General features: G+C 38.0%; 1 protein-coding gene and 1 long non-coding RNA gene across 4 annotated transcripts; both read right to left on the minus strand.

Moving 5' to 3' along the window:
- Nucleotides 1–7,962: 7,962 nt before the first annotated feature.
- On the minus strand, nucleotides 7,963–14,807 carry LOC311430100. 2 transcript variants are annotated; one of them, XR_014688562.1, is made up of 4 exons: nucleotides 14,636–14,807; nucleotides 14,007–14,066; nucleotides 9,971–10,932; nucleotides 7,963–9,021 (listed from the first exon to the last, which is right to left on the minus strand). It is a non-coding gene; the product is annotated as an uncharacterized lncRNA (long non-coding RNA). The 2 variants fall into 2 exon arrangements; XR_014688563.1 differs by having other exon boundaries at nucleotides 9,792–10,932.
- Nucleotides 14,808–23,991: 9,184 nt separating this feature from the next.
- MXRA5 (matrix remodeling associated 5) lies at nucleotides 23,992–44,102 on the minus strand. 2 transcript variants are annotated; one of them, XM_084526074.1, is made up of 7 exons: nucleotides 43,557–44,102; nucleotides 41,374–41,589; nucleotides 38,021–38,150; nucleotides 37,284–37,674; nucleotides 29,801–34,774; nucleotides 28,255–29,155; nucleotides 23,992–26,716 (listed from the first exon to the last, which is right to left on the minus strand). In XM_084526074.1, the coding sequence occupies exons 1-7, from the start codon at nucleotides 43,730–43,732 to the stop codon at nucleotides 24,808–24,810; spliced, it is 8,697 nt and encodes a 2,898-aa protein (XP_084382200.1). In that variant the 5' UTR covers nucleotides 43,733–44,102; the 3' UTR covers nucleotides 23,992–24,807. The 2 variants fall into 2 exon arrangements, with proteins under 2 accessions (XP_084382200.1, XP_084382199.1); XM_084526073.1 differs by having other exon boundaries at nucleotides 23,992–26,719.
- Between the last annotated feature and the right edge of the window lie 27,987 nt (nucleotides 44,103–72,089).

The raw sequence follows: 72,089 nt of genomic DNA on the forward strand, positions 1-72,089 counted from the left end.
CTCCTTACAAAACACATGGAGCAATGTACAAAATACTTGATGCAGTTCACTCTCACTGCATCTGTACCCTTGTTCTGAAAATGCACACTAACCATGAAACACACCAAGGCCAACAAACAAGGTATTGAGAACAAAGACAAGCATGACAGCAGCTTTTGAATAACATTCATCAGAGCCAGCAGCTGGTAGACCACTGAGAAACGTTTGTGAGAGTCATCTGTTTCCAGCTGCTGACTGCTGTTGTCTTGCTGCTTTGGGAGACAGCATTTTCTAGTTCCCACATGCACAGAGAGAGAAAAATGTGATGTGCCAAACCACTCTGAGAAGACTGTTCAATTGAGCTAATATATTTGAATGGTATGGAGAATATTCTCTTTCCTTCCTGTTGATGCTGCCCCTCTTTCAGTGAACAGGCTTGGGCCTTCCAGTCGGCCCCTCTTCATCACCCATGCACGCAAATGTGATTCAAATCATGCTTAAGACATGTCAAGATTTCTATTTTGTCAGATTAGAACATGATATGGAACTCAGGCTGTCTGTGTGCTTTTGTTTCAGCTTGGCTCTGGGTGTGCATGACCAGATGGTCCCTGATACAGTTTAAATCCTCTGAGTGCAAAGTTAGTCTGAACAAATCCATTTGACTTTCCTACCCTTGAACAGTGCTTTATGTTCTGTGACCATGTTGTGTGTGACCCAAACTTACTCATATAATCTAAGACTGATAAGAAATTAATTAGGTCCCAGAGAAAGTACATCCATATATGCTGTTAGTATAGAACCTAGGATATTTACTTCAGAGGGCAAAGAAGGCAAGGGAAGATGTAAGCACTGTGGCCTAGTCCAGTATTAATCTGTAAAATTTTTGTAGAAGCAATATTCATAGGTCTTTCTTTCCTGCACAGAGGGATGAGAAAATAAAAGTTTGTGTAATATCTATCCTTAAAAGGGAAAAAAATCAGTTTGATGTTATTTGTTGGCAAATGAATTGTCTATACACAGCTTTATGCAGTTATTTATTTTTATGATGCAGTCTACAAAGCATGTAGGTTTGAAAGAAGTTTATTAATATGCAGTCTGTTTGGGGACTATGTTACTTTGAGGATAAAGATTCTGCACTTTGTATGTGTGAAGCCTTCTGGTTTCACTACTGCTTTGTAACTAATTCTAAAGCTATTCAGACAGCAGGACTACCTTAAGGTAAGAAAAATAAATAAATAAATAAATAAAACAAATAAAGCACAAAACAAAACAAAAAATACACCAAAGTAATAGTATCTTGAGATCAGGAAACATAGTCTTATATGTCATTTTACTATTCTCTTAAAGGTGACAGCCAAGAGTAGTGAGAAGTTCTGAAGAATACAAAGACAGCAAAATGGTCTAGATATTGGTGTTAAGCATGTGTAAAAACCTGGCAAGCAACATTTGCATGATCTTTTGCTTTATTGCAAACAAAAAGACTAGAATTATGTTAGAAACCAATGGCGGAGTTGAAACAGGTTTGACACAATACTGAATAAAGAAATCTGAAAAATGAGACAAGATTGAAAGAAAGCTCATAAATGGCCAGGATTTGCAGATATTCAATAGATGAGACAAGCAGGCAGTTATTTTATCTGGATAAGTGTCCTGACACATGTGATTGTGGGACCATCAGCTACTAGGAACTCATGGTGAGTAACTGAATGGCAGAAAATATATTCTATGTTGGAGAACACTGAAAATAAATGGAAGATGAAGAGGTAACGAAGAAAAAGGAGACATTTACTGCCATAAGAAAGCAGGAAGAACTATGGAATGAAGATATGAGAGACTGGACCTGAGAAAAGAAAAAAAAAATGTATGTTTGGTTTTTATTGAACATAAGTCACAAGAGTTGCTCATGAATGACAAAAGTGTAAAAAATTACATTTCTGTCATGATAGTTTCAAATGGGACTATTAAGAGACAACATGGAAAATGGAACTAATTTATTCAAATCTGTGTACAAACAAAGCTATATTTGGAAATTTGCTTTACCTCCCTGGCTTGGATATAACTGTGATTATAAACTACTATTAGAAGTTATACAATTATGGAATGCACAAATTTCACAGAAATTGAAGAATTAAAAATACCAGTAATGGTAGGATGGTTTTGATGGAAATAATAAATATCCTCACCAGTTACACCATGTCGTGTTAAGGGGTGTAGCTGATTAACCGTTACGGGCCCGGTCAGATTCAGAGTACTGAACCAGTTGGACATTCACCAAAAATGCATTAACCGTCTGGGGGTCTGGTTGGATTCAGAACACTGAACTATCACGGATAACCACCCTCACCCTAGTTGCACTTAATGAGAGCTATCACAATGCAATCAAGTATGGTTTATTACAGCAACAGATAATCAGGTTCTTTTGGATTGCCGGCGATAGTGACTATCTGCAAAAGCAAGCTAGTATGCATGAAATACACAGGTGTTATAGGTGTCACAGGTGTTACAGGTGCGCAGCCTAGAAATAAATGCGTTAAAAAGATCAAAGACTCTATAGAGATTTATAAGCAAGTATTCAGATCTCACCCAAAGGCGTCCCAATGGGGGGGGAAGAGAGGCTCAGCCCGTAGACTGATCCCAGGAGTCAGGAGGTCCTAAGGATGTTGTATTTCCTCGGGATCGTATCTCCCCTGACGGTGGTATCTTCCCTAACATCCCCTCTCTCTTGGGCCAATTTATATTATTTTCTATCTTTTAGGTGGAGCTTGAGTGGCTCTAGTCAAGCATATCTTATTTATGATTGGTGTAAAGTTTTCCCATCTCCGTTTAAAGTAATAGGCTCCGAGAAATTCAGGGTGCATGCTCGGTGAGGGGTGGTCGCACCTTGGAGGTGGGTAGCTTTTGGGATGGAGGTGTGTTTTGGTATTATAATGATATTATAATGAGCAAAAAGTACTCTAGGGTACAGCATTTGTCAAAACATGACAGGTCTTTGGCTCAGGGTGGCAAAAAGTGCAGCTTTGTGCACAAGAACAATAGAGTCCCCACCTGGTTACAGAGCCTAGCCGTGGTGTCTCCACTCCACTCTACGCTCCGTGCTGTTCCTTAGGGCTAGCACACCAAGTTTCCCCAGCGCGATAGTATCTAAGGTTGGGAGCTTCGGGAACGTTCAGGTAATGCAGTTATGCCCTACCCTGAAAGCCTCTTCAATGCTGTACCTTTTCCTTAAAAATGTGAATGTTAGTTTTATTTTCCTAGTTACTTCAGGCAATTACACCAGACACCACTAGGAAGAAATAAGGCTATTTGTTGTAAAGTAGAGAAAATATTACAGAAACTGCAAGTACAAAGAAATTTTGGACAGTAAGCTGAGTTTAAATAAAAAGAAAAACAGAAGTAATTAAACAATAAGAAACAGGAACAGCTAAATATATAAGTAATTAATATTCAACATTTAAATATCTAACATTCAATATATAAAATAATTTAACAGTTTACCATTCACTATTGAAAGAAACTAAGTTTTGATGGACTGTGAGAACTAGTTAAAGGAATCAACTAAAACGTAAAAATCAAGGACCTGTATAGGAAAAGTCAGAGTTTGTACACCAAAGACTTAAAAAAAAAACAAACAAACAAAAAATGTATTTGAAATTGTATCTAAATCAGATGAAAACTTTTATGGAGAATAGTTCCTGAAAAAACTGCCTTAGAAGATAATGCAGAAAAGAATTTAGGTATAAGAAAGGATCTAATTAAATTAAGTCAAAAAAATCATATTTTTAAAGAAAGAATGCCACTTTTATTACAAATACAGGATCAATGAAAAAAAATGCAAAAATTAAATTGAACTAGTCCTTTGTAAGGAATTTAAAAAAAGGAACAAGTGTAACCAGAATCACAGAATCACAGAATTGTCTAGGTTGGAAGAGACCTCAAGATCATCGAGTCCAACCTCTGACCTAACACTAACAAGTCCTCCACTAAACCATATTGCTAAGTTCAACATCTAAACGTCTTTTAAAGACCTCCAGGGATGGTGACTCCACCACTTCCCTGGGCAGCCCATTCCAATGCCTCACAACCCTCTCAGTAAAGAAATTCTTCCTAATATCCAACCTAAAACACCCCTGGCACAGTTTCAGCCCATTCCCCCTTGTCCTGTCACCAGACACATGGGAGAATAGACCAACCCCCACCTTGCTACAGCCTCCTTTAAGGTACTTATAAAGAGCGATAAGGTCACCCTTGCGCCTCCTTTTCTTGAGGCTGAACAATCCCAGCTCCCTCAGCCGCTCCTCATAAGACTTGTTCTCCAGACCCCTCACCAGCTTTGTCGCCCTTCTCTGGACTCGCTTGAGCACCTCAATGTCCTTCTTGTAGTGATGGGCCCAAAACACAGTACTCAAGGTGCAGGGGCCCAAAACACAGTACTCAAGGTGCAGCCTCGCCAGAGCCGAGTACAGGGGGACAATCACCTCCCTAGCCATGCTGGCCACACTGTTTCTTATACAAGCCAGGATGCTGTTGGCCTTCTTGGCCACCTGAGCACACTGCTGGCTCATATTCAGCTGACTGTGGATCAGGACTTTGAATCAGGACTTTTGAAATCTATGAATCAGGACTGTGTACTAAATCTTTCAACAGATCTAGTTTGCAGTTTTGAGAATGTTTACCTTTACAGGTAAACTTGTATCAGTTCCTTAAGAATTAGTCTGTCTCTGATTTTGACTGCATTCTCATTGGTATTTTAAATAAAAATATATGATTTGCTTCACCAAATCTGTTTTTTATTTTGCAGTAATATGAAACAAATCTCAAAGTTGTACTTGCAGGCTTGTTAAAACTGTTGGACTGATTGGTAAAATGATAACAAAATGCAACACAAACTTAGCAAAAAAGTTCTGGGAAGTGCATTAGTTTTTCTGTAAGATATTTCCAGAGTATATAACCAAAATATTTTAGTCTCTGCCAAGAAAAACTTGAAGGGGAGGGATTTTCTCCAAGTCAGGAAAGGATGGTTCAGACTAGGAAGGCCATGGCATCACAGTGGAATAAGCAGATGAGATGAAAAATGCATAAAGTTCCAGTCCAGAAAAACACTTAAGCATGGGCACCATCTTTGACAACAGTTCACTAGTCACCTACTTCAGTTATGAGTTGATTACTAGAACTTTTTTCCCCCAGGAAAATAATCTGCGTTTTTTTTCCAGAAGTAGACTGAAGACAAAAACACAGATAAATGTAAAAGGGAACCTTCCTTACTGCTGGGCCTCGAACCACACGTGCTCTAATATTCTTTATGGTAGCATTTTAAACCTTAACAATTTTTTATATAAACCTTTATTGTTAATAACACACAAAAGCATATCAATGGCTATACTCATTATTAAAAATCTTATATTGTGAAAGGAGATTTTTATTTTATTTTATTTTTTGTAAAAAAAGAATAAATCATATAATGTCAGGGCAGTATTTATGGCAGTAAATAAAAAGAGTGGCTACCAAATGTGACACTAGTTTCAGCAGATACAGTAGGAGAAATCAAAACAAGTTTAATTAAATCTCTAAGAACTCTTTCAACTGAAAAAAATTGAAGATGATGAACACAGAGAAGTCCACAATGAATAAAATAACAAATACTGCAAAACTGCTGACAGCAGAGCTGAACTGCTAAGGTGACAAATGCTCAGGAAGCAATATAGTAGAAACAAAAGCATGTTTTAAGTATCCAAGTGAGCCCACACGTCAAGAACAATGCCATGTCATTTCACCCTCTGGCTGCCTGTGCCTAGTATCATCTCAGTGTTGGTAAACCTGCTGATTACATTTAAGTCCCAAAGACATTAAGACCACAAAGCAATCTGAACTAAAGATTGCTGAACTGAATTAAGCAATCTGAACTAAGAAATTGGTATTTTATTTTATTTTATTTTATTTTATTTTATTTTATTTTATTTTATTTTATTTTATTTTATTTTATTTTATTTATTGCTTAAATAGAACATGGTTTGAATTAAGAGGACATTTTAAACATGTACCAGTCAACAGCTGAGGCTGGTAATACAATTGTGGGACATGACATTCCTTAAACTGATGTCTTTTAGAGGTGTCTCAAACTGGGAAGAAAAAAAAAAAAAAAAAAAAAAGAGAGAGAGAGAGATACTCTGTGTCTTTCATACATCTTGAAATTCTGTGTACTGAGAATTTTGTAAAGAATGTGTCAGGCTTAAACAGGAGTGTTTAATTTTTTCCCCAGTTAATATGAGTTATCCTCTTATTAACCCAAACTGTATATATTTTGTCCAGTGAGTGTTTAAGAGAATGGTGTTGTAGCAATTATGGTCTATTGGCAAAAGCAAGACAAGTTTTGGAGAAATGGAGAAAATAATTATTATGAGGCCAACTAACATAGACAAAACAAATTAAATATGTTAAGCACAAAAACTTTTCCTGAGGTCTTGATATGACTCTTTTGGGTACCCACATTCCTGAGGTTGAGTTCTGGAAATGAGGAGTGAGATGATATAATGCCAATATAATGTCAGTGATGCCAGTATAAATCATTATAACATCTTGTTCATAATTACTACCCTGCAGAAGCAGATTTTGAAATATAAGAAAAAGTAACAAAGCAAGGAAAAATAAACAAGAAGCACTGGCAATACCATGACTAAATAAAAAGTCTAGAATAGAAGTTAATCAAAGGCAGTGATTACTGATGTACTCTGCTAATATACTCATGAGTTATTTTCCATTTTTTTTCTCTTTGCTAGCAAATACTAGTCAGTTCTGTTTTAGGGATGCTTTATTTTGGAAAAGCATATCATACTCCTCTAGTATTAAAGAATCTTTATACAAAGTGAAATATTAATCATTCTTTTGCCATACAGAAGTATTTACAGACATATCATTTCACTTTGATCAAATGCAACTGTATAAAGCACCTCCAAAAAAAAGGACACAATTATCTAACTGTAGATTAATAGACTTTTCATTTTTTTTCATCTGAGATATGTCCATCTTGTAGCTTAGACAATGAAGTATGTACTCTGGGAGTACAACACACATACTACTTTTACACTGTAAGTAAATGTCTGTTAAATTCCAGCTAGGTTTCCCTGCAGACAATCTTGAAAGAAAGGAAAGCAAATGTATGGCTACTACTGCAGTCATCACCTAGTCAACTTAATCTTTTGAAGCAGATATCCTTCCTGTCCTATTACGTTTGCCTGTCAGCTGAGCAGGCCTTATCTTATCAAAAGAGAAAAAGAAGAGCCTGGAGAGTTTCTAAAGCAAAATGTTTTATTCTGAGTGTTTGACGATGAACATTTGTATTTATATTCCTGAGCCCAAAAAAGCTTCCAAACTGCCATATCTGGGTGCATACCCTGTTAGTACCATGTATTCATAGGAAGGCAAGATATTGGAACATCAGCCATCTTTCTGCTCCATATTCCCTTCCCTTCCCTTCCCTTCCCTTCCCTTCCCTTCCCTTCCCTTCCCTTCCCTTCCCTTCCCTTCCCTTCCCTTCCCTTCCCTTCCCTTCCCTTCCCTTCCCTTCCCTTCCCTTCCCTTCCCTTCCCTTCCCTTCCCTTCCCTTCCCTTCCCTTCCCTTCCCTTCCCTTCCCTTCCCTTCCCTTCCCTTCCCTTCCCTTCCCTCCCCTTTCCCCTCCCCTTTCTTTTTCCCTCCCCTCCCCTTCCTTTCCTTTTTCTTTCCTTTTCCTTCCCTTCCTCTTTCCTTCCCATTTCATTATTACTTAAATAAAAAGGATGCCTTGGTATATGATTTTGCAGAGATCCCTGACATGTCCTGACAGATGTCTGAACTGGGAGACCAAGAATATGTTTTCACTGCAGCAAATCCCAGCAGGTAAGTCTAGACAGCATGTTCTTTTTTCAGTTGGAAATTTTATTACAAAGCAGGAGAAATTTGATCACTCTAGCAGTTCTACTTCATTTCCAAGCCCTCATTCCCACTGGAAATCAATCTGGAGAGAAAGGATTCAAGAGCCACATATTTCGTTGCATTTTCCTGAAAGGAGAGTCATCTAAAAGAGCTATTCTGCCAAGTTAATTATTTCTCAGATGATATCTGAAAGTAAGCTCTCTGGGCATGTCATGCTCACCCAGAATTTTACAATATGGCCTTACCAATTTACAATTAATTAGCACACTACTTCAAAACCTGAAGCCTCTATGTCATCTTCTTGCTTTCCCAGGTTCAGGTTCTAAATAGAATTATTGAATGACATATCTTAATTCCCATGTAGATGTGGGACACATTTTCTTGAGGTTATGGTCTTCTGGTACTTTATGTCTCTGTTTTACTTAGATTTTCATTTGATTTTTTACATGGTGATTTCTTAACCAGCAACATACTCGATGTTGATTTGAATATAAGGTTTTATGAATATTCATAAAAAACAAGTAATTTAAGAAGCACATTCCTGTGGCATCACGGGTTCATCTTGATTTCCCATGTGTATTTTTTTCCTTTCTGTATAATCTAGTTCAGCATTTTCAAAATTTGCAATACTTTACAAGCAGGTCAAGTCATTATTGAATTTAACTTGAGGTTTATCTGGGCACACTGAAGAGGCCCAGCCTATTTTGAAAGATGCTAAACATCTGTACATGTGGCAACTTAATTTTAGGTTCTTGTTCCCCAAGTTGGAGTTTGGAATCCTGACAGGATGTGGGGGCACCACTGAGAATTTAGATCACAGAATTTTCTTGCAGGGGGTCATATTAACCAATGTGATGTTTTTGCTCCCCTTAGTCACATCATGTCGGGTGAAAAGGAGCCAATTTATGTTAGGGTGTAAAACAGAATACACCTCTTTGGAGTTGGACTTGATGATCCTCGTCGGTTCCTTCCAACTTGGCTTATTCTATGACTCTTTGATCCCAGAATTGCGTTCTTCTAAACATCATAGTCTTCACCAAATGCTTCAATGAAATAGTTGGAAAATGTTTGTAATATTGGCAGATATTGTTTCCTTTACTTCAGTTTTGAAACAACTTAGCCACTTTCAGTACAACCTTGTAAGAATTACAAAGAAACAAAATAAAAACACACATACTGAGTCTAAAGCAAAGGGCAAGTTTCAACCCAAACAATTAGTTTAACAACATACTAAACGTATAAACTGATGCTTTCAATGGAAAATGTTAGGCAATCTAAGTTTAGACATTACTTCTTGGTATGCCTATAGTATAACACCTCTATGCAAAAAAAATAAAAGTAAAAATAAAATGCTACAGTTACTGGATTACTTATTTGACACTTTCATACACAAACTCTTTCAGACTCCTCACACAGCTAATGTAGAAATAAGATTCAGTCTGAGATTTGTTCTAATCTGATGAACATATGTAAATAAAATAATCAGACACTGGCAAGTACAGGTCACTTAGGTATTTCACTTTTGAAGTAGTAATGTGAAAAAATAGCTTGAAAATTAAAGATCTTTAGTTCAGCTTTATTGAAACAATTCAGTGTTTTCTGGTGCTATTCTCATTTACATTGTACTCTAGTCTCTCTTTTCTTGTATTTTTTTTCCTACAATTTCAATACTTGGTTTCAACCTACAATTCTTAAAAAAAAAAAAAAAAAATAAGAAAGAAAGAAAGATACTTAAAAAAAAAAAAAAAAAAAGTGAGCTACTGTCCTGTGATTTCAAAATAAATGGGTACCAAACATAATGACTGTTTTATGTTTCCTGTACTAAAAACTAGGGAGACAGTTTCAACTATTTAATAATCATGTTAAAAAGAAACCTAATAAATAAATAAATAAATAATCTTTCTACCTTGTATCTAAAAGTCCTTAGGTTTCTGAATCTTAATTTTTCTTCACGGAAGACTTGTGGTCAAGGTTTGAGTGTGGCGTGTTTATACATCAGCTGAGATCACAGGCCAAAATCTTTCCTTATTTTCAACAGAAGTCAACAGGATTACACCAACATAAAACAAACTAGTATTTACTCACTTGTCCCTATTCTTTATCAGCCTGTTACAACAGCAATAATTCTTTTGATGACTTCTGCATGTCTTGTCTGTTGTAGCATGTAATCTTGCTTGTTATCTTTCTCAGCATGTCTTGCAGATTATTGCAAAAGCAGAGCGAAAAGTTAAATAGGAAGTGCTGTATAAATATTCACCATCAGCCAAGGGTGCTTGCATTTAACAGACAGTGTTTCTCTCTTGCTGTGCTAGATATAGTTTTTGGCAGTCTTGAAAAAAATTTTTGAGGAGCTTTGCATTTTTAAGAGAAACATAGCAAGACCCAGAATACAATCAACTATAAACGTCATCAATACTTTTTAAAAAATACAGTGTGATCCTCACCAGGTCATTTGTTTTATTACTAATCCAAGGACAATCAAGCTGGTTTTTTTAAAATCTCTTTTCTCTATGTAGACTGTAAATCTCATTCATGTAACACCAGCAGTGTTGCTGCCAACATCTTCTCTGGATCATGCTGGCAGAATATAAGATAGAGGACTTCCAGGGCTGACAGTTTTCCTGAGATGATCAAAGCAGTGCAAAATTTGCTGTTTTCACTGCAGTATCTGCAGCTGGGCCATAAGTTTCCAAAACAAGTCAAGGTGGCTGAAAGGAATGAAGAGCGTCTATTCAAAGATAAGCTAGAAGATACTCCTTTGCCAGGGAAGGCAGTAACTGAGCCTGAGTGAGGTGAAATATCAAGATACTTCCAAAATCATCAAAAACAGTCTCTCAACTAGCCTGAGGCAGGTGTGGTTTTTTCACTTGTCAGAGCTCTGGCTGATCTTCCTGAAATCTGAGATTTCTTTCTTCAGGACTCTTCTGTACTTTGTGCCTTCCAGTCAAGTGTTTTTTGTTTTGTTTTGTTTCTTCTCCTTCTCAGGTCAAATAAATTTGTTCAAACTTTCTTTGGATATCTGCAGTGTATCTCTACAATTCGTCCTCCTAATTTATCCACATAGGAATGGTAGAGTATACATAAAAAATATGTAAGTACATGTATATATATGCAAGTATATACAGAAAGAATGCACAAATACAAAAACACAAAGTACACACACACACACATATCTAAAGAAAGAGAGCAGATCAGGCAAACACTTATACAGATAATGAGATCTGGGCCTTTAAAGAAGTATAAATATAGAATGGTGCCCATAATTTATGATTAAAATGATGTAATGGAATAAGCCTAATGATTCTATTAGGACATTTTTTTCCTGGGTAAAGAATGAAAGCAGGATATCATACATGCTGAATGTCATGACATCAGATTACTTTTGGAGTGAGTCAATTTTTTGTTACTTCTCTCCCCCATTCCCACTCCTTCCCCCCCCCTTCTCCCTTCAACTGTATCAGCTGAAATGTTTGAAGATATATCAACTTCAAGGTTTATCAACTTCAATTAAATAATTTCTACTGAAGCATAGTAAGGTTGGCAAAACCCAGAATGTTGTCAATACATCTCAGTATGAAAAGTTACTCTGAGCTACATTTTGCTCTCAGAGATAGTCTGACATCTCTAATTACTGCTAATTTTTTGCTTTCCTCTCTTTAGTGGAAACCCATACTGTGTCAGAAAGTATAATTCTAATACCCATTACTTGAATTTAACTTCTGGGATATGTCATCAAACATGAAGAAATCTCTGTGCAGGAAAGGCTCAAACCAATCTTTGCTAAGCAAGTCTCCCATGATTGAGTTATTTTTCCTTCCTATATTTTTGTATGTAGTTACACATATGTTATGTATGTATGTATTTTCTTGTTTTACATGAGGTTAATCAGAAATTCAGAGAGAGGAGGAAAAAAAAAAAAAAAAAAAAAAAGTAGTCTTCCGGTCCTCTTAACAAATATTAAGTCTTTCAAAGCCTTTCAGTATCTCTGTTTGTGATTATATAAAAAACCTTTTTTTTTTTTTCTTTTTCCTCAAATGAGCTGGGAATCTTCCTTAGCTTCACTGACATACTGTATGAATCAACAGGACTATTTTTACTCTAATAGTAGTTCTTTTCTAAAAGTTGAACTGGATAAACTGAAAACAGCTAAATGTTGCCCAACAACTTAAGAATGGAACTGAATGTTGTTATAACAGGATACATTTTGTTTTAAAGGCTTGAAACCACATAGCCTAAATACACATAAAATGAAGTCTGAAATACTGGAAAAGATCACAACAAAGAAAATCAAAAGTTAGTCCTGAAAATCTTTTATTGCAGATGAATTTGATGCTGTAGGGACATATACCCAGAGTCCCACCTCATGTTTCCTCTCCGTTTAACTCTTTGCAACCCTTTAACCCTTTCTATCAGCACAGCAAGAGACAATTTATGTGAGGAAAAACACAATGATTAAGGAAACAGCATGACATACAGTATAAGTTCACAGGGCCAAACAGACTTGTTCTTAGTATCTCTTACAGTACTTCCTAGGGTACTCAAGATGTTCATTAGTGAGGAGAAAAGGATTTATTTTTTTTTTTCCCAGACACTTTTCAGTACTTTTAGCTTGTTTTCTGTTATTAAACACAGTTGGGTGCTCAATGTATTTCAGTGACTAGGGTATACATTCATTCTTTTTCCTTTTTTCTGCAAGTTTATGAGAAACGCTGTGTATTTATGAGAAACGGTCTAATTGGAGGCAAGTCTTCAAGTCATCCACAATACAGGGAAAAATCTGCATGATTTCCTCTTGCTTTTGAAAACTTAATAATTGTGTTCAAAGAGTTCCTTGTTAAAAGTCTAGAGAATACAGAATCAAGACTTGTTTTGGAAAAAAAAAAAAAAAAAAAAGTGAAAACTATTGTAAAACATAATTTACCTGTTATCTTTCTTACCAACTCTGCCGTTTATGAAGATAAACCAGAATGATCATTAGACTGTACAGCTTTCATGCTATCAAGAGGAATGAATACATGGTGCTTTACACCAAGAGGTACTGGTTCATTATGATCCCAATGAGAAAGGCACTCTGTCAAGTATAGCTTAAAATGGCATTTACTGCACTATAAAGAAATGGTAGTATAGATAACCTCATATCCTTTCATATGCTGGAAACTCTGCATTGTGCAGTGCCTCTAATCAGGGCACAGCATGCTATGCAGTGCCCATCCCAGGTATGGTTGCCCCATTTTGGCCATTAGAGCTATATTTAAAAAGAAAACAATCTTTCATCAATTTTACTGTCAAATGAAGACATCTGCACAGGAACCTTTGCTGTACTGTTATATAAAGGCAAGACCACGCTGGTAGTATAATCACCAAGACAAGTGGGAGTTGCCTGTTGGTTCCAGCTGGATTAACTGGCCAAGTTCATCCTGTGGCCAAAGGACACATGCATCAAAACACAGGCCTGAAAGCCACACTATGCATGGACAGGGTGCTTGCGCTCAGGCTAACAGTGATATGGACCATCAGCTCCTCTGTGTATGGTGGTCTTCAGGTCAGGATCGCTACCTATGACTATAAATACACACTTAACATATGCTGCATGAAAACATTTGCTAGACTATACAAAAGAAAATGTTGAAAAACTTTGATACAATACTAAAACCTCACTATATGAGGTTTAATGATTTTTTTTCAGTTACTCACAGGGCAAGTTCTGATGAAACATCAGGGTAAGAATAATATTTCATGGCTGTTGGAAGAGGTTTTTCTGCTTTCAGGCTTCATTCTATATCATGTATTTTCTTTCTTGCATGTGCACATTTCAGTAGTTACCATTCCTAGATGAGCTGGTTCGGCTCCACTTACCAGACAGAAACTTTGGAAATCATAAATGTTTTCATTTTTTCTCTTCCTCTTTATTTTTATTTTTTCAATTTTTCAGGATTAGTTCTTTACCAAAACAATTAAAATGTTTTGAATTGCATGGAACCGACTTGGAGAAAGCCCATATTAACAAAAGAAGTGGTGTAAAGGATCTAGGAGAGCAGAATTATTATTATTATTATTATTTTTTAATATACTTTTTTTTGGTGGTAATAGCAACCTAATAAACCATGTCACCTCACCCTACCTGACTGCCTTGTAAGCAATCCTTTTGCTCCACTCCCCAAACACATTACAGATGTGAGAACTAGAGATGATTAGAAATATGTATTATTTCAATGTTGCAGGTTACAATACTTTACTTAAAATGTGTTATGTTAATATGCCTGTTGCAGTTTTTTTTAGTAATTACGTACACACCTCTTCCATTAAAACTGTAATAACAGTAAAGTAATACTGTCACTACAACTGCCTAGTGAGACTTTTCTTCAGATTTCAAACAAGTTACTAGTAGGATTTTTAAAAATACCTGAACATGCTAATGACCTGTTGCTCACAATATGACAAAACTTCATCAATGTGTTTGTTTAAAAAAAAACAAAACAAAAAAAACAACAACAACAAAAACAAAACAAAACACAACAACAACAGTATTAAATGTGAACCTCAATTTTATATAAGAAAAGTACCCTTATAAGAAATATCTATGACCCACTTGTTTTTTCTTTGCTTTCATAATACTCAGACTTTCAATTTCCTTAGCAGTTCCCAGGCTCATTTCATCTAAACAAAATGAAGCACTTAATAAACTTCTTTTTGTATACAATTAGGGATCCAGGTACTTTCATATTGATTTCAGGAGTTTGTTTTACTTGCCTGCTCTATAGTAGTTGCATGCATTTGTTATCCTTCATTATCAGGTCTCCTTCCCCAGGTTAGTAACTAAAGGTTAGTGAAAATGTTGCTCACTTTGTCTATTATCATAATTTTTCAGAGCTGCACAGAGCAGTTCTTAGTAGAACAATATAGTGACTCATCACCTTTAGCATTTGTGGTAGAACCAAGAAAAGAAAAAAGAAAAAAAAAAAAGCTTTAACTCAGAGCCTTGATTTATAAATGCCGCTGGGAGCAAAGTTAACTGTGAAGCTGGTGCATGTGTTGTTAATTCAGGGGTTAGGGAATATGCCTGTGATGCCAGGTGTGCTTTGAGTGACACAATGTACAACAGAAGGCAACTACATGTGACAGCACCACTTATTCTTTTAATTTTGTAATCTAACTATCCATCTCATGTCATCCTACTCCCACACCTGTGTTAAGACTTATAGTGTTGGCTCCCGTCTCTGGTCCCCAGCAGCTGAGAGACATCACATATTTATACCTCTATCTCACTTGGTGATCTGACACACCAGGCATTGCTAACACATAAATGTTTTGATATTATGACCAGCTGTGCTTAACAAATAGGATCATGGAGTTGGGATGAAACTATAGTACGGTACTCTTACCAACATATATTTCCCTTTATGGAGGACCTACACTCAAAGAGGTGCTTAGCAGGTGGTACACAGCTGCAGTCCAATGTCATAACATCTTCCCCATCACATTATGCCAGGTGTCAGATGCATCACTCTCACCGTTTGAAAAGTGACAATGGGTCTTGCCTATGGGAAGGGAAGAAACATGAGAGGAATGTCCTCAGTTACACCCCCCTCCCTCTCTCTATTGCACTCTCTGGCTCTCCATTACATCACCTTTGAAACCTAACATGAGACCAACAAAAGAGGTGGGGATGGCACTTCAGCCATGTAAGACTATTCTAATACAGTTGTTTATCAAAGTTACTAACATTTATGCTAACTAATACTTCAGTGTTAGTGTTACTGCACTGAATCAGCAAGAAAAGGCTTGCAGAGAAAAACAGTATCTTTTGTTAGGAAAATGGGAGTAGTTGAAAAATGACACAAACCTTTAGGACACACAAACCAATCTTCAACTTTATACATCAAGATATGGCAACAGACAAGCCATGATTTTTACCACAAACTATATCCTCGATAATACTCCATGATCTACTTAAAGTGTGCAATGTCTCCTGTTGTATTGTTTATCTTTTCCAGGGAATATTTCTTTGGGGGATTATTAACGGGGTGTTAAATGCTTTCTGCAAGGACTTACACCACATTTCATCACTCAGAGTACACTACGGTCAAGTTGCAAACAATGAAAGAGAGAGAATACTCTGTTACATCACATGACTAACAGTAAAAGTACAAGGCAGATGTGCACAGGTTTTGAGGAAATTTTTATATTAGTTGGTTATATTGAAATATGGTGAGTGTTCCTTTCTGAATGATTTCTATGTATTGATAAATGAAAGCCAGGTTGGGTAAAATACATACCTAAAGGCCTGCTAGTCCTTTATTTCTGATCTGTGCAACTCTGTGAATGATCTGATGGGAGGTGCCTTTAAAAACTGTTATTATTTGAATAATAAAGCGATCCTGCTTCTATGCTATAACTGCTTCTAGAAATCTCTGTATGAGATCTCCACAATAAAAATGTAGTTAAATTGGACATATCTGTTATGAGTACCTATCTGCCATTTACCCGATCATTAAGAATTTCTCACAGATTATCATAAAGAGTACATAACAAAGGCTTAGATTAAAATTTGAAAGCCTTTTCCCAATTCATTAAATTAGTATTTACTACAGTCCTTCTGATAGTTAGCATTTTACACTTATATATATATATATATATGTATATAAAAGTAGAAATTTAGATGTTGAAGGAACCCCCAAGATTTCTCAAGTTCCTCTCCTCCTTGAACAAGGATGTTCACTGCCTATGACAGATATCTGACTAAACTGCTTTTAAAAGTCTCCCAGGATGGGAAATTTACAATGCTTTCAAGGAAAATAATAGTGTTTAATCATAGAATGTCATGGACTGGAAGGGCCCTTAAAGATCATCTAACTCCAACCCATGTGCCATAGACAGGGATGCCACACACTAGATTAGATTGGCCAAGGCCCCATCCAGCTTGGCCTTGAAAAACCTCGAGGGATGGGGCATCCACAGCTTCTCTGGGCAACCTGTTCCAGTGTCTCACTGCCCTTACAGTGAAGAATTTCCTCCTAATGTCTAGTGTAAATCTATCCTCTTTTAGTTTAAGATCCCCTTGTCCTGTCATTATCTACCTGAGTAAAGAGTCCTTCTCCATTCTTTTTATAAGACACTTTGATGTACTGAGAGGCTCCAATGAGGTCTCCCCAGAGCCTTCCCTTCTCCAGTCTGAACATCCCCAGCTCTCTCAGCCTTTCCTCATGGGAGAGGTTCTCCAGCCCCCTGGTTGTCTTTGTAGCCATCTTCTGGACTCATTCAAACAAGTCCACATCCTTCTTGTGCCGTGGACCCCAAAGCTGTACAAAGTACTCCAGGTCAAGCCTCATAAGGGCAGAGCAGAAGGGTACAATCAACTCCTTTGACCTGATGGCCACTCCTCTTTAGATGCTGCCCACGATTGAGATGGCCTTCTGGGATGCAAGCAGAAGCTGCTGGCTCATGCTGAGCCTTCTGTCTACCAGAACCCCCAAGTCTCTCCACAGGGCTGCTCCTAATGAGTTCACAGGATCACAGAATTGCAGAATCGCAGAATCACAGAACTGTAGGGGTTGGAAGGGACCTCGAAAGATCATTGGGTCCAACCCCCCTGACAAAACAGGTTCCTTAAAGCAGGCTGCCCAGGTAGGCGTCCAGACAGGCCTTGAATATCTCCAAGGAAGGAGACTCCACAACCTCCTTGGGCAGCCTGTTCCAGTTCTTGGTCACCCTCACCGTGAAGAAGTTCTTTTGCATGTTGGTGCGGAACTTCCTGTGCTCTATTTTGTGGCCATTGCCCCTTGTCCTATCCCCCCAAACCACTGAAAAGAGGTTGGCCAAATCCCTCTGTCTCCCACACCTCAGGTATTTATACACATTGATGAGATCCCCTCTCAGTCTTCTTTTCTCCAGGCTGAACAGACCCAAGTCTCTCAGCCTTTCCTCATAGGGAAGATGCTCCAGGCCCCTTATCATCTTTGTGGCCCTCCGCTGGACTCTTTCCAGGAGATCCCTGTCTTTTTTTGTACTGGGGAGCCCAGAACTGGACGCAGTACTCCAGGTGAGGCCTGACCAGGGCAGAGTAGAGGGGGAGGACTACCTCCCTTGACCTGCTGGCCAAGCTCCTTTTAATGCATGCCAGGATCCCATTAGCCCTCTTGGCCACAAGGGCACAGTGCTGGCTCATGGTCAACCTGTCGTCCACCAGAACCCCCAGCTCCTTCTCCTCAGACCTCCTCTCCAGCAGGTCATCTCCCATCCTGTACTGATACATGTGGTTGTTCCTTCCCAGGTGCAGGACTCTACACTTGCTCTTATTAAATCTCATTTGCTTTCTTCCTACCCATCTCTCTAGCCTGTCCAGGTCTCACTGAATGGCAGCATAGCCTTCTGGCATGTCAGCCACTCCTCCCAGCTTTGTGTCATTGGCGTACTTGCTGAGGGCAAACACTATTCCCTCATCAAGGTCGTCAATGAAGATGTTGAACAAGACCGGACCCAGCCCCAACCCCTGGGGAACACCACTAGTCACAGGTCTCCAGCCAGACTCTGTGCCGCTGATCACCACCCTCTGAGCTTGGCCAGTCAGCCAGTTCTCAACCCACCTTACTGTCCACTCCTCTAACCCACACTTTCTCAGCTTTGCTATCAGGATGTCATGGGAGACAGTATCAAAAACCTTGCTAAAGTCAAGGTAGACAACATCCACCGCTCTCCCCTCATCTACCCAGCTGGTGATACCACCATAGAAGGCAATGAGGTTGGCTGAGAACGACTTTCCCTTGGTGAATCCATGCTGACTACTCCTCATAACCTTCTTCTCTTCCAGTTGCTTGGAGATGGAATCCAGAACAAGCTGTTCCAACACCTTTCCAGGGACAGAGGTGAGACTGACTGGCCTGTAGTTTCCTGGATCCTCCTTCCTGCCCTTCTTGAAGACCAGAGTGACATTGGCTATCCTTCAATCTTCATCAACAGGCTCCCCTTGACTGGGTGGGCTATAAGAGACCATAACTACAAGATGTCTGGTCCTTAATTTTTACCCACAGTCTCTCAACCTGGTCTTGACTCTTTCTTAGAGGGAACTTTTCACAGTCTATCAGTTTCTTAACATAGAAGGCAACACCTCCACCCTTCCTTCCCTGTCTGTCTCTCCTGTAAAGCTTGTAGCCCTCTATTCCAATGTTCCAGCTGTGTGATTCATCCCACCTCGTTTCCGTGACAGCAATTAGATCATAGTATTCTAATTGCATTGTGGCTTCCAACTCCTCCTGCTTCTTTCCTATGCTGTGTCCATTGGTGTAGAGGCACTTCAGCTGGGCTATAGGCCATAACACCTTTTTTGAGGAGTCCTTTCTGATTTCTATGGGATGATTCACAGGTGTTTCCCTGCTCTTTTTTAAAGTATTGGCATTCAGGAGTTCTTTTGAGTCACTTACAGGTACATCCCTTTCCCCCACTGAATCTAGTTTAAAGCCCAGTTAATAAATCCAGCCAGCTTGCTGCCCAAGACACTCTTGCTCCACTTGGTCAGGTGTACCCCATCCTGTGTCAGCATGCCTGGTCTCTTAAAAGCACTCCCAAGATCATAAAACATGAAATATTAATCATGGCACCAGCTACACAGACAATCATTCACCTGACCTGTGTGCTGCCTCTTCTTTGTGTCCCAGTCTCCAATGGGGAGGACTGAGGAGAATACTACTCATGCTTCTGATCCCTTCAGCATATTTCTAATGGATGTTGTGGTTTTACTGTGCTCAGCAGCTAAACACCACAACCGCTTTCTCACTTCCCCTCCCTAGATAAGGAGAGGAAGAAGTAAAGAACAACTCGCAGGTTGAGATAAGGATAATTTAATTAAAGGAAAAAAAAATATTAAGGAAAAATTATTATTAGCTAAACAATTTAACTAAAGGGACAAAAAAAAAAAAAAAAAAAGAGGAAAGGGGAAAAGGGAAAAGGGAGGGGGAAAGGGAAAAAAAAAAAAAAAAAAAAAAAAAAGAAAGCTATGTGGAAGTGCGGAAGAAAGAAATTACTCTCTAATTCCCATATATGAGTGATGTTTGATCACGTCCCTGAAGGAGGGCCTTAACGCTTGTAGTCGGTGTTTGGGAGGAAGACCAACGTTTTCACAACACGAGCCCACCCCTCCCCTCTTCTTCTTGTTTCCACCTTTTATTGCTGAGTGTGACATCATATGGTATGGAATATCCCTTTGGTTGGTTTAGGTCAGCTGCCCTGGTGATGTTTCTTTTCACACTTTTTTGCCCACCCCCTAGGAGGGTTAGAGAGAGGCCCGATGCTGTGCCACCACTGCTCAGCAGCAGACACAACACTGGTGTGATGCCAGTGCTGTTCTAGCTACAAGTGCAGAGCACAGCACTGTATGGGCTGCTGCTGGGAAAGTTAACATCCCAGCCAGACCCAGTACAGATGTAAAGTCCCTTCTGATGTTTCTGAGTCTCCTTGTCACAGCCTCAGTCCTCCACATAGGGGACAGAAAAAGCAGGAGCAGGTGACAGTTGTCTGGCTTGACTAAGCTTGGTCAGTAGCCTGTTTGTGAGGTCACAAATACAGTCCCAATGTAGGCAGCAAACATCCATATATCTGTGCCTTTTTTTTTTGTTTGTTTGTTTGTTTGTTTTTGGAACTGGTTCTTAAACAAGTAGTTTGCTAGTCTACCTTTTTGCAGTTGCCCTTTCCTGGGTCTTGACCATTACCATTGTTACTGTTGACATCTTTTAACTGTCATTACAGTTACAAAGTTTTCTTACTATCTAGTCTACAACTTGCTTGCAGTAAGTTAACTCAATTATTCCCCATACTAACCCCAGGGAACCTGAAAAAGAACTGTTTACTGTCTCTTTATAATGACTTCCCACACATTTGATTAACTATGTTTAATACTTTTTTTTTTCTTTTTCCTGAAGCTAAACAAATTTGTCCTATTTCAATTTATCCTTTTAGGTTATCTTTCCTAAAACACTTTCTTGGGTTTCTTTCAATTACTTTCCATTTGGGCCTGTCTGGGACAAGAATAATTATCTTCATTATCTCCATTGAGTTGCTTTACAAAACCTTTCTTTCAAAGTGATGTTTTCTTTGAAATAACATTGTACAAACTTGTGCCACTCCTACTCTTTCCTCACAAATTTTTTGCTGTTTGTGTATTTAATTTCTTCCTTCTGAATAAAATTTTTGCATTTGTATTCACTGAATTAATTTTTTTGATCTCCAGTCATTTCACTAAGATAATTTTGAATTGTAATTCTGTCCCCTGTGCTTTAATCTCTTTCGGTTTTATATTATCCACCTATTTTCAGAGTGCCTTCTCCATGCCTGATAGTCATTAATGAAAATGTGGAATGGTACTGATCTCAAAAAGAAACATGAGCTGGATGCAGTTGACATGTTTAACCGATAACCAGTAATCATGACTTCTCTTTAAATTCTTTGAAAACATCTGTTCTCACATTTTATAATAGATCAATGACTTTTCTTTAGTTTGGACAGAAGAATGTCTGGACTGTATGACCATGTAAGAAATTTTTGCTTAATATATATCATACCAATTTCTTCCTGTACTCTGGGATAATTACTTTTTTTGAGGAGGTAATTAGTTTGCTTTTATATGTTTTGTTGTGGAAACTTCCAGAACAGCTGCTTCCTATCACTGATTTACTCTACAGATGCTCTTTGATTGATTGTTTAGTAATGTATTAAACAAAATACTTCTCCTGATACCAAAGTTCAACTGTTTTACGTTTTCTTAACTAGTGTTGGCATTTATTTTTTTCAGTTCTCTTGTACCTCAATTGGGCTTCATGAGCTTTTGAAGATAATCACTAAAATATGTAAGTGAAGTGGCTAGTGTTTTAGACATTTTATCAGATCTTGATTACATGAACACCCTGTTTATTTCCCTGTTTCTTTTTTCTTTTTTTTTTTTTTTTTTCCTTTCTGACCTATGTGCCTATATTCCTACTTTAATTTGTATTAGTCGTAAGTCATGTTAGGGACATGGTCATTTTCAATCTCTTTTTGTGATAGCCAAGCAAAAAACATATATATAAACTCATTTCATTTGTAATCTACACAGCTCTAATGAAACATCTGAAACATCCTGTTAGTCTGCTTCTCCAAAAGGTATCAAACAAATCTTTTTTCTCCATTTTCAAAACAAAAAGAAAAGAATGGCAACTCTTTCTTTCCATGAAAGCTATGCAGTAACTCCTTTGATTAATCAAGTAAAAATTGTGAAACCTTCTCAAACCAAGAACAATCACTCAATTTCCCATCACCTCTGGAAACTGGAAAGGGAACAAGCTTCTAGATAAGGAGAGGAAGAAGTAAAGAACAACTCACAGGTTGAGATAAGGATAATTTAATTAAAGGAAAAAAATATTAAGGAAAAATTATTACTAGCTAAACAATTTAACTAAAGGAAAAAAAAAAAAAAAAAAAAAAAAAAAAAAAAAAAAAAAAGGAATGACAGCATATGGAATTACATTCCAGAGAGTCTGGAATGACATCCAGACTCAGGTTTAAGATTACTAATCCTGGACTGACTTGGTCTCCTCCTGAACTTTATTTCTACAAAAGGATTTCAAGGTGGTAATTATGGACAAATTGTATCTCAGCAGAGAAAGACAGGACATACGGCCAAACACTGACAGAATGTGAAATATGTTCATCTGATATTCGTTAAGCCATAGTTATTATCTCTTTTGGAAAAGAATTGTATTTTATAGGCCTATCACTGGTAATATGCTTTCATAAAGGAGGCAAAGATAAACATAATGGAAACTGTAACACTTTAAAAAATGTGAAGTGCAATTCTGATGGAATTTTGAAGCTATTAAGTCTTGACTTAAGAAGTCTTAAACCAAATCTTCAATTTCTTAAGCCTCAAAAACTTCCACTAGCAGCAAGCAAATTCTGGCCTGATGAACACCACACTATCAAATACTTCATTTGACCCCAACAGATTAAACATTTGATTTCAGATTCTTTTTTTTTTTTTTTCCCCTTGCATAATGGCCGTATCTAGAAGTCATTCTGTATCTAAGAATACTTCTAAATGTGTGTGTTTACTGAAGATTGGACAGATGAATAAAAGTGCTTGACTTCTATTTCAATGTTAAAATGAGAACTTCACACCTTTTTAAAATATGTGTTATTATTAAAAAATATATTACCATTTTACAAGAACTGCAATAAAATAAAATTTTAAAATTAAGTAAAGGAACTAAAGACATACCTAATCTGTGGCATGTTTAAGGAAATTGTTTAGATTAGAAAAGATCACATGAACAATCTTGATAAAATACTTGAATACTTGTCCCTTTCTTCATTAACTTCTTTTTTGATCAGCAGCTTCCCTGCTAGATATTTAGGTACACACCTCATTCTGAGCATTGATTTGCTAATTTAGGGCTCAAGGGTTTAAGAAGAGAATAAAGATATAATTAAATGCTATTTAATTAGGTCAGTAATACAGGTGCAACTTTAATACATTATGCTACAAAAAAAAAAACACATCTTTTTACCCTGCACTGACTTAAGAATAAATTCTATAAAATATCATAGTCTGATAATCACTGTTTACAATTTTCAAAAAATAAAAGTATTAGAAAACGTTACATTCCTTTCCAACATATCTTAGTCAATAAAGAAAATAAATATAAAGCTTTTATTCTCAACATAGTTTTAAAACGTAAGTCTTATGACTGATCAGAACTTTAAGACTTCAGGAATATCTTAGAGAATCCAAATGCTTTGAAGTACAGTGAACTTTTTCAGAATTCTGATTGGAGTTTTGTGTTGAAACATGGGCATACTCAGCCTCTTTTAGCAATTATTTCAACAGAAAAATAGGTAAATCTTACAAAAGTCATGCTAAGATATATTAAAATAAACATTCTTGACTGGAAGTATTGAAATTCTAAATGTATTTTTAATTATATATAACAGAAGTCCTAAGTTTTTATTAGGAAACCATGTACGGAAACATAAAAATTATGTATAACAGTATATGAATTCTGTTTTTTGACTTAATTCCACACTCCCAGTGTTTGGAGTTCACTGTTTTCTCAAACAAAACAAAAAATCACAGTGAATACAAGTTTTGGAAAATATTTTTTTATTATAAAATGTACAGTATATTGACCTTAACATTATAAAACACTGTAATATATCAGAGTCTTGTAAAGACCAATAATTTATAAAATGAGACCAAATTCATTGTTACTCTTTCTAGTCTCATAGTCTGATTTAAAAATATATATATAAAATATATAATGAATGATTTGACTGGAGCATCCTTAGTAGCTGGAAAAGGTTTGTTCATATGTTATGGTAACTAATGTCTGCATGTATTTTTTATTAAAATAGATCACTGTTATTGCTAAATTAGTCTTTGATTTTGAAGAGCTGATAGAAGAATGAACAGAAAGGTTAGTAATCATATTCTATAAGGCTAGATTATGTAAAAGCACTGCAGGGGATAAAGAAAAATATGTTTCTCCAACAAAATACTAAAGCACTTCTATCACTGCAGCTCATTTATTAACAGTTAATACTTCTTCGGTACTTTTAAGGTGCTTGTTGAAATAAGGAGTAGCTTTGGACTATTGACAAGAATAGGCTACTTTAGGTCTCAGATGTTATTGGATAGCATGAAAAAACACGTTACACTGCCTTAACAATTTAAAGACTTTTTCCAATGCATTAGTCTCCTCAATTTAAGTATATCTACTGCCTTCTATTGCAGGGAAGTACTATCATGTTGAATACAAAAGCAATGCACTTCACATGTAAACAGAATTCATTTTTTTCTGCCCTCAGCCTTCCTGGCTTTGTTGCAGACAGTACTTTCCTTCTTGTACTTCCTTGGCAGTGACTTGAACTCTAGCATCCAGCCAAAGGCATTTGTTTTAGTGTTAGAATATGTGTATGTAAGTTGTTTTCGAATCACTGCCGAGTATATTTTTAGCAGTGCATTTATAGAAGCCTGCATCCCTTTGAGAAGACTGCTGGATGACTAATGACCCCTGAGGGTGAAGAAATTTGTTTCCATACAGACGGGATTGAGCTCCTGTTGTCAGATGAGATTTGTCTGGAAGCTCCCAAGTTATTTCTGCTTTAGGAATCCCAATGGCCATACAGTTCAGTTTTACTGAATTCCCAGGCCTGGCATAGATGACAGGTGCTGGCTCACTTGTGATCCGGGGGGGATAAGCTATCACAATGACAGGCACATTCATAACAGAAGTGCCATACTCCGTGGACACCTTACACAGGTAAGTGCCCCTGTCAAATACAGAAGCCTCACGCACTGTCAGAGAGCCATTCTCCAGAAGGGAGAAGCGACCCACAGCCTGGGGGGCATCTAGGACCATCCCATTGGGCAGTGTCCAGGAAATCTGTGCCCTTTGATTTGTCTGGGTGATGCAATGGAGCTGCAGAGTTTCTCCATTGATAATGCTCACCAGGTTGTTGTACTGGTTGCTGATTTCTGGCCTGAGTCCCACCTTCAGGAAGACTACCCGTTCCACGTAACCTCCTGGGTTTCTTGCTGTACAGCGATACGTCCCAGCATCCCCTGCAGAGAGACCACTGATGTGTAAGATCCCATCCCTCTTATGGTAAAATCTGTGCAGACGGCTGCCACTCAGCACTTCAGTGCCATTGGGAAGGATCCAGCTTGTGCTGGGCTCGGGGTTCCCCTGGACTGAGCAGTTCAGATTGATGCTGTGCCCAGCAATGGCAGTGATCCTTTCATTGACAGGGTCCCTGAAGGAGGGTTTCTCCAAATGGTCTGTGATGAGGAGATGCACAATCAGTCTTGCTTCCCCTCCTTCATTCCGCCCAATGCATATGAGCTGCACCGCATCTGTCTGCCTCACCCCTCTGATGTCCAAAGTACCATTCCGATGCACAGTGATCCTGTTTCCATAGTAGGGAGCTGGCAGGATTACTCCTTCTGGAAAAGCCCACAGGACCCGTGGAGCTGGGATGCCTTCAGCTTTGCAGTCAATAAGCTTCCGGCTGTCCCTGATGGCTGTCTCCCTCACAGATGTTATTGCATTGAGATGCCCATTGATTCTGGGAGGCTGAACGTTTACATGGATCCAAACTATTTTCCGATCTTCTCCAGCACTGTTCCGCACTACACAAGTATAGTTGCCACTGTCAGATCTTTGGGCCTTTTGGATGAGGAGGGTGCCATCCCGATACACCTGGTATTTGTCAGATAGGGCGGGAATGGGCCTGTTGGTTGGGGAAAGCCAAGTCACTTTGGGAGTAGGTTCTCCTTTGGCTTCACACGCTACTGTGACAACATCACCATAGGGTACATTAATAATGACATAAGTTTTGTTCTTGATAGTTGCAGGCTCGGCCACTACTTTGACCCGAACTTTCATCTCATCTTTCCCAATCTGGTTCTCGGCATAGCAGGTGTAGTCCCCCTCCTCCCTCAGTCCAACATCATTGAAATACAGGGTTCCATTATTAAAGACCACATATCTCTTTGTCCGGCTGCCACTGTCATCTGACTGCATGAAGGTATTGATCATGCTGCCATCTGGGAGACCCCAGGAGATCTCAGGATTTGGTAGCCCAGTAGCTACACAGTCAACTTTCAGGTCCCCTCCATACTTGACCTTGTGGTTTTTCTCATTCTTTTGTTCTATTTTTGCTGGTTTCATCATCACATTCACTTTGAGGACCACATAGTCATCCCCAATCTTATTGCGGGCCACACACAAATAGTCTCCTGCATCTTTATCTGTAACTGAATGGACAACCAAAGTTCCATTGCTGAATACTTTGATTCTTGTCTCCAAGCTACTGCAAGGAAAGAAAAGAGAACGGGACATGAGCTGCAAAATCACATTTTAGGAGTTAGTAATTGAGTGTAACATTGGAAAAACAAACAAACAAACAAACAAACAAATAACAACCCAACAATATGGAAAAAGCACAGGAGCATTGCTATTTTTAGATAATTAGATGGTCTGAAATGACCAAGATACTTACCACCAAAAAAAAAAACCAAATAATTCCACTCACTCATAACCAAACAAATCTACTCTGTTCCATTCATTGACTTTAATAGTATTCCTTTATTTTTGATTTTTTGACTACATGTACAGAATTCTGTAACATTCAAACATGCCATATCTGAATAATATACTCCACACAAACCTAGATGAATCATAATTATGGAGTCTGGCACTTGGGTGCCCAGTTAAAAATAAATCAATATTCCTCTGGCTCCAGGTACAACATTTTAAACCCTCTGAGCAATCTCAAAGAAGCAAAATGTTCAGACTCAATAATAAACAATAGTTAACCTCTAGTAATTTTACTTTAAAATGACCTAAGCTTTGAAATATGTGTGGGGGAAAAAAAAAAAAAAAAAAAAAAAAAAAAGATTTTCAATGTGCTATTGAAAAAAATTGTGGAATTGGTGCATTGTGGTCAAAATTAATTTCCTCAGTAGGTCCAAGGTTTTCTCCCCAAAGAGAAGATCTACTGTATTAGAAAAGTAGTCCACACAAATCTCACGACAGTAAATGAAAGAACTATTTTGTTGCAATTGCTATGAAACATAAAATTAATTCTGGATTTTGTACTACCTATGGGCTACCCAAATATATTTTTTGTCCAATTAAAAAAAATGCTGACTACAGTCCACTATTAAGAAAGCTGTTGACAAGTGTGTATTTTGATTTCAGCACATTTCTCATCCGTCTACAAAGATGAAAGAGAATTTATTGAATAGAAACTGTGTTTTCCAAAAAGTCTTAGGATATTTTTGTTGCTTTAAAGAAGTCATGTTTTACTTGATATTGTGAACATTGTAGAAGGTATTGTTTTAAGTAGAGGCTACTATGAGGTAACATTTATTTACACATTTTTAAAATGCTCATCATTACTTAAATCATATGATTTCTTTGTCCTATCTTTATAATGTGTAATGATTAGAACAGCAGATACATGAATTTCAGTGAACTCAGTTATCCTGGGGAAAAGCTGGCATCTATGCAACCCTTAATTATGCAACTAAGCACATTGGAATAAGACTTTTTGCCATCAGACTTTTTGCTATATTTACAAGAAATTGCTATAGAAGGCAAATAGTGGCAGCTTATCCTAAACACTTAAACCTGACTTTTCAATAATATTACTGTTTTCAAGAGAATTATGCTAAATTACAACTTGACCATCTTTTGATATAATTTCAAATTCTTCCTTAATGGTTTAAGACCTAACTCAAAACTCACAGAAATCAAGAATGAAGCTCACACAGATATGAATGGTCTTTTCTCTAAGTTCATACAAACTGTAATTTAGCTGCAACACCTCAAATAGTAATTTACCTGTGTAGGGAATCGATCATCCTTTTGGAAGGTAACCTCCATAATATCCGAGGCCAGGGATCACCAGAAGCACTGCAGTCCAAATGCAGAATGCTGCCATACGTTACATCTGTCCTCTGAGGAGAGCTCCCAGTGATCTTAGCATTAGAAGCTTGCTTCTTCACATGCAGTTGAATCATTCTCCTGGCAGCTCCCACCATATTAGCGGCAATGCACTCGTAAGTCCCACTGTCCTTGGGGGACACGTTGCGAATATAAAGAGTTCCATTGGGAAAAACAAACAAATTCCCATTGACAAACTGGGACGGTCGAATTTGTGTGCCATCAAAGAGCACCCAACGGATGCTAGGAGAAGGTGCTGCTTTTGCAGTGCAGTGAATGTTAATACTACTACCAAAGGGCAAGGAAATGTTCTCTTGTTTATCTTGCTGGATGATGGGTGGTAAGGCTGCAATGTGGAGCCTCACTGCAATGCTGTCAGCTCCTGCAGCATTGCTAGCTACACATTTGTATACTCCTCGGTCTGAAAAAGTCGCTTGCTTGATAGACAAGGTTCGATTTTCATGAAGCATAATCCTGCTTTCTGTGGTGGTGACTGTCTGCAAAATTTTCCTGTCTGGGAAAATCCATGAAATATGTGGGCTTGGAGTCCCACTTGCCTGACATTCCATTGCTATGGTCTCCCCAAAATAGACTGTGACATCTCGATAACGGGAAAGTAAAATTTTGGGCTGGTGGGCTACAACTGTGAGCACAATAATCATTTTATCTATGCCATGTAGGTTCTGAGCGGTGCACAAATACTGTCCATGATCCTGAAGCTGAGCATTTCGGATAAGGAAGGTACCATTTTTCAAGACTTCAAACCTTTGTAACCTGGTGTTGGCTGTCATTACAGCTCCTGGAAAGGTGAGAAGAAAGAAATAAATGGAAAATCAAAGGGTTTGTTTTTAAGACATATGTCACTGCACTGAAAAAAAGTTTATGGAAAAATATAGATTTACTTAACACTAACTACATGTACATCTTCAGATGGATCACGTGACATCTTCTGACACTCTCCTTGGTCTTTGCTTTTATTACAAAACTAACCATAATAGTTTGGCAAGTCTGTACAGTGTGGGAACTTTTAAGGGCTTTGTACTTTGGGATTCCTCTTAAGTGGAGATGATACACACATCAATATTTAAGGTAGTAATGTCAACAAACCCTTATGCACAAGCTTTGTCATCATAAATTCTAACTGCTGTGAATAATCACTTGGTTGCTATTCCTCCTTCAAGAACCAAATTCATTAAATGTTAGAATTTTTCTTTTACTATGACAAATACTGCAAAAATATTTTTATCTGTAATGACTGCTTGAAATTGGTCATATTGTTTCTACAATGATTAAAATGGACATAAAATGTCATTAAGTGTTTTTCAGTGGTTTGCAATATTCCTGTAACAATCTTGCATTTCATTATATATTTATATAAAACCATTAAAAAAATAAATACTTGTACCCTTAAAACTGTGTAGAACACTTTTTTTCTCTGTCTTACCTGTAGATACTTTTGTCCAAGTAATAGAAGGCTTTGGTTCCCCTACTGCATCACAAGGGATAAGAATATCTGTTTCAGCAAGGATGGATATGCTCTGAGATACCTCTGAGATAATTTTAGGTCTTTCTTTGGGTGTCCTGAAATTGCTGGAAGATTGAATTATAGATGAATTATGTGGTGTAATGCCTCCCACATGAGGTACAGACTGAACTTTTTGATGATAGTGGACATTTTTAAGAGGCTGAACTGTAGTGAATATCTGGGGTCTTGTGCGCTGAGAATGAAAGGCTGGAGGGGTAATTTTCAAAATTGCTGGTGGTGGTGATGTTGTGGTCATGGTCTGTGGAGGCACTGCGATAACTGTAGCTTTCTGCACTGTAATCCTCGTAGGGGAGACTTGGGCAATCTTCTCATTTGTGTCTTTGGGGACTAGCTGACTAGGGACCACAGGTTTAGGATGCATACTTAAGTGAGGGAATATCCTTGTTCTGTTGAAAAGGAACGGTATTCTGGAACTGGGGTAATAGGGAATCCCTTGATTTGGTAGTCTCCCTGCTGTGCCTCTGTTATCTGGAACATAGTTATTGCCAAAATATCTTGAATTAATATTGTATCTGTTCTGACCCTGATTACCAAACTTGCTTGCAGTGAATGTATTTGTTCTGTGAAATGGAGTGGCTTGTGTTGGGGTAGTTGTCTCTCTCTGAAAGACAAAAGATTTTTTGTCCTGGATAGTATGTGCTGCATATGCTGTTATTTCTGGTTTGTTTGTGTAGTGAAGAGGCTGTTGTGTTATAAAATAACGAAATGAGCCTTGTGTTACAATATATGGAGGCTTCAGTGTGCCTCTTACTGGAACATGCTTTGGAGGCACAACAGGCAGTCTTTGGTTTAGGCTTGGTATCATTCCAGCAGGTGGATGGGGAAGGTTTGGGCTTAGCAATAAACTGTTGTTTGACCTGCTACTGTACATCTCTTTGAATCGCTCCTCTTTAGACTGTATGCTAATCCTATTTTGACTAGAGAAAGGAGTAGGGTATACATTCTGTCTTGAGCTCACTCCCATTCTGTCACCTTCTGCTTCAACTTGTTTTGTTGCTGACAACCTTTCTTGACTGAAGGCATTACTGCCCTTGGTGGTATAATGAAGAGAAGGATATGAAGTGCTTGAAATAGATGGTGGAAGAGTAGGAAGTTTTGTAAATGGAATAAAGACAGTGGGTGTATTTGGAGGCTTTTCAGCTGTCTGCAAAATGCCATGTGACATAGCTTCCTTTTTATCCAAGGAAGATGGTTTTGCCCCAGTCTCAGAAGCAACAGATTTCTTTGTTTCTATAAATGAAAAAGTTTGAGTTTCCATAGTGCTGAAGGAGGACAAAGTCAGCATTTCTTGCTGCTGAGGTGGCTCAGTTACTGCTGGTGTTTTTAAAGTTTCTGTGGGTGTCCACGTCTCCTCTGAAACTGAGACATTCTTAAAAACTTCCACTGTGCCAAAAGGAATAGTTAAGTCTGTCATAGTGGGATACATCAGCTGGAATGTTCCAGCAGTGGTTTCATTAACCACAACTTCTGAGTCAAAAAGGATGGGCTCTTGAGATTCTGAGTAAACAGATTTTGTAGATGATATCAATCTGTTCCTATGCTCAATGGTAGCTCTACTTGATTGTTCTGCCTCACCATCTGTAGCTTTAGAATCTTCTTCAAGGCCCTTCCCTTCAGATATATTGTCTGACAAATGGTATTTTGGCACTTTATTTTGCTGTGGTTTCAGAGGTGTACTTGACTCTTTTGTGGGAACTGTGCTATATACAATGTATGATGATAAAACTGTGATAGGTTCAGTCACTGGAAGTGCCATGTTTTCAGGAGCAGCAGAGAGAGTCACATGTTTTCCTTCGGGTGGAGAAGCAGTAGGCCTAAAGAAAGAAGCTGTGGCCACCTCTCTGATTTTGGTTGTTTTCTCTAGTACAACTGGATCGGTAACTGATGAAGGGGTGAATTCCATATGCTCCTCTTCCTTAGCCTGTATTTTGACACTGTTTTTAAGATCAAAGTGTTCAAGAACTGCAGAGGAAGTTTTGGTCACAGCTTCAACTGTAGATGTTCTTGGAATGGCAGGCACTGCCTCTGTGATTGAAACAACAGGGTGGAAAGGCTTTGTTCTTTGTCGGATTCTATTTGGCCTCAATCTCCTTCTCCCATAAGGCCTTTTCCTAGCATGCTGAGTAACATGTGAAGGTGTGGTCTTTCTATAGGATGGTGTTGTTGTGGCCACAGTGGTCAGTCTACTGATGGAAGCAGCAGATATCTCTTCTGTTTTTTTATGAGGAGCATTAGTGCTTGTCAAAATGAATGTGGGGTCTGGTTTTGGAGAAGCCAGGTTCTGTTCTCTTCCATGATAACTCTCTGCATAACTGCTGGATGTGCTTTCTTGAGTCACTGTATCCCTATGGGTCTCTGGTTCTTCCTTGCTCATGGATATGACAGCTGGAAAACTTGTACTTAAGTCTGCTATTTTCATCTGACCTGTGGATACTTCTGTGTGCTGATGTATCAAGTCATTGCTTTTTTCTGTAACAAATGGAGAAAGAGATGATGAAATGGCAGTAGCACCTACAGAATCTGTTGGGATGATATCATCCAGCTGAGTAGGCATTATGTTGTCAACGCTCATCTGATCCACTTCATTTAACTTCTCACTTGTCTCCAACATGCTATGAGGATCTACAGTCTGAGATTCAGCTAGGACAGTAGCATCAAGTGGTAGCTCAGCAAAAGCAGAATTTTCCTCTGATGTAGAAGATACAGTTGCATCTGCATTTTCCACTATGAATGGACTGCTCTGAATATTAGGAAAGTTAGTTACTGTTTCTTTGGTTAGAGGTTCTTCAGTGACAGTCTGAATATTTTCTTTGACTACAAAAGAATCGGTCCTGTCATCCTGACGCTGTTGACCTTGGGGTTGCACAGTTGCAGACAGAGGAGTCAAATATGAACCTGATACAGGGATCTCTACAGAGTATGTACTTGCAGGTGTTTCTAAAACCCTGTAGTCAGGAAAAGGTTCAGTTTCTGACCCTGTTAATATGGGCTGGACTGAAAATACTTTACTGCTGTCGGAAACAGTGACTGAGAATGGCTCATCTTCACCCAGTGGTGATGCATCAGCAGAGGAATCTACCACATCAGCTGCTGTCTCTGAAGGCAGAGGGCTGGCTACCAGATGAGGGACAGGAGTAGTTTTCTGCATGAATGATGGAAATGCCATTGTTACAGAAATGGCTGTAGCTGTAGTTGTTCTAGGAAGATTCTTCCCACGGACTTTTGCCAAAATGTCAGCCCAATGCTGTGGATTAATCTGTTTGCTTGCCATATTAATTCTCCTTCGAGATTCAAACACTCTCCGGCCTTCTGCAACATTGCTGTCTTGGGTTCTATCAGTACCTTTCCAAATTTTCATTTTCCTTCTGCCTTTCTTTCCCTTTTTAATTTGAGCCTCTGGCACCTGGTCACTTTTTTGTTTAAAGGATACTTCACGATCTTTCAGGCGGTTCTTTCTGCGTGGGAACTCATCCACCCCTCCTGTCCCTGATCCCTCTCCATCATCTATGACCCGCCCTCTTGTTTTTGATGAACTTTTTGAGCTTGGGCGCTTTTTCAGTTTTATCCTTTTAAATGACCTGTCGGACACCATTTTATTTACTGTAACCTTTACAGCAAACTGATCTGATCCCTGCTGATTGACAGCCACACATCTGTAATGGCCACTGTCACTAACGTGGCTTTTTGGAATAAGCAAAGTACCATTGTCCAACATATATCCTTTTGAAGAGTTCAATAAATCATTGAGTATCTGGCTGTTTGGAAGAATCCAGCTTAACTGTGCCTCCGGGATGGCAATTGCACTGCAAGGCAAAACTATTGGATCTCCAACATTTTTATCAACCCTCACTATATCTGTATCAGATATCTGAATAGCTGGAGGCTGCACAAGAAGTCTGTAAGCCCTAATGTCCATATCATCTCTCACTTGGGCAATGCAATAGTACAAACCAGTATCAGTATAACTCACTGGTTTGATTACTAGCTGACCACTGCTATGAATAGAAAACCTACTGTCTTTCTGATTAAATGGTGCCTGCAGTTTAGTCCCATCTGGAAGGAGCCACTGAATGAAAGGACTCTCAGAGGCTCTCACGTTGCAGCTCAGCTGACACTCTGATCCTTCCATGATACTCTGTGCTGTCCTTGTGCTCTGATTTTGCTCTATCATTACCCAGCTTCTCTGCTGCCTGGTGTCTTTGGTATGAATTACCTGAGAAAATGCAGTAAAAAAAGACAGCACCACTTTTTTCCCTGTACTTTGGCGCCTGTTTAACTGCATACTTATAAGAGGTTGCATCACCCAGGAAGGCTCAGCCATTATTTGAGCTTTGACACCCGTGTAATAAAGAGCATCATAATCTGAGCCTTGCTTGTACCGATAGCTTATTTTAGGTTCTTTGCTGAGCATAAGTTCCCTCTCTAATTTGACAGGCACTTCACTATAGTAAGCAATAAGCTTCCACAATTTCTCATAGTTCTCTCGATTCATTGGACATTCAAAATCCAGTGAAATTGTAGCATTTATATCAATCTCCTGAGTCTGGATTTGATTCCACTGAATTTTGGTAGAGCCTGTTGGTTTCTTTATTTCACAGTTCAGATGCACTACATTGCCATGCTCATCAGTCATATTTAATGTAATGTTCCACGGAGAAGACTGAAGCTCTACCAGAGGGAGTTCATAACTGTCACCATCTTCTTCATCTTGAGTGCTGCTATTGTGCCTTAATGAGGACTGAATGATAGGTTTCCTACAGGAAATATCTTTCAAGTTTTGGATATCTTCTTTCTGCAGCTGTTTTGGGCTGTTGCACTTAGGGCAGAGCTGTCCCCCTTCATAGGCTTTGTCCTTTTTGCATTTTAGAACACCTGGAAGCCAAAACAAACAAAAAAGGACAGGTAAGCTGTAGAATCATGTCCCAGAGTTAGCAAACTCTCAGGAGTGCCAAATGGACTGCATGAGATAAACATTATGCCACGTGACATACAAGCAAGGTGTTTTAAAATGTTGCCTCTTTATTTTCACAGTTGAACAGGCCTGTTTCTCCAACTGACTGTAGTTTCTTCTGACTTTAATGAGAAGTTTGAATGCTCCATCCTTCTGAAAATTAGTTTCACTGCCTCTGAATAAAATGACCAGAAATTGAAGTGTTCAGAGCAACATTTTAGAAGTCTGTTAATATTTATGTTGTATAAAAAGTCTGTACGCGTACAGTGACAACCTACCCATCTATCTTTTGGACACAAATTTAAGAGAACAGAGTCCTCTCAGCTTTCAAAAATGCAGCATTTGCCTGAGAAATGCTGGATTTCCTCATTAAATAATTCAGGAGGCTTTTTATTTTTCTCTATTCATTAACAGTAATACTGGCAATATACAAAAAATTCTACTGTATCTACCAAAACGTGCTGATTATTTCCTACACTTACAAGCGATTTGACAGCAGAAAAAAAAAAAAAAAAAAAAAAAGAAAGCACTTCTTCCTTGACCTCTGAAACAACTGCAAATTCTGTAAATATAAAATAAAGATTAAACAGAGGAGTATTAAAACAGGAAATTATATCCTTGACTCCTTGCTTCTACCAATGCCAGAAGGATTCTTGTCTGCCAAACGACAGCCATGTATTTATGTTTAACTTGCGCTGCTTACTACAATGTCAAAGTTGTCTTTCATATTTAGTTTGGAAATATGCTATATTGTAGTTTTTCTAGGAATACGTGTTATGCTGATTGCTCCTGAGGAATGAGGGATCTTTGAATGAATGAACAATAAAGGTGGATTCTAACATAAAATTCTAGGACAAGGGGAAAAAAAACTGGCAAAATTTCATAACCTTTTTGAAAAGGAAAATATATGCTTTGCCAGTCTGACAGATTGTAATATATAAGTGAACCAGTCTACCACGTGCAGATTCAAATATGATGCTTCAAAGACAAGGAAAGTGTATTTCATGACAGAACTGGCACACAACCAGCTTGGCAGATGCCACACTGGTCTGAGGAACATTACTGTGTTTCAAAGAGCACTTCTATCACTCTCTGACAAAATTCCCAAAGAAGTCAATGTTATAGTTTTATAAAAATACTAAAATTGTCATGCATGAAAGTGGCATGGACTAATTCTCCTCTTTCCAAAAATCACCACCATTTTAATGCAGAAAAGAAATCAAATAAAAACAGTAACAAGCCATCACTGTACAGGGAAAGGACATTCATCTAATATTTCATCATTATTACTTAGAGTGCATCTTTGGTACACTTAGCATATCCACTCATATGATCAAGGAGAGCATATAAGAAGATTAAAGTGTAAATTACATAAATATAATACCTAAACTGGATACCTCGAATATCAGTTCAATCAGGGACACTTACACTATTCATTAAAGTACCACACATCCCTAAAACTATTGTTCTATAGCTATGTACAAAAATGCCATGAATTAGATATCCTAAGACAACAAGACCCATCGTCATCCACTACTTATGCTCCAAATCATTACATAAACCTTGTGACTCCAGAACTCATCTGAAACATCTTCAGTTGCAATTCAATGACTATTTCCTCTTAAGAGTCTATCAGCAGATCTGGTGTAACACCCATCCCTCTGGCCTGCTATACCAAACACTTAGCTACCTGACATGGGACACTGGTGGACTCAAATGCCTAAACTGAAAACAGACATACAAAAAAAAACACTATTTAGCGGACTCCTGATCTAAGCACTGTGATTCTTATCTCACATCTAAGCCTAAATTAATCATAGAATGATTTATGTTGGAAGGGACCTTAAAAACCATCTAATTCCAAACCCTCTGCCATGGGCAGGGACACCTTCCTCCAGACCAGGTTGCTCAAAGCCCCATCCAACCTGTCTTGAACACTTTCAGGGATGGGGAATCCACAGCTCCTCTAGACAACCTGTTCCAGTGCCTCACCACACTCAGTGTCAAGAATTTCTTCCTTATATCTAATCTAAGCTTTTTTTATTATTATTATTATTATTAGATTAAAGCCATTCTAGTTTAAAGCAACAAAAGCAGACCTTCCTCTGAAAAAGGAGCAGGACTGTAGGTGTTCTCTGAAAATACTGAAAACAGATTGCTTCCCTTAGAAAAGTAAGGTGTGGTCAATGAAGAAACACTAATAGACAAAAAGGACGCATGAATAACAGCCTTAAAGCTAAAAGCCTGAAGTTAAAGAACTCTTCTGAGAATTTGGAAATCTCATTTCCATTCCTTCCTTAGACAACATAGTGCACATAGACATCACGTAAGTAATGACTCACAAGAAATAATAAATTTATTCATATGCAGAACAGGGGAAACAATATCAAACATTATAAGTTGAAGAGGCTTTGGTAATTTTATTCTTACCTCCAGAAACTTCATTCCATTCAAGGAACCACTTTAAGCTGCAGTCACAAACCCATGGATTCCCATGAAGGTAAAGATTCTCTAGTAGTGGCATACCCTGAAACATCTCTTCAGGCAAGGTTCTAATAGCATTTTCAGATAGGTAGAGATGTCTTACTGTTGACAGTTTGAAATAATCAAGGACCATAAATGTTGAAAAGGTGTGTGGGTGAAGCTGCTGGAGCAAATTTCCCTCCAAGTGGACCAATCTCAGAGAAGTTAATCCATTAAAAGCATTTGGATGAATAAACTCGATTCTGTTGTGGTCCACGTGCAGTCTCATTAAACTTGAAAGTCCATGGAGGGTTTGGCCAGTTATGACTTTCAATTTATTGTAACTAATTTTGAAAACCTTTAAAAAAAATAAAGAGAGAGGGAGATTAATTTGTATTTAAATCCAAACAGAATAACAAACATTCAGTTTTCCTCCCATTCAAATATCATTTGCACCACTGAAAAATGATATGCTAGTCAAAAGAGGGAGAACACAAATGAACATTAGTTAGCTTTATCAAGTATGACATAGGTATAGTTAACAGAATTCCAATATTATTTTTGAGGGGGAGGAATGGTACCTTAATCCTAGGAAAGACACTAAAAAAACAATCAAACAAACAAACAAAAAAACAAACTTGTTTTTGTCTTCAGCTACTTACTGAAGTTAGAATTTGGGAAATTTAGAAAGACCTGAGCATTACCTGTAGAGAGACGAGATCTTTCAAAGCACCATTAGGTATATTCTGAATGTCATTTCCATGTATCATAAGCAATTCCAGTTTTGTAAGTCCTGCAAAGGAGTTTTCATATATAGACTGTATACTGTTAAACCTGGAAAAAAAAATCACAAAATGTGTAGTTACATTTCAAACACTGACTATCATGGATGGCAAAAGTAAAATTAGTATAACCTAACTATCAAGAAAACTTGGATGGATCTTAGTGCACTGTCAAAGAGCCAGAAGGTACTGAAACATTTTTACAAGGCCAAGTATAGTTAGTTCATGTTTACACTAAAATTTCTTTTAAATCAATTTGTGGCACTTTAACCATAATTTAAAACTAAGAGTAATAAATAGGCGTTTAAGTTCTAGTAGTTGTCAGTATGTTTTTCCATGCAGCTTACTTTATGGAATGGCAATAAATTAATGGCCTGTATCCAACCAATGATGCTATGGAGCCTGGCAAACTAGACATGCTGCAATGTTGCCAAAACAGCATCTAACAATAAATGAATAAAGACTTGGACAGAGGACATTAAAAATGGATAGCTCCCAAACAGCAAGAGAAGCAGGAAGTCACATCATTCTTACCTTACTGATACATTTAATTGGCTGCATCAACTAATTATCTAGGTACTGAACTTTCAACTATATAATTTGAGCCCAGGAACTCTTTTTAGAGAAGTAATAAGAAAATCAACTTATTGAAAACAATCAGTTTCACTTAGGACTAACAAGGCAGGTTTTATTTGCCAATATGGAAGCCTTAAATTTGGCTGCCTAGATCTGCATTTGGGTTTTCCATATGTAGATATAAAATTAGACATATGAGCTAATCTGGGCATGAAGACTCTGAATTAAGCATCCAATTTTAAATATCTTTTCCTATTTTTAATACTTTCTTTCTAGACACGAAGGGAAGATAGAGACAGAAATTTAAATACTTTGGTTATGAAGGAAATACTTTTAAATTTTCATTGTTATCTATCTGAAGATTTTGAACTTGCTAAAAAATCAGACATATGTTTTGATATTTTTAGTCCTACTACAGATCTCCCAGGTTTATAGCAGTAATCCTATTAAAATTCCTTATGTTTACATGAGACATTCTAAAAAAAATACAAACTTCTCTAAATATGATTTTTTCCTAAATTATTTCCAGATAAGAAAATTAGCTTTACCTCTTAAATATACAGCAACTTGAAACAAAAGGATTCTAAAAACACTTCTCAAAAATGAAAGAAATGCAACAGATAAGTAAGAACGTTTCTTCTTGGAAGAGGAGACAACTCAGAAAGTGTAATTTTTAGTGACAAAAATACAAAAAAAAATGGAAAGGGCTTTTATACTAGCAGTATCAAATAATTTACTTAAAAACTGGATAGAACTTCCAAAATGTCTACACAATTTAGAAGCTTACACACCCATTTTCAAAACCAATTTAAGGATAGAATTTGTCATAGAATATTTACATATAGGGGAGAGGTGACTGTAAATATGCGTGGTTTTGACTGTGGAGAGGAAAAGGAGGGCAGTTTGATATATTCTACAAAGACAGAATTTATAAAGAAATATGACATTAGGCAGGCTTCAAAGAGAGCTCGAAATTAATGAGACTAAAGCCATGGAAATAAATTAATGTTGTTTGGATAAGATCTGGCATGTTTGTATGAAATTGTACTGAAGGTGAAGTTTGCAGTGAAGAGATTACACATTTTCAGTACCATCATAGCCTATGGTGTTCCTGAGATTTTATTTCTTTAAATTTTATCATATTTTCTCAGCTTCAGAGTTAGCAAGATAACTAGACATAAATATCACAGAGAGCTCCAAAGAGACCATATAATTATAATTCTGACTACCATGAGCTTTACTATACACAAAGAAAATGAAGAGGAAGAGACATCGGTTTCTATGGCAGGTTGTGTACAAGTTGAAGATCACAGAAACAAGGACATGGATTACTGGTCACACTCAAAAATATTTTCATTTCCCAGTAAAGAGGCATATAAGGCCACTTGAAGGCATACCTGCTGGTGGATAGCATTTGGCCACTCTGTGTTGCAGATTCTTTGGCAACAGCTTTTCAATGAAGCTGCTTAAATGACTCCCTTTGGAACCATGTGTGTTTACGTTAAGACTAAATCACATGAATTTGTGTATGAAATTTTATTTTCTCAGAGGGGACCTCTGTAACTAAACTGATGGCAGATGGCCTGAAAGAAATATAGCGAACATTCCTCACACTGCAAAATGTTGTAAGGCTGACCCAGTTGGACATTTGATCTGTACTATAGAAATTACATAGTTATGTATCATTCTAGTAATACTTCCACTGATTTGACTATGAGCCACTGGGATGACTGAAAAAAATGGAATGAAAATACAGATTTTTGTAATACAGTTTTACTGAGTGCAGGGGTATTGTGAGACTAAAATCAGACTTTAGGTGGATAAAGTACTGGTTGATAGACATTTTAACTACAGAGAAGCAAATAAATTAATGTCCCTACTACATGTATTAGTCATAGCATGAACATTTGCAAGTTACAGGCCCTGTGGCTAGGGAAGGAGTTCATAACAGGTAGAGAGATGGTTCTGCTACCAAGCAGAAGAGGACTGAGACTCTTTTGCCATGCTATGTCATACAATGGCCATACACAGCATTTTTGTGATATGCAGCCTACCAACTGTCCCTGCCTTCTCATCTCAGAGAAATGTAGGCTGGAAATACTCTGGCAGAGGAAGGTGATTTGGAGCCTGAGCTCCCTCACCCCAAAACATTGCTGTCTGCTTATATTGCACTTAAATTCTTAGGAAACAAAGAAAGAAAAGAAAAATAAACAAACAAAAAACAACAACTTCAAAGGTTATGGAATAACTAGTCTTTACTGTATTGTTTTAATATATGTTACTTCATTGTGCTCCAAAATCCTACCTGCTTCTATTAGATAATTCTAGTTCTTCTGCATTTTTTTGTATCAGATATAATAATCAACATCTAGTAGAAATCCTCCCATAGTAGGTTTAATTCAATATAGTTTATAAACACTGTAAGACTACATGCACTATTTGCCAGTAAGAACTGACACCATCATATAAAACTTATTTGAAAGTATTACAAACTTTCATTTGAAATATCAGGGCTACACTAAAACTTCCTTCATGCCAGTAATAGTAGTGTTTGAAATACAGAGTGTGGAAGTAACCACCCATCTCTGCAATTCCACTTAAAAAGTACACACAAAGATCCCGGTATGCCGCACACGTGAAGCATTCCAAGATTCAACACCAAGAACATGAAACTGTTTGCTACAAACTGCAATACAAACCCAAAATTGATCCTTTCCACATGTTTAGAAATCCTTGCTGGCACGGCTGCTAAAGACCTAAATGTGCAGTGGACTTCGGTGGGGACGTAGCAGGCGCAGGGGTGGGGGCAGGCCAGGGCACCCGGCGGGAGCCCCAGCGTCAGGATCAGCACCACGGAGAGTGCCCCCACCGCAGTCCTCTCCCGCATCTTGTCGGCTCGCCTTGCCTCACTCCTCCTGGGATGGCCAGGGGTCACGAGCAACAGATGACAGCAACGATGACAAAGGGAGACAGAGAGAAGAAACAAAGATTTTTTTAATACTTTTGAAATGCTCTGTTTACCGTGAGATGCTCTGCAGAGTCCCAGAAGGTCTGTAGACAATTGCGGCTAAGTTCAATCGGGAAGAGTTTTTATTTCGTCCAAGTCGCTTGCTACTTCAAAGTCAACTTTTTCCCTATAATTCATTTCAGTACCCATCCTACAAAAGTTATGCTGTCTTCTTGTGGTAGTAACTTTTGGAGGTTTGCTCTATATGCCAAAGGCAGCTTTTGTCTCACCTACAAATTAGAAAACTTCAAGGGAAGCATCTAGTTCAGGTGAGTTGCCATGGCTCCCTCTACAGTCAATCAACAAGAGAGAAGCAAACCATATTCACCAGAAGGTAATATCAGGTATTTACCCCATCAGGTAACTACCTAGAAATAGAACAGATCAGCCTCCTTAGGTCCCTAACTAGCTAACTCTCCTAGCCAAGCTACCTAATTTTTAGACCATCTACTAACTTCCAGGAGGGTAAAACCAGGCTGAACATTCATAATGTACATGGGAAATAGTAACATTGAGAGAGGCAGGGAGTGAAAGAAAGTAAGAATTGGTTGAACACAGATCTGGACTGTGTCATTTACTGTGCTATGCTGGGCATGCTTTTACCCCGTAATCTTAACCAAACAGGAGCTATGAACGCTCAGAATTGATAGAAGTTGACAATTGATTTAGAAACATAAGCACAGGCCTCCAAGGAAATGTAAACAAGAAAGTCTGTATTTATAACCTTGCCATGTCTATCAACATCGAGGTTCAGATTTTCAGAACTGTGTCTAAACCGTATGACGAGACTCATGGAGAGTTGTTCAAAAAGGCACACTACGCTGGAACAAACCCAAAATGCTACTGTTATTGAGCACTAGCCATTTCTGAAAATAAAGCCATTTTGTAGATGTCTAATTACAGATTAAGCAACTCAACTTGGGAGAAGTTAGTTTGAAATATCCTTATCTACCATGAGAAGAACTTGAGCTCTTCAGATTAAAGCCATGCAAGAATGCAGGCTACTATTAGAAGCAGAAATTTGGTAGTCTCGCTCTTGTGTAACAGTGTGACAAGGAGGGAAAGACATTCAGTTCTACTAGAGATTATTAGTTCCATTAGTTATTGCTTTTAGTATAAAAGTCAGATTTTTTCAGATCTGCTAGCAACAAGACACACATTTTTTTTGTAAGAGCATCATGTGCAAGCTATTACAGTTCAAAGGAGAGGCTCATCGGCATGAAGAAGTTTCTCAAATATCTGTGGTCAAGTTAATGAGACACTTACCATTCTTTACAAAGAAAAATAGCCTTTAATTTGTTTGGAGAACATTCAGGTGCCGTTTTCCTTAAGGTTCTCTTTCATAAAAAAACAAGCTTTCAGGAACATCCTACCCACTCCAGTCCCGTTTGGGCGGGGGCACCGAGCCTCACCGAAGGAGCTCCTTTGCACAAAGGAAGCGATGCCTGGGGCAGCCTCCCAGCGTCCCAGCCGAAGCCTCCCCTCCGCACCTTTGCCACCGGGGACCCCTCGGGGGCGCGGCCGCACTGGCTGCGCGCCTCCGCCCGGGGGCGCCCTACGCGCACCCCTACGCGCCGCCTGCCGGCTCCCCCTCCGCCGCCGCGCAGCGTGGCAGCCCCCCCAGTCCCCCCAACCCCTTTATTATTTTTTTTTTCTCTTCACCGCGGGCAGATGCTTCCCATTATGGAAGAATTTCCCCTCCAGGCTGAGCGGCCGGACGCCGACACCCCGCGGCACGGCCCCGCGGGGGTCTCCCGCCCCCTCCTCCGTCCTCCCCTCGGCACGGAGCCCCCTCTTCCATCACCACACCCCCCTAACACATGGAGCCGCTCCCAAGCCCCCTCCCCTGACACCCCCGTTCCCCCGGCTCCTTACCTGAGGCCGGGCGCGGCGCTCTCAGCGGGCGCAGCCCGCCGCTCCCATGCCCCCGGGGGGCTTCGCGGCGGGGGGGCGGCTACCTGGCACGGCCCCGGGGCCCCTCCGGCAGCGTCCGGCCGAGGCTCATGGCAGCCCGCGGCGCCCCGCCGCCCCGCAGCCTTAGGGCTCCTCATCGCCCGTCATTTTGCAGAAGCCGCCGCCGTGATTTGGTGCCCCCGAAACGCGCATAAACCAGGCGGGGCGGTACCGTGCCGGGGGGGCGTGTAAGGGGGGAGGAGGGGAGCGGGTTGGGGCTACTCCTTTCAGAGCTGTGCCCCGATCCCCCCCGCGGGCTGCTGGGGGGCTCCGCGGTCCCTCAGCGCCGTCTGAAGCCGAGCCCGTCCGTCGGGGGGCGAGCAGGAGGACGGGAGAGGGCAGAGGGTCCCCGCCGCTTGCCGGGCTGCCTGGGGGCGCAGCTCCCTCGGCGGCAGCCTCCTGCCGCCCGCGGCCACATGGGGACGAGGGGCGCGGGGTGCCCGGGGTGCCCGGGGTGAGGGGCTCCGCCGCTCTGCCGCCTCCCCGCGCAGGGCGCTGCTGTGCAGGGGGAGGGCGCGGCGGAGCGGCTCCTCTTGCGGGTTGGGCGGCCCCTCGGCGGGGGGGCGGGCAGGGGGCCGCGGGCGGGACTGAGGCGGGGGGCGGGAGGGGGCAGACGAGCCCTGGCCCCAGCCTGGGAGCTGGAGGTGGAGGAAAGTTTGGGTTTGGGAGCTGTCGGAACGCTGCGGGGTGCGGCTGGCCCCGCTGCGCGCCCCTCCGTGCAGGCACGCACCGAGGTTAGCTGCGTTTGTGGACCTCGCTGTGCTCTGAAACGTGACCAGCCGGGCTGGATTTTTTGTTTTTCATAGAATCGTTGAATCATTAGTGTTGGAAAAGACCTCCAAGATCAACTGGTCTAACCATCCCCCTACCACCAATGTCACCCACTAAACCATGTCCCTAAGCACAACATCCAACCTTTCCTTAAACACCCCCAGGGATGGTGACGCCACGGCCTCCCTGGGCAACCCATTCCAACGCCTGACTACTCTTTCTGAGAAGAAATGTCTACTAATTAAGCACAAATAACTCCTCACCACCGTCGTTGTGGAGTTCTGTCACAGCACTTTTGCAGAGACCCGTAGCCAGTCTGTACGGGACAATTTCATCTCCTGTGTTATGCTTGAGGAGAGCCACGCAAATACATGTGAATGAATAGAAAGAATCTCAAAACTGCAGTAGAGAGACAACAACAAAATGACAATAGCACAGGAAAAGGCAGAAACTACTAACAAAATTAACCAGACTGAATGTAGATAGCTATGAATTGCCTTTTTACCTCTAAAATATGCCAGAGAAACTTTGATTTTGCCAGGAAAAAAATGCAATCACTAAATCATTAACATCCATCTCTTCAATTTCCCTCCTATATCAGCATTTTTTTCAGTACACAAAAGTAAGTCTATTTCTGGTCAGGGAAAAATGCATCACCCAGGTGTACCATGGGACTATTTTTAACACCATAATCTATCCGGTTACACTGCATGTTTTTTGGCTAAACTCAATTTTCTGTTCTCTAGATAGCCTGTATACCAGTTGCCCTCATCTGTAGTAGAAAAACAAAGGATTCAGTCTTCCAAGCCACGAAAGAGTTACAGAAATCAACACAGATCCCTCTCAAGCCAGAAGAATCCCTCTGAGTTTTGGCATGGAGCTTTCAGATTCCACCTTCAAGTTGAGTACATATAGTGAATAGCATCACATTCTAGACTGTAAAGCCTAGATACACTGTATACTTGTAGACAAGTGTATAATTATGAAATTAGTAGAAAGACTGGGAATCTGAGTTAACAAACCATATTTTTTTTGGCTTTGAAACCTGTAACAGGTGTGACTGTCAGAAAAGTGGAGGGACAAAAAACCCTTCAATGGCTGGCGATAACCTGTTGTCACCATCTGAATCTGGACAAGGCGTATCTTCCAAGTGCACTTATGCACAATTTTGGAAAAAGGCCAGATGTTTAGCCGTGGAACTTCTTTTAGAAAAAAAGAAAATGTAAAAAAAAAAAAAAAAAAAAAAAAAAAAGTAACTTAGATGAAAACTAGAAAGGTTTTGAAAAACTACCCCAAATAGTAGAACTTTTTGAGTTCTTCACCACAGAGAATGTTTCCATCTGTGCTTGGCATGTGATATTTAGTCTCTACCAGTGTATCATCTGATCCCCCTGACTTATCCCCATAAAATCACAGTGTGTAGAGCCAGTCAAAATGCAGCCAAGAGGAATTTGACTTTACTAAGCTCTGACTGAAGAAAGCAGTACTCAGAGGTCTCTTGCTCATATCTGGAGGCAACCACAGTTCATCCCTACACATAAACTGATAGCCCATAATTACAGAAGGAAGGAATTTCTTTGCCTTAATATAAGTCATATTTTGAACAAGTGTCATAGTAAATAAAACAAATTTTGGTAGATGCTCTGTTATATGATTGCAAACTGTGGAAAATGAAGAAAACACACTTTTTGATTCATTCATAGCTAATAATTCTTTAATCGATTATGTTATCAAACCAACTAGCGTGTGGAATGATACCAATTACTATTGCTATTGTCATTGCTATTCCTATTCATATTACTCTTACTGATGTAATCATTTAAACAGTACCTGAAATGTTACTTTCCAACACTTGCAGTTTAAATAATACCATTATCATTTTTACTTTTTCGTTATGATCCAACTACCTCTGGGAAGACAAGAGCTTGCTTCGGTATCCCCTTATATAGCTCACAGCTACATTAAATGTTATTACTAAGTATACAGTTGCTCTGTTACTGGGAGGAGAGCTATCTAAATAATCCAGTGATATATAAAGGAACTTACAGCTGGCTTAGTTGTGATAGCCCTTTACACTTAACATTCCTATAATGGCATTTTGATTCTGAAAATCAATGAAGTTAAAATAAATCACATAGTAGGACCAAGCAGATATAGAAATATGCACAGCTAGAACTGGAAAAAAAGTGACACAGAAGACCAGGTCGCCAGGGTAGTGTGCTAAATATCTTTGTTACTTGGAATTTGAAATTTGAGAAGGGATTTCCTTAAAAAAGATGTTAAGCTTTGAGAGCAAGTTTACAAACTATATTATAAATAAGAGAATACAAATATTACAGTGACATTTTAAAATAACAGCATATAAATCACCAACATGATACACACTATTTTCAACGTAAATAATTTTTCAGACAAGCCAATGTCAATACTAATACATAGCTTGTGTATTAACAGTAAATACATCGTCTTCAACATCAACAGCTAAAGCCATACTGCTTTGACAAAAAAGACCATCAAGTTCTATTATATGTTTACCTTATTCCAAAGTTTTACATTTTTATGGGATCTAGCTGAATCCTGTTAGAAAATTATGGGAATTGAAAATATTAAGGACAGATAAATATATTTAATTTATTTGTTTATTTGTTTATTTGTTTATTTATTTATTTTATTGCTGTGTGGCAGATACAATTAGGTAGTTAGCAGCAATGGATTGTCCATTATAGGGGAGTCTTAGATTATACATAGGCCTGGTCACATTATTTTTCTAGTTTGAAGTTTCAGGTATGTTTTAACAAAAGACATTTACTAGCATCTAGATTGACAGCTGGTGTAAGTCTGTATAATTTCTCTGATGTCAGTCAAGTGATGTTGGGTTACCAGGTAGCTATTGTAGTAAATATAACTCCAGTTATGTTGGTTAAATATTTTACACAGTGGAAAGAGACATGCAGAGCAAATAAATGGTGAAGATAATCATCCATGTCACTGTGATGTGCCATTTCATCTGTGGTACCTGCTGCTTACAAAACACTTACTAAATGGTAAGAAAATACTGGAAAGTAGCAAGGGAAATAATGTAGAAATATTAAGGAACTGTAGTGAGTAGCAGATGAGTTTCTCAGAAAGCCATTTCTGAAAGATAGACTGAAGATAAAAGGCTATTCACATGAACAAGAACCTATGTGTTGTAGGAGAGTGAAGACAGCAAACTAATGACGTGGTTTTGGACAAGACTGGAGGCAGTGAAGGGAAAAACATGAATAACAGTTTGAGAAAGGGTATTATTAGAGCTGTCTTTCTTATTTCACCATCCTTCCTCCACTAACTCTGAAATTCCTTGACTTTGTTCAGATCAGCAGTGTTTGAGGGAAACTTTCTTCACTATCACTAATCTTGTGGTTACTTAGCACGCATCAGGCCCTAGAAAGCTACCATCTCCTCTTGGCTGAAGCCAGCATCAAAGCAGGTTGTGTTGGCAAGCTATTGTAACACTGCTGCTCTGTCAGGAATTAAATTTTGATTTTTGTAAGACTATCACCAGTTTTCCTGCCAGTATATTTTTGACAGTTTGGATCAAGGACACCAAATCAAGGACTGAAACAAAGCTTAGCAAGCTTAGCAACCCATACAATAGCAGTTTGTAGGAAGCACATTGTTACAGAGAGGCAATGGTGGCAAGGAGATATCAGGGCTGAGTATCTGGAGTGAGGGTGAAGTAGGAAGTTCTGGAGATTTTGAAGAATCATTTCTTTGTTAAAAAGAGGAATTCTATATTTAAATTTTAATAAAGTCACCAAGTGCATTTGTAATAGCTGAGGATAAGTAGGGAAACGTGGTATGTTTCACATTTTACAGATTTCAACATAGTCTAATTTTCAGAATAAGGGACATAATTTATAGTCTTGCATATCTCATCAGTCAAGTACTGTGTTTTTTAAAGTAGTATGGAATTAAAAGCCTACAAATGGTACAGAAATGGAGCACAGAAAATGATTCAGTACTAATTCTGGTATAAAATGCAAAAATTAGCAGACTTTCAGTCTGAAATATGAGCACCTTAGTAAATTAAGACTACAGATAAAAAGCAATTGTAGTGAAAAATTGTTCTTTTCTAAATTGGTATAGATCAGTATGGCCAAATGAAAAAGTTCAGGGGAGTTAGGGAGGCTTTTTGCATTAGCCAAGAGAAAAATGCTACTGGTTCCCAAGAGCCCCCATGCTTAATTATTTATGCTATTTAAAGCAAGTGTTTGAGCATGTCAGAGAGGGGAGATGGTGCCTGTACATCCATGTAGTTGTGCTTATGTGGGAAGGTTTATGTCTCTTTCCCCCCATGGCCCCATGGTTCACTGACTGATCTTTGTTCTCTGAACCTCCCAGGGCAGGGATTGTTTTTGCTGCTTCCTTGCAGCTGCAGTTCCAGTATATCGCTGCCTTCAGCGAGTGTTCCTCTCCTACACCCTCCTTTAGATACCTTATCTCCTCCTTGCCTTTAGGCCTTCCTGTTTAGGGCTGTTTTGCTATCACTTAGCAACTTTTTCATGCCCAAGCTTCTGCTTCCTGACATGTTAACATGTACTACCCTATCCCACTGTCGTTGCCAAATAAATAGCAGCATGCATCTTCCAGCCTCTGCTAGCTCCAGCCAGTACCATCACTCCCACAGGGAAGAGCAAGGCTTCTCCCTCAGCTTCCCTCATTAATCAGCCTCATTGGAGGAAAGAAGGAAAAGGAAATCACTGAGCTTATGTTTATTGAACAGGATAGAGTTTCTGAACCTGAGTTATTATATTTGCTGTGGATCAAAGAGGAGAGGAGTAGACCATCACAGCCTCACTGATAGATGTACCTGGTGGACAGTTTGACTTTCCCAGCTGTCTCCTGAAGAGCAGAATGATGGAGCCCAGCAGACTGAAATCCAGTGAGTGGTACATATGTGGAAAAGCAGCTGTTTTTAAATGTCTTCAGTTGGAGCTGGTAATAGATTAACTCTTGCTTTCACTACTTGGCAGAAAATTGGGTATACATTTCTTCAGATGAATTAGGACTTTGTTTAACTTCCAGCATGAAAATGAGGAGTTCTAGAGAAGTAGATGGACTACATTCAATTTTATGATGCAGAAAAACAAACTGTTAACTTACAGAAATAATACCCATGTGCTGTTCTGACTTGTTCTCTACTTGTCTTCAGGCCCTAAGTGTTTGTATTGGTAGAGTATGCTGACTTCAGTGCCAGTGTCAGTGTTTCCTTTATTTGCTTTTAACATTTCACATGTTTGCTCTGTGGTGCCTGACAAGTTATATCACAAACTAATTGGAGTAAGTGATGATTAACAAAAATAAAGAAAAATTAGGGTCAGCAGTATGGGAGGGCAAGCAGCGATAGAGGCCAAATCTCACAGAGGTATGCAGAAAGCATAGACAGCGGAAGGAAGGGAGTTAGTAATAGATCACATTACTGGCCCACCTCGGCCCTGGTGGGCAGTCAGCTAGCACAGGCGGAACAGAAACGTTTCTTTAGCCAGAGCAAACAAAGATGTCACACGACTGTCCGTGCTTCCAATGCCTTTGGGTATGTCTGGCGGGGGGCTGCAGCCCAGTGGCTGTGGATGCAGGCCAGCTCCAGACGGGAATTGTGTTGCTGGGTGAGCTTGATCCCATGTCTGCCTCTGCAGAGTTTGTTTGCTTGAGCACCATGCTGCACTAACATTGCGGCACATCACGCACCTCCAGGCTGACTCGCATCCAGCATCCACTCAGCATGGGCCTGACAAGTGTTCATCTACACTGCCACAGCTACACAGAGCTCTTTGGCTTCCCCCAGACCAGGACATTTGTACCTGGCTTGTCTGAGGGGTCATCTGGGAGAAAACTTGGAGGGCAAGTCCCTTCCTTTTCTTATCTCCAGAGGTACAGTACTGCCTTACATTTGTCCTGTAAATGACAAAAGAAAAAAGCAGTAAATGACCCCTGAAATTACTAACAAGTGAAGGCATTTGAGGATGCACTCTGTTGAGGAGGATGAGTGAAGACCTCTGCTGCAATCTGTACTGAGAGATACCACTCAAGGAAGTAGATGTAGTTTCCTCTTACTGAAAGTGCTTTATTCTGTTCCTCTCCTTCTGTTCCTGGTTTCCCATTAAAATGGCATGAAGAGGAAGACTTTCTTTTAAATGCATAAGATCTATCAGACTGGTAGTTATCTAAGATTTATAACTTGGAAATCTTTGTCTGGCATTTTCTGGGTTGCTGCTACACATAAGAAATGAAGCATAACAGAGCCACAATTTCTTCTTTATGTTGTCAGCTAAAGAATTAACCAAGGAAAAAAAAGTAATTCCCTCTGCTCAAAATAAAAGCTGAAATAAAAGAGGTGATGAGAAATTTACTCCATTTGCTTTCCTTCCTTAGCCAAGAATTCAAGTTTATTAAGGTATTTATTTAACGGAAAAAAAAGGCTCTGGAGCAGTGTGTACTAAATATTCTCCACATGATTCTCCGCTTTACTGGGGAGAATGTAGGTTGCATGTATAATTGCCATTGCAAATTGTGTAACGTGTCTCCACTTCCTCAGTTTTAACCCTCTTAGCTGCTGTTGTCCATTTGATACTGAAGGACAACGTTTCAAACTGAAGAACAAATTATTTCTTTGTCAGTCTGCTGCCAATCCACTGCTTAGCTGTGCAAGTTTGTTCTGCCAATGAAACACACACCCAAATATTCACCTCCTAGCAGGTAGGCTTCCCTTTGAGATCCATGTCCTGCCTACACCCTTTCTGATGTATGCTTATAACACACTACAATCTGCAGTCACTTCACATTACCTCACTAATAAGCTCATATAACTGTTATGTCAACGAAGTTAGCATCCTATTCACATGGGTTATCCGGATATATAATCTTTTTCATAAATTTAACAAGGTCTTTGCAAAACTAATTAGAGTTCTTCCCCTTTTGCTTTCATTGGACACCTATTCCAGCATATCAAGTTAGAAACCATTTTCTAGCTTCCAGTTTTTATCTATCCCTGCTTTTGCAAACACTTTCTTTATTTAAACAAGTCCCTCTCCCACCTCTTTTGGTATTGTCACATGTGTCTGCATCTAAAGCTAACAGAGAATCAATTCAGAGTCATTGGATTTTACATGCTTGAAAGTAAGCATGAGACCCTGAAGTAGATGCCCAGAAGCATGGTCACTGAGTTTATTTGTTGAAGCACTGAGGGTAATCATATGAAATAAGTTTTGAATAGGTGGTGCCAGACAATTAATGACCCTCTAGTGAGTACAAACTCTGGAGGAGTGAATCTCTGAGAAACCATGAGATGTGTCCTGCTCAATCTCTAATGATTCCTGTAGGCCATAGGCATCTTAATGTCCTCTGTAAGAAATTAACAAAATAAGGCAAAGCCAATGTTTATTTTTAGAGGTCAGAGGATTTTAGCAACAATCAGCTATTTTGATTCACTTACATATAGTCTTACAGAATGAACAATCATAAGTGTTTTGTTTGTGAGCTGTGTAAATAGCATAGCAGAATGTGCACAAGGAAAAAAGACTGTATATTTTCCTCATGCTCAGGAAGTTAGGGCAGATAAGGGCAGATTTGGACTGTTTTGCTGTATCTTATGATGTTTTAAGAACTTTGTAGTAGTTCAGCATTAGATAAATCTGTGTGATATGAATGACTAAGTGAAATCCAGTGGACTAGAATATAACAAATTAGAGTTTAGTGTGTGATTTTAGTACTTTTGTAGCACAAGGTGTGAATATATACTTAGTATCACCAGGTTGCAAGCAAATTATTTCTGTGAGCATGGGACAAAGGGCAAATGAGTAGCCACTTTACTACTTGATTTACTTTAGTTACTTTAGTTGTAAGGTGCTGCAGTTATAAGAGCAGTTTGAATTCAAGGAACCTACGGATCTCATTCCATACTAATCCTGTGCAGTATGCCATTTCAGGGTCCCTATAGGAAAGTGAGCACATTTTATTCATCTTCCTGCTGTTACTATACAGGATAAAGAAAGACACAAAATATCTGGCTACTCTAATTAGCAGTCATCAAAAGTCCCAGCTTTCTCGTACATGACACACCAAAGAGCACTTACAGGCCATATCATTAAATCTATCAGCACAGATATAGAATTCAGTTGGAAGTACTACATTAATGTATTTAGAAAAAAAATGTTTTGAAAAATAAAAGATAAAAAAGTGGATAAAATGAAACTTTTTATTATTATTATTATTATTATTATTATTATTATTATTATTATTACTACCTGTTTACTGTTTTCCTCAAGAAAAAAAATGTATACTTCCAGAGAATTTTACAATAGTGTAGGTTTTTCCCATTTATTTGTATAAACTTGTAGAATGTGTTCCTTACAGTGCTCCTATTGTATCCAGATGCAGGGATTTGACCTTGCTTTTGTAAGTGTTTCCGTTATAAACCCATATTTCAGGGTTTAGAATTTGGTTATAAAAAGTGCTTCCAGAATATAATTTGGCATCTAAGATATCAGTCAAGGAACATTTATTGCTGGTTTGATTTCAGTGTGGCTTTTTGAACTTTCAGATATATGCAAAGAGTATTATCCATGCTTTCAGATATTTTAAAGATTTAAAGTACCCTTGACTAATAAATGGAAATCATCACAATATGATGCAGAATGATAGCATCATCTTTAGCTAAAAATGCCATAAAAGCCTTAAATGGTTACTTGATTTTCATTTTATTTTATTTTATTTTGTTTTATTTTATTTATCTATTCTCAACATCAAGAGTATGGTTACTTCATAACAGGCTTGCATTAGGGGTAAATTGCAGCCTTGCTGTGCTCAAGTGAATATACTTTTCCATAAAGAAAGGTAAGAAGATCCAGCTTCCTCAAACATACTGACTACACTGTAAATAGTTAATCAGACAAGTTGCTGAATCCAGCTATATGGGCTTCTGCCTTTTTGGGCTCACTTCAGATAAACCGAGCCAACCTTAACAGGCTTCTCCTGTGTCAGCTTGTTTGAAGGCTGCGTAGAAGAACAACTTCCCTGGCATTTGGGGAATGTGAAAATTTTGTCAAAAACTCTGACTGAGATCTTTCATGTATTATAGAGCTTAAACAACCCAGGGGCATTGAACTGGCTCTTTGACAAGAGTCCAAAATTAGCTCTACACACAGTGAAGGTAGGTCTGTTCAATGAGTCACTCCTCTTTATGGTGGTAGTTAAGTAAGTTGGGTCAGGCAGGTGGTGAAGCCCACTTGGCATGCTGGATTGCTTCTTCCTGGCATACATTAAGTTGCACCTGGAGCAAAGAAGGAGTTTTCTGGTATTGCTGCATTTCATCACCTATAGCAACTGACACCATAATAATAATAAATCTCTAAAAACATCTTCTTGAGGCCTGAATTTCAATATTTTTATGGGACTTGAATTTGTCCCTGGAAGAAAATAATTCCTGGTCACAATTTGTAAGAGAAAAAAGAGCATCATTCTTCATGATGGAATAGGTGGATGCCAGTATTCAACCAAAAAGTCAATACTGTTAAAGGCAAAGACTGGGGAGATGCATAATTTAGTTTAAGATTGTCCATGTAAAACAACAACAGCCAAACAAGAACTAACTTAAACTTCCAGCATTATATTCATTATATCTACAAAGATGATTAGAGGGCTGGAGCACCTCTCTTATATAAAAAAAAATAAATAAAAATAAAGAGAGAGAGAGAGAGAGATGGGGATGTTCAGCCTGGAGAAGACCTCATTGGGGAGACCTCATTGCAGCCTTTCAATACACCAAGGGGTCTTATAAAAAGGATGAAGAAGGACTCTCTGTTCGGGTGGATAATGATATGACAAGGGGAAATGGTCTTAAACTAAAAGAGGACAGATTTAGACTATACATTAGGAGGAAATTCTTCACTGTAAGGGTGGTGAGGCACAGGAACAGGTTACCGAGAAAAGCTGTGTATGACCCAGCCTTGCAGGTGTTAAGGGCCAGGTTTGATGGGGCCTTGGCCAACCTTATATAGTGGGTGGCATCTCTGCCTATGCCAGTTGGGTTGGAGTTAGATGATCTTTAAGGTCCCTTCCAACCCCAGCCATTCTATGATTCTGTGATGATCTGAAAATCCAAACTTCTTAACAACATCAGGAGATAAAAGATTTTAATTCTTTCTACTTTACACACACACACACACACAAAAAAAAAAAAAAAAAAAGATATTGAAAAAAAAAAAGGATATTTAACATCAGATGAATACATAAATGTCATGCATAATCACAGTAATGACTATGCAATATCTTTACTTACAGAAAGCTGGTGCACATAGCTGTGTCTCGAATTTCTTAGATTCCCTTGAGTCCTTGTTGCTGAAAAGGCTCATATTATCTTAAGATTTTCATAAGAGACATTTCTTCATAATTAATGTCATCTTTAAAGAAGAGCAGATAAAGAATTACCCTGACATCAAAGATTCTTATTTGGGGTGGAGTAGCTAACAGTACTGCTATGCAATTTGTGTGACTCAGAGAAGTATCAAAACAGCCATGCGGTCTCCCAAGCATCATATAGTCTCTGGTAAATCCCAATTGATTTGAATGACACATTTTGAAGATAATCAGGAAAGTATTTTGTCTGTCAGTGCCTTAGTTCTTGCCTTTGTGAGCAAGAGAAGTGATGACAACACTAATGCCAAAAGATGGTAAAAAGGGTGCTAGCTGGATAAACATATTGCTCTTAACATTCTACTTGACACCCAACAACAACCAAAACCAAACCAAACCAAACCAAAAAAAAAAAAAAAAAAAAAAAAAAAAAAAAAAAAGAAAAACAACCCAACACTTTTTTTTTCCTTTCTGTTTCAATCAGGCTCTTTTAGCACAATCCACAATGTGGTCTCTCATAACTTCTAAAATTCATGTTTTAGACATCCTCAACGGACTTCCCACAAAAACTTGTTGTGAATCAGGATATCTCCACAAAAGTTCCACTTTTTGTTTTCTTTCCCTCAAAACAAAACAAAACAAAACAAAACAAAACAAAACAAAACAAAACAAAACAAAACAGAAATGCATAAAATATAATAAAATAAACCAAATTAAGGACATTTGATTGATTTCTGCACTTTCCTTGGATGTTTTAGCCACTGTTACTAGTCAGGGAGATTCAAAGTGCACTTGCCACCTTATCATGGAGGATGTAGAGTCAGAAAGAATTACCCTGGAGCCATAAACTGGCTTCCAGGAAATGTCATAGTATAAGCTTGATTTTTTCCTTGTTCTGGTGACATGGAGCTCTGGAGAGCAGTTGGGATATCAAACCAGAGAGACAGAGAGCCGTTTGCTGGGTTTCTAGACCTTAATTTCATTAAAACATATGATGATATGTTAGATGTGCTCTGGTGTTTCCATTGGGTGGGGAGGAGGAGGAAAAAGTCTAAAAAGTCTAGAAAAAGGAAGTCTAGATGTTTTAAATCATATTTAGATGTTCAGTTAAATGTTAACTCCAATTTTCTAAGGTCCGTTTTTCCACTTTGGACTGTGGAAATATTTGGTCTTTAGCCCTTCTGAAAACCAGGCAAATGACATTCTAGATCAGGAACTTTTGCCCAACAATGGCTGAAAGTGTGGATTTTCTTTCATGAGTGATTTTACAGAGTTTTATGAACATGGCTATCTTTGATTCTAACACGAATACAGTTTCTAAAATATGAATTTTAAACTATCTTGGGGTTCTAAGTTTATAAACTACCTGAGACTGTCGGAGTGAAGCTGTATGTGAATTAACACATTATTGTTCTTTCTCCTGTTCAGAGTTTTCAAAACTTTTCCTCTTCTGAAATCCTCAATACTCCTGTGTAGGTTCTGAGAACTGGAAAGCAATTTTGGCCAACCAGCAATAGATTTGCTGTTCATAAATAGCTTTCACAGGAGTAACCCAGGTACCTCCATAGTTTCATGAAGCACAGGATGAAAACCAATAATGTAGTTATTACAAAGAAAAAAAAAATATTTAAAAACTATTACTTTTCATCCATAAATAGGAATTATATACTACTTTTAATCCATAACTGAAAACTCTTTAAAAAGTCTCTGGTATTTTACAGATGTCCAGTGTTCAAAGTGCATGCCAGGCTAGTGTTAGCACAAAGAAATGAATACAGGCTCCTGAATGCTAGCTTAGTTCAACATCCATTAGACTATCTTGCAAGTCTATTTAATATAGCAGGTATTTTAATACAGTACAGTGAGTGTAAAGTAAATGCTGAAAAGTGTTCATGTACTACACTAACTGGGAATCTTACTAGAGCTTGACCAAAATTTCAAGTTTATAGAACTTGTTCAGGCAAAACACTGAATTAAACAGTCCAGTAAAAGAGATAGTAAAGAATCAAAACACAAAATAAGCAGAGTATAAAATCTGAGTATGTTTTGTTATGATTTGAATCTCAGAAAATTAGGAAAAGAGCATAACATGGCAGGAAAAGGGTTGTAGAGAGGCAGGACAGTGAATGCTCATATGGTTTTATTTTGTATGATGAGGGCAGCATTCAAACTGACTGCAAATTTACATGGAATATTGCTTCACTGGAAAATGCTGATTTGCTTAAAAAGTTTGCAGGAACGTAGACATAACTGATGGATGAAAATCTCCTCCCCTGGCTCTTTAGAAGAGCTTCCTCTCCAAGCTTCAGAATCATCAGAAGAACACCTGGAGGGATATTTCTGAGCCAAGAACATGGAAGCCTTGAGAGGCCTGATCTCCCCAGCCTTCTTGGCTTCTTGCAGCTCACTTGATAGTGTGCCAGGCTTTATGGCTGTGGGGCTTCTCAGAGTAATCTGGACTCCAAAGTTCCCCAGGTCCATGACAGCCCACCTGTAATGTAAAGCTTTTGGCCACTATAAATTGGGACAGAAAAAGTTATTATTTTGACTTTGAAGACCATTTCCCTGCTGTGTCAAGTGCCATGTTGTAGTTGTTGTTCAACAGACGGGATTTGACTGTTGTAAAACCAATTTTTTCAGATTGTGGCAGCATTAAGTTCAACTTCTCTGTCAGGTCCCTGCTGGCTGACTCTTTATTCTTAAATAAGAACAAAACTTTAAGTTTAAGAAAAGAAGTTAAACGCTGGCAAGTGAATTATAAAACAGGTCTAAAAAGTCATGTTCTGTCACATTTAGAAGAACCAAAATTATGGAAAAGATCCCTTGTTCCCTGTTTCAAGGTCCTCATCCTGTGAGAGCAGTCTGCACACATTGTTACTGTAGGTGAGCCTGGACAGATAATCTTAATAAAACATCCAAAACCAAAACCCCAACCCAAGTAATTAAGAGCATCATAAAAATGTTTTAGATTAAAGAAGTCTCCATTGTAGTGTCCAACAAACACTTTTAGAAAGACAAACCTGATCAGTATCATGGCTTGCTCTTTTATTTTTATTTTTATTTTTATTTTTATTTTTATTTTTATTTTTATTTTTATTTTTATTTTTATTTTTATTTTTATTTTTATTATTTTTATTTTTATATTTACTTTTATTTTTATTATTATTATTATTATTATTATTTATTATTTTTTTTTTTTTTATTAAACTCTGAAAGATCTCCAAACATTCATTGGTGAAATCTTGTCCCCACTAAAGTGAACCAAAAATTAATCATGACTTAAGTACATCCAAGATCTCTTCATCTTCAGTAGGGGTTTGTGGCTGTTACGACAGAATAGTTTCTATCTTCTGTTTTTGTCATGTTTTCTTCATTCAGAAAGGGAACGTTTCAGATCTAATTGGAAAGATTAAGCTTGTCAACAGACCCATGGTTGTGATATATCTGTTCAATGATCTTCCCCCTGGGATTCTTTTCTATTGCTTAATGTTGCAGTGTTCTCATGTATGTAACATACTTAGTGATTGTTTTTAGCATTTAATACAGATCTGTGATATATGATTGACCAGATGGATCCAGTCCAGCTAGCTTCTTTTACCTTTTTCTCTCTAGTCGGGTACAGATTCTTGCTTTTATGAACTGTATGTTTTCTGAGAGGAAACTGGGCAATGGAGAAGTGTAGGAGAGGGAGCTGCTTTCAAACACATACACAGGAAAAAGACAAATCACAGGAGGTGCAGTGTGATTTTTTAACATTTTATGCTTTTAGTCAAGGGAATGTCAGCACAGAAAAGATGAATAGTCCATACATTTAATGGAAACAAAATATAAGCTGTGTATTGTGAATTGTGAAGTTTAAGGATGTCACTGTTTCCTGTTGAAATCTGTGGAAAGATTAAATCAGTTCTTGACATATATCAAGTAGCTGCTTTGTGATGGTTTCCTGTTGGATGATATGACACTGGGATTTTATATTTTTTCTTCCATGATTACCACTACGGCCAGCACTTGGATAATGGTTGGAAATTTCTTTTCCAATCCAGACTCACTGGACTGTGAAGTCACAGCTGTGACTTTTACAGGCAAGCACATGTCCATACCGTTTAGATTGTGCTCCACTGCACTACTGACCAGAGTCACTTTAAGCATTGGATCAATCTCTTCTTCTAGTGTTGTGAGGAATCTCTGTTTGAGAATCGTAGGGCATACAATGATGCATTGTATGAAATATATTTTCAAGGGCTGCCTTTTCCTACACACAACGTGGGTGCTCTGAGCCCCACTCCAGTGGAATATCAGACAAGTATTTGGAAATGGATGGATCCCAGGTCTTGACCCAACTATCCTTAATATTAAAACTTCTTTTCATCTAGCCATGTAGATAAAATGTTGGGGTCCCATTGCAGTGGGATACTAGCTGTGGCAAGAATCTACACTGTATGCAAAACAAAACATTTCATTTTGATTTAAACAAATGAGCTAATTCTCTGTATGCTCTATTTTAGATCAAGGCTGGCCTTAACATCTAGAAAGAACTGCACAGATGATAAATAGAACTCCCTCCACCCCCTTTACCAAGAAAGCAAAGAAAAACAAACAAACAAACAAACAAACAAAACAAACAAAAAAAAAACAATGATCAGAGAAAAAAAAAAAAAAAAAAAGAGGAATGTAATAGTATATTTGTGGAAATGGCTAAATGTCCAATTTCAGTAAAATTATTTTATCACCCAAGTATCAAGAGGTAATAAACCAAAAATTAAATACTTACAAAGCAAGCAACCATGTTAGTGATTTACATTGTCATTGCTTGATCATCAGCTGGAGAGTTAAATTATCTAGATGGGATACATAGGGATGTGGTATTACATATTTCTTTTTTCCAAGATATATGAATTCCATGTGTTCTAACTTCCTTGAGGATTGCATTGTGGTTAGGCCACTTTGTTTTGCTGGGATTTTTTTTTTTTTTCAGTTTTCTTGTGAGGAAAGACTAATCTCACAAAGAAAAAGCAGTTCCTTAGAATACAGTCTGGATTTTATTAGGCACACATTACTACTATTTCCTGACATTGTTACTCTCACAGTGTAACTTCTGCACCCATTTGTAAGCAATAGTGTGACACAATATCCTGAACATCCTTTTTAGTTCAGCTAGTAGCATGTCTTTTCTAGTCAATATTTAGGAATCCAGAGCACCACAAAACTGTGATAGTGATCATCTGCAAATTTAGAAACCGCCAAAAGAAAAATGTGAAAATAAAATGAAAAACAGAAATAGTCTTTTTTTTTTTTTTTTTTTTTTCTAATCTCATTCAGTTATATTAAGCACTCCATGATGACTTTTCTGCCAAGTGTTTTCCTACAAGAAAGAATGAGACTGTAATGAAAGTCCACAATGGGTGCATTTAGATGAAACTTTAAACCCTATCTAGTCCAGGATAGAGGTTTTTGGAAAGCAGTAAAGATGCAAATGTTTTGAATATATTAATCTATTTGCCTAAGAATTGTAGAAGCAGGCAGCATGCAATATTTTGTGTTTTAATGAGAAGCAGGTTTAAATGGCATCACTTCTCTGGGGTTTGGGTCTGTGGTAACACTGGCTCCCTTAAAGCTTCTGGTCTTAGCCTGGTATACAAATTTGTATTGGCTAGACTGCTGACCTGGCTAGGCACCTATTTTGGAATGGGGATCTGACAGTCAAAGTAAATTGCCTACAGTCACATTGTGTTGCAAAGAAAATGTTTTTATCTTTTTTTTTTTTCTTTTTTTTTTTTTTTTCCCTCCTCGCTGAAATGCATTTGTTCACATACAGCATATGTACATGATCAGCTGGAGGCAGTTTTGTGTTTGCTTCACCCATGCCCTAGGACAGCCGGATGTAAACAGCTTAGATTTAAAAGTTGGTGTACATGTTAGCTCATGCCCTGGACTATGCAAATAGTTATGGTTTCCAAATTTTTACATCCATGTTGAAGACTGGACAGTCTGGGCACATGAGCTTCAGGAAGGCAGACTTGTGGCCTTGGTGACATAAATGGGGATCTCCTCAACCAAGATTATTTCACCAGAGGAGCATTCATGTTAACTGTGATCTAGGATGGAGCCACACTATTTTCAGCGGTGTCCAGTGCCAGGACAAGAGGAAAAGTGCACAAACAGGAGCACAGGAGGCTCCCTCTGAGCACCAGGCAGCACTTCTGTGCTATGCTGGTGACAGAGCCCTGGCACAGGCTGCCCAGAGAGGCTGTGGGGTCTCCTCCTTAGGAATCTTCAAAAGCCACCTGGAGATGGGCCTGGGCAGCCTGCTCTGGGTGGCTCTGCTGGAGCAGGGGTTGGGCCAGATGGGCCTATAGGACCCTACCAACCTCAGCCACTCTGTGATTCTGTGGTCTATTCTCTGTGCACAAGAAGCATGTCTAAGAGAACTGCTTTCCCTTTTGATCCTTCCATCGTTACTTAGACTTTTTTTTCTTTTCCCTTCGGGACAGTTTTCATCAAATAAGAGGACACGTTGTTGGGACAGTCTACAGCTTTTTGACCCAGATAGAAGGAAAGGGACCCTAGTCCCCACACAGTAAAGCAGTCTGTGATTCTTTGGCATGCCGACTGTACAAATATTATTACTTAATTAAATGAAGTTAATGTTCATGTCCTGATTTTGTGCCGTTTTAAATGATGTAAATGCATGGAAGTCACTACACTAAAAATTGTTAATACCTTATTTACAACATCTTGAAGTAATCCTATCACTTGCCCTGAAATCTATTATACTTGGGAAAGCAACTAACGGGAGTTTAATTTGTAAACAGAGTTCTAACTACATTATAATTTTGCTGTAAGCTCCTGAAAATTGCCTCCATAATGGAAAATATGACACAATCTTTTCCATCTTTTCTTAACTCAGTAAAGGTCTTTTGGACTTTCCAGAACTAGCATAAACCAAATAAGCCTAATAAAGAAAAATATTAGTTTTATTTGTGTTTTGTGTCGTTCATATACAAATGTATTACAACTACAATGTTGAAAGATTCTTTCCTGGTCCAGCTTTTGAAATGGGCTGGATGACTCAGTCTGAAATTTGATTCAGTTCTGCCCTGATCAGGCCTCACCTGGAGTACTGCGTCCAGTTCTGGGCTCCCCAGTACAAAAAAAGACAGGGATCTCCTGGAAAGAGTCCAGCAGAGGGCCACAAAATGATACAGGGCCTGGAGCATCTTCCCTATGAGGAAAGGCTGAGAGACTTGGGTCTGTTCAGCCTGGAGAAAAGAAGACTGAGAGGGGATCTCATCAATGTGTATAAATACCTGAGGTGTGGGAGACAGAGGGATTTGGCCAACCTCTTTTCAGTGGTTTGGGGGGATAGGACAAGGGGCAATGGCCACAAAATAGAGCACAGGAAGTTCCGCACCAACATGCAAAAGAACTTCTTCACGGTGAGGGTGACCAAGAACTGGAACAGGCTGCCCAAGGAGGTTGTGGAGTCTCCTTCCTTGGAGATATTCAAGGCCTGTCTGGACGCCTACCTGGGCAGCCTGCTTTAAGGAACCTGTTTTGTCAGGGGGGTTGGACCCAATGATCTTTTGACGTCCCTTACAACCCCTTCAATTCTGTGATTCTGTGAAATTTATAAAGAAAATTATCATTTTCATTTAGAGTCTGAAAAGGAACATCATAAAGTCTGAATATCAAAGTAAAAGTATTCTCTGTCTATCAGATCACCACAGTATCATATGTCACTCACTGTTCAGTTTTTTTGTTGTTTGTTTGGTTGTTTGTTTCAGATATTTGTCTTCAGATATTTTTTCAGATATTTTTCTTCAGATTTTTTTTTTTTTTTTTTTTTTTTTCAGATATAGTTTCAGTAGTTTCTAGAATTTAACTGCTAAAAACAATGGTGATCCAGCATTTACATTTTTTCTTTTTCCTAAATAATTTTATCTAAGATGACACAAGTCATAGAAAAAGCAATGTCTGGATTCCCCCTTAATGATTTATTAACAGGGAATTTATCCCTGTGCATTACTGGTGGCAAAGAAAACACTATTGTTGCATGCAAAACTGTTATAGTCTTTGTTAAAATCTAAAGTACTGTATGTCTACTTGAATTAATTCAGAGCAGCACCTGAAATCAAAAGGTTTTCATGGGGGAAATGGCAAAGGGATAAGCAGTAAATTAAATATATGTATTTGATAAGAAATAAAATAATTGCAAAATATTTTCTGTGAGATCAGCATGGACCATGGTGTGATAGTCAAGTAGAAACTTCCACCCACATATAATCTGTTTTTATATATGAAGGTTTATAGTAGGTGTTTGAATTTCACATGATTCTGCTTGGTTTAGTCTTTTGTTCACAGAAAACAGACAGTTAAGACATTAATAAGTGAAAGAAGATATTTGCTTAGAGCTCTGTATAAAATGTTTCTATAGTTTCCATTGTGTAAGCCAGAAAAGCAAATTATCTTTGCTTTAGTAACACACATTCTCTTTTGTTTTCCCTTTTTCTCTCTGTGTATATATATATATGTCTGTATACATTTATGTACGTGTTTATAGTTTTTATATAAAATTTATGTATTTCAGATATTGTGTAAAATTTGTGATTTTCAAGAAAAATCTGTAGAAATACACCATGCGAAACATGACTACAAAACAGGCAACACAAAAATTTTCACGAGAGGAGAGTGACTAGGAGTACAGACAATAAAGACAATACAATTCATATATTTTCCCTAAGGTGATTGTAAACAATGAGTCCTTATTTTTTAAAAATGTCTTTCGCAACACAGCAATATTTACTTAGATTAGGTAACTTGTCAAATGAATCATTCCAGCACTCTGATCTGTATCTCAAAGCGTTTGCTGACATTCACAGTTGCAACTTGATTTTCATTCTGCACTCTTGATCTAATTAAGATTATATATATATTGTTATGTTTGTGAAATACACATACATTTGTACATAGACAATTTAGGCATGAAAAATGCCCATATTGGCAGCATTTCTCAGAATTTGAAGCAATTTACAGATATGTTCTTGAAAGCAATTTCCTTAACTCCTTCTCCCCTTTCATCTGTTATATTGTGTTATTATCTGAATTAAAATGTTTATTATTTGTCTATCTTTCTGTTGTCTATCTGTCTTGGTTTTGTTTTTATTTTGTTTTAGTATAAGCACTGAAGGTATTAAATATCCTAAATGAGAATTAACCAAAGACTCACCGTTTTTATTTCTCAGAAGTTTTTATTTCTAAACCCTATGAAGACAATGATAAAGATTCATTTCACCTCCCCTGGATAAAACAATATATATAGCAGGATAGATTGCTTCAGGATATGGAATGGGATGTCTATCACCAAAAGCTTTTGAGACCAATTCAACAAAGCTAATTTTTAAAGAATGATATAAGTATACTTTGCTTAGATTTTGAGTGTGGATTGAACGTAATGCCCTTCCAAAGTCCTTTGTAGTTACATTTTCTCTGTTCTTTAGTTCTGGAAGACTGTCCCTCCTATTCCATCTAAAAAAGGTTGGAAGAGTTGGCTGTATTCATCACAGTAGCCTTATACCTACACATTAGGTGCTTATACATAAGCTCCTAATCACTTTTCAGAGCTAAAAGTGAAACTGTATGAATACACAAGCATTTATGAGCAATAAGTATATATATAAAGAGTAATTTCTGTACCAGGTTATCTCTATATAGAAATGAGAAAGCAGTGTTTTTTCTTTCATGAAATGGTTGTCCCTTATAACATATCCTACCCACTGATCTAAGGGGGAATCCAATCAGGGAAAACTGGAAATAAAATAGAAGAAGGTGAAATAAAATAGAAGAATAATTTATCCTATTCTTTAAGTAATTCCTGAAAATAAATATATTTATGAAAAAATAAATAAATAAACAAAAATGTCCTCCAATGACTACATGAGTAGCAGAAGTGTGGAAACCTGGTTGCCTTTGGGACTATCCTCCTCTCTCACCAGCCCTTCTCCCTGCTTCTAGAGCTTGCAATACAATGCTCAGCTGGCTCATGTGATCCCAGTAGCTGCCACAGTACTTTCAGTTTTGTACCATAACCCTTAATATCTTTTTCATCCCTCTAGCTGGGAAAGAGGCAGCATGCCAAGTCAGTAATTCAGAGATGCAAGTTCCTGAGTGGCCTGCCAGCCACTATCATTTTGCTGCATGGTGGGCCAAGGACAAACCCTCTGCTTTTCCCTAAGGAGGAATGGATGGGGATCTCTAAACTTCTCACGAGCTTATATTCATGTAATATTTAAGAACATAACACATCTTGGGTTCTACACCCCTCTCTAGGATACTTTTGAAATGCCTTGAGGATTTCATGGGTTACTGAGTAAGGGAAGAGGGGAGAAGATAGAGCACAATTAGATTGACATGCAGACAAGGATTATTTGTCTTACTTGCATAGAGCACTAAGTTACAGAAATCAGTTATGATCATTTCCATTTGTGGTTGGATAAGAAATGATACTAGAAAACATTTAGCTTTTTTTCAAGAGAAAAAAAAAGATTATAAAAATGATTATTTTCTCTCCTTTTGGAAAGATAATCTGTCTCATTTTGCAAATGAAAATAAAAAAAAAAAAAAAAAAAAAAAAAAAAAGAAAGAAAGAATTCAGAATAAGTTGTCTTTTCTCCTAACTTACTGTTACTGCTTACTGTTACTGTTCAAAGGTTTCCTTGGTGTATAAAAGATTTGATCCTTTGTAAGAAAGCCAAATATGAAAAAAAGGAAGAGAAAGTTCATGGGTAACCAAGCTTAGGCTAAATATGAAACAAAAACAACAACAAAAACCTCCTTAAAGACTTTTGTATATTACAGAACTTTGCTTAAAACAAACAAACAAACAATCAAACAAAAAAACTAAACCAGAACAGTTTGTATTTACCAGGATGTATTTCCTTCATGCAAAGTAATAGTTCATAAAAATGAAACAATAAGCTAAATAATAATAATAATAATAATAATAATAATAATAATAATAATAATAAAAACACACAACCAAAACATATGGCCAGACTAGATCTATCTCTGCTTGTGGTGACTTTTGAATGTTCAAGCTTTACTAGGCCTACATGAACCTAGTGGCATCAGTGTCTGATGACACAGTTATGAACTCTAGTTATAAACTCTAAGAATATTCTGGCACATTCACACTGGGAAGCTACATTAATTTCTTGCTTCAAAAGCTCACCTCTGTGTGCCATTGCTAAAATGGAATGTGTTATAATGATAGGTTCTCAGATATGGGGGACTGTAAGATGTGCTCAGTATCACAATATAATAAATATCATTGAAGTGAAGTATCCTCTTTAGTGGTCAAAACAGAAATATTGGCATGGACATTTAAAAGTCTAAGGATAACAATAGTCGCTCCTTTTTCCATTCTCTGGAAACTGTATTTGTTTGAAATAGCTTTATTTACCTGTTAATGTTAAGAAAACATTAAAATTAAGTTCTATTCCAAATAAGGAATATTTAAGATTGGAATTACAATTCCTTATTTAATTATTTATTTGTTTATTTACTATAACTTTGCCAAAATGTTCCAAGTGGCAAATTAAATTCTTTATATGGCCAATTGCTCTTTCTGCCATTTGAGAAATTCTTTGCTTTCTTGTCTACTATGCTTCCTTTAGACATATTTTCTTTTTGGATTGTTTTTGTTATTATTACTTTATTCTTCAAATGAAATTATGTTAAAATTGAATTTACTATTGCCAAGGCACCATTAATACTGCTATGCAATTTTAAGAATCATAGACATTAAATATAGCTTTGTTTCCCTCAATAAAAGATGTTGCCAATCAATTCACATCTGACATTATTGAAAATAACACAACAGATGACAGCAAGAACATAAAGAACAAAGAGCTGTAATATATGCCAAAATTATTTTCCCTATGATTAGCTGTGCAGTATTTTATGTCTTTTCCAACAGCGTTTGTTACTGTTGATTCCACAATCCATGCTTTTAAGTATACTTTTAATGAACTGTAAGACATACAGAAACCATCTCATATTACCAAGCAATGTCATGCATGTAACTGAAATAGAGATCATAAATGAAGAAAAAAAAAAACACATTAATCATTCAGATGACTATTCATGGTTTGCCTCTGCTTCTTCAGACTATTTGAGCATCAGAATACATTTCTGACCAGCAGAGGGTACTAGTGCACGTACGCAGAAGTCAGTAAATATTTCCAAAGATGGCTGCATGACCAGGTTGGGTCAAAATAATTGAGAAAGAACTGTTGTTAATGTAGTAAGACTTAATATCTCTAGATATCTTTATCCAAACTGCATTATTTTCTCTTATGCTGAAAAGACCTTTCTTCGTCAAACAGAATGAATTCTAATGAAAGGTAGGTTGTTGGGACATGTGCTATAGAGTACCAAAACTGACATCAGATAAAAAGGTTGCATTCTACTACATTAATATTTTTGAGATGAATTTTCATAAGAAAAGGGAGCCTTGGAAATACAATACCACTAACATAGGTACCACAGCATTATTATTATTTTTTATTTCTAAAACCAAGTGCGGATATATAACAAGTGTCATGCATCAGAATTATTATTATTAGGAATCAATAGTCTGGGTGAGATGTCAGATTAACACAGCTGTATTACTTTTTCCACAGCTACACATAGTTTATCTCTGGACTGTGCACCATCCAATTTGACTCCTAATTCGTATCTAGGCACCTAAATAAAGCTTTGCTGATTTTTGTAAGTGCTGAGTCATCATCACTTACATACTGACAACAATGGGAGCAGTGTTGTCTAAATATTTATTTGTAATTCCCCTTTGACCTTGTCCGCTGATCTTTGCCCAATAATCCCATGCACTAGAGCTTATTCAGCATTCTACCTTCTTGAGCACATTTGAACAGCTGCTATTCATTAAAAGGAGAAAAAAAAATACCCTATGACCTCATTCTGTGAGGGATATCAGTCTTTCTTTTCTTTCCAAATGAATGATTTCCCTAAAATATATATGTCTGGCCCAGACCCAGGCCTAGAAATAACTTTTCTGTGCACAGAGATAATATGGCCTTAAGATCCAATATCCTTTGCCCTAAAAGGTGAGAAAAGGGAGCTTTATCCTCTTTGTTCAATAGCATATGCAGAATTCAACACATTTGACGAAATGGGTGAAACGGAGTTTAAATGTTTCCATGTAATACTGTACTTATTAAAAAGTTCCTGCACATCATTTTGTGAAGTCTCTTGCATACAGCTTCTTTGGAGCTCTGCATTGTTAGATTCTAGGGGATCAATCCAGATGCTATCTATGCAAGGTTAACATAGATTTAACTAATTTGACTCTCATTAAAACAAGAGAATTGTACTTTTTAATAGCTCAGAAAAGTGATCCTTCATAGAGGAATAAAGCGGAGGGGGAGCGGGAAGGAGATGGAGAGAAGAGGGAGAGAAGGATTCATATTAGAATTATAAAAAACTAAAAAGTTCCTATAATATTATATTATATATTAAAAATATGAAGGTGGAAGGCAAGATTTTATTGTGACTTGTTTTTTTATAGGCAGTTATGGTGACTTTGCAATTGCATGGTAAAACACTGATGTCTGATTAACTGATTAGCTTTCAAAACTCAATGGAGCGCTATGATCAGGGCTTAATTCAGTTACCTAAACATAAAGGTCTTGTGCCAACTGAGATTCCTTATGGTACCTGAACTATTAGAGGGGCCTTGCAAATATGTTATAGGAACCAGAAGAAACCTGTGCCCTTTTGGAGATGCATTTGGAGGCCAGGGTGATACTTTAGAGTATCTGGAGTGGCTCTAGACTTCTCTGTGTAGGCACCTGGATAGATTACCTACTTTATAAATAAAAATATAATACCTAACTAATATCTTCTAAGTTTGCTATATCAAAACTTTGAATGGCAAAAAAATGAATATAACTGTAAAGACTAATGCCAGAGAGCTGTTTCTTTTTTTTTTTTTTTGGTAATATGACAGTGACAGTATCTGTAACGCTCACAGTTCAGGGTGCTTACTCCCTTTGAATCAAAGTACCAAACCCTGTCATGTTTATGTCAGCATGCTCTGCATTACTGTGACAGAGCCCTAAACTAGGTTCAAACTTATAATATTCCAATGACATACTAAACCCTGGAAAATATTTCTGCAATAATATTTCTTTAGAATAAAAAATAATAATAAATAAATAATAATAATAAATAAATATATATATATATATCTACACACATATAACCGAAGGTAAGAAGATAAAGAGGAATAAAGACGGTGGCTGGAAAAAAAAAAAAAAAAAAGAAAAAAAAGTAATGAAGAGATGTATTTGAAATTGATTATGACAAATGGCATGCAGCCATCCATTGGCTTCTTTTTACATCTTGGAAGAAATATAGCAAAGGCCAGCCAGTTCCTATGATTTTTTTTTAGCTCAGCCAGAGAGCATTTTTTCCATGCCTTGCAAGTTTTCCCTTTTCTATTCCCAACTGCACACCATCTGGGAATTTGTGGTTGTGAACAGTTAAAACTTAATATTTAAAAATATACATATATTTCACTTGAAATTAAGATTTTCGGTAAAGTGACTGGATTCCACTTTTGGGTGGAATGTGGTGAGATGAATATGTGCAATGGTTGGCTCTGGAAAGTTGGCTCTGCCCTTTGAAAGATATTTGGGAATTTTGTTGGACTCTAGAGTTTTGATTTTATAGCCAAGGATTAAATTATGATTAACATAATGAAAAGAAGAAGAAATGATCTTTTAACACTTTTGTGATTTCTTTCTTCTTTAGTTAATTTTTAATTAAAGATCTTACAGTATGTATCATTGTATTAGTTGCACAGCACTGAATATCTTCCCTCTAAAGCTATGGGTTATCACATAATTATGATATTTATATAGTAGGGCATATAGAGACACAGCTGAGGTTGCTCTCGTGAGTTGTCATGGACAGAGGCAGCATAAACTAACTACCATGACACTAAGCCTTATACTTGGGTTTAATAGTTACACAAAGTTCTGAAGTTGGGGCTAGGCTTGTAATTCCAGAGCTGGATAACTAATAAATACCTTGGGAATGTTTACAGTACACTGTAGTTACAGCAGTGTCTGATCTTCAGGCATATCTTAAATTACCATTTCAAATCCAGACCACTTTCCGTGATTTATATCAGAAAAGTAGGTAGTTTCAGAGGATTACCTTCTGTCTGTGTATGGCTTCATTTTTATCCCAGTACCTTGGTTAGAATTAAGCAGATCTCTGTCCTGGCAGATTTAGCAAAACAGTGAAAGACTGACAGAGCAAGCGAATGAACCCACCTTCAGGTCATTGGTCTGGAATAATGCTCAGGCAGCATCTGAGTGCTCTCCAGGATTTAAATGCCGTCTTCTCCTTGTTCTTTCCTCCACTCATGTCATTGTCAATATGTTTTGGGGATTTTTTTCCTCTACTTTGGCATGACTATAGGTCTTCCTGTCCACTTCTTCACTTACACTGTCTGTTTAACCAATCTCTACTGCTGGCTTATCTTCAAACATTATTATTATTTTTTTTTGTCTTTGCTTCTGTTCTTGTGTTGCTGCACAGCTTTGGAAAAAAAAGTATTCTCATGACCATGTAGAATTACAGAACACTAACTTCAATCTCACCTGTCTTTACTCAGCCATTCTTTGGTCAGTCCTTTTTTGCCTTTTGACAAAAACAACGACAACAACAAAAAAACTTCCACTTTTTAATTTCCACCATCCTTACAAATGAAAAAGTAAAAATTACATCTTCCCTTCTAACTACAGTATTCCATCTTTTCCACTGATGATATATCTATCACAAGCTTTTAAGATTTTTCACTTCCTTTACTGCACTGAGCAGTAACTTGGGGATATTTTCATACTCATTAAATTATGCTTGTATTGGAATTTAGTCATGAAAGTGTCAGGGAGTTCTTAATGCTGCTCACTTTGAAGCACAGTCCAAGCAGCAATGTGAGAGGGAATCAGCTGGCCTAGATTCCTGTTCCAGGTTGTACCTTTGCATTTCATCCCCTGGTTTTAGGAAGTGAAAGCACAGCACTGGGATTCATCTTCGGTCCCTTCTTGTTTTGTCACTGTCTCCATCTTTTCCGTCCCTCTACTGGATCTGTGTTCCTTGAATGCAGTTACATGGTGACCAAGATCCAGTAGGATGTTTGGAGAGCAGCTAACAGCACTCCCTTGAATAAATAAAAAACAGTCAAACAAACAACCCTCCCCTATGTACAGCAGCTATGTACTGAAATGCCCTGAGGTCATCAAAGGGCTAGGGTCCAGGAAATCTGCATGGTGGGCAAATAAAGACACGGGACCTTAGCATCAGAGAAATGTTGGGTGGAAGAGAGCCCTGGAGACCATCAGGTAAAACTTTCCATGCAGAGCAAGGCAATTGGAAACAGTAGATGAAGTCAACCATAACTTTGTCTGGTGGAATCTCCAGAATTTCTGAGGATGAAGTTTGCTTCATGTCTCTAGTTGCACATGCATAATCATCTTGATAGCTCTTTGCTACAGTTTATTTACAATGCTCTCTTGAACTTTAAACTTCTCTCTTGAATTTTAAACAAAATTAAAATATTTGAAAATTACGTGGATATTCTTTATAAACCTAATAATCAATATGATGAATAAATGGCATAAAACATGAGACAGAAGGGGAAAAAAGGCAAGGGCATTTTATTACTTTCCATGCAGCAGTTTCCACTGAAACTGCTGGTTTGTAGTTTCCATCTTTTCCCATGTATTCAGTGCAGCTATGTCCATTAAAAAAAAAAAAAAAAAAAAAAAAAAAAAGCCTAAAAATGAACTATGAACTATGTCCTTAAGGTGGTAGAGGCAATAGATCAATAGATGATTTTGTTTCAGTCTTGAGACTCAGATCAATAGTGGAGCAATATCTGACTCCCTTAGTCTACTGGGAGACATATGACTGTCAGCAGTGATTATACACAGTAGAAAAATGTCTGACCTAATTTTCTACCCCCACACACCTGTTGCACTAGAAATCCTATTTTAGATGTCAGGATTTCTGAAGATGTTGTCTGCCAGCATCCTGCTTTCTCTATCCCACAACAAATTATTCACTGGTTGAATTTTGTCTTTGTTCTCTTTGCCAAAATGTACTAAGAGCTGCTTTTTTTTTTTTTTTTTCTTTTCTTTTTTTTTTTTTTTTCCCTACTGTTTCAATAACATACCTTTGGGATAATCCAAAATTGTTGTGGGT

Source organism: Aythya ferina (assembly GCF_964211825.1).
Source record: "Aythya ferina genome assembly, chromosome: 1".
Lineage (NCBI taxonomy): Eukaryota > Metazoa > Chordata > Aves > Anseriformes > Anatidae > Aythya > Aythya ferina.

Coding starts and splice junctions, on each gene's coding strand:
- MXRA5 (XM_084526073.1), bottom strand. CDS start 43,732: ATGAGGAGCCCTAAGGCTGCGGGGCGGCGGGGCGCCGCGGGCTGCCAT. Junction 41,590..43,556: donor AGCGCCGCGCCCGGCCTCAG/GTAAGGAGCCGG, acceptor TGGCCATCCCAG/GAGGAGTGAGGCAAGGCGAG. Junction 38,151..41,373: donor GTGGAAAGGATCAATTTTGG/GTTTGTATTGCA, acceptor TTTTTTTTCCAG/GTTTAACAGTATACAGTCTA.